At 49.3% G+C, this 67,781-nt stretch overlaps 5 protein-coding genes across 9 annotated transcripts in view; 3 read left to right on the top strand and 2 right to left on the bottom strand.

Annotated features, from left to right (window-relative positions):
* The window catches only part of ncbp3 (nuclear cap binding subunit 3), a 17,337-nt gene extending 4,627 nt beyond the window's left edge, over positions 1-12,710 (top strand). Inside the window, exons 3-13 of the mRNA XM_072374882.1 lie at positions 2,760-2,865; positions 2,946-3,071; positions 3,155-3,280; positions 3,358-3,479; positions 3,579-3,687; positions 4,486-4,585; positions 8,735-8,844; positions 8,921-9,221; positions 9,299-9,447; positions 11,565-11,747; positions 11,829-12,710. Coding sequence (XP_072230983.1) covers positions 2,760-2,865; positions 2,946-3,071; positions 3,155-3,280; positions 3,358-3,479; positions 3,579-3,687; positions 4,486-4,585; positions 8,735-8,844; positions 8,921-9,221; positions 9,299-9,447; positions 11,565-11,747; positions 11,829-12,145 — 1,749 coding nt within the window. The 3' untranslated portion in view covers positions 12,146-12,710. The remainder of the gene's footprint in view (positions 1-2,759; positions 2,866-2,945; positions 3,072-3,154; positions 3,281-3,357; positions 3,480-3,578; positions 3,688-4,485; positions 4,586-8,734; positions 8,845-8,920; positions 9,222-9,298; positions 9,448-11,564; positions 11,748-11,828) is intronic.
* Positions 12,711-20,076: 7,366 nt separating this feature from the next.
* Positions 20,077-37,082, top strand: pcf11 (PCF11 cleavage and polyadenylation factor subunit). The gene is made up of 17 exons (XM_072375732.1): positions 20,077-20,455; positions 22,730-22,855; positions 23,141-23,311; positions 24,958-25,161; positions 27,598-28,559; positions 29,503-29,677; positions 29,746-30,136; positions 30,214-30,345; positions 30,434-31,638; positions 31,726-31,792; positions 33,119-33,247; positions 33,321-33,444; positions 33,524-33,707; positions 35,804-35,959; positions 36,137-36,229; positions 36,310-36,345; positions 36,415-37,082. The coding sequence occupies exons 1-17, from the start codon at positions 20,213-20,215 to the stop codon at positions 36,634-36,636; spliced, it is 4,620 nt and encodes a 1,539-aa protein (XP_072231833.1). The 5' UTR covers positions 20,077-20,212; the 3' UTR covers positions 36,637-37,082.
* Positions 37,083-39,005: 1,923 nt separating this feature from the next.
* ccdc90b (coiled-coil domain containing 90B) lies at positions 39,006-45,608 on the bottom strand. Of its 2 annotated transcripts, XM_072375430.1 has the most exons (9): positions 45,454-45,608; positions 44,095-44,214; positions 43,258-43,361; positions 43,003-43,104; positions 41,407-41,448; positions 40,580-40,651; positions 40,355-40,408; positions 40,131-40,245; positions 39,006-40,023 (listed from the first exon to the last, which is right to left on the bottom strand). In XM_072375430.1, exons 1-9 carry the CDS (start codon positions 45,491-45,493, stop codon positions 39,968-39,970), a joined length of 705 nt encoding a protein of 234 aa, XP_072231531.1. In that variant the 5' UTR covers positions 45,494-45,608; the 3' UTR covers positions 39,006-39,967. The 2 variants fall into 2 exon arrangements, with proteins under 2 accessions (XP_072231531.1, XP_072231532.1); XM_072375431.1 differs by lacking the exon at positions 44,095-44,214.
* A 482-nt stretch (positions 45,609-46,090) lies between these two features.
* alg8 (ALG8 alpha-1,3-glucosyltransferase) lies at positions 46,091-58,161 on the top strand. 4 transcript variants are annotated; one of them, XM_072375133.1, is made up of 14 exons: positions 46,091-46,202; positions 47,530-47,608; positions 47,920-48,113; positions 48,938-49,047; positions 50,502-50,569; positions 51,753-51,876; positions 51,945-52,042; positions 52,112-52,232; positions 52,310-52,449; positions 54,631-54,770; positions 54,840-54,937; positions 55,023-55,095; positions 57,579-57,826; positions 57,919-58,159. In XM_072375133.1, exons 1-13 carry the CDS (start codon positions 46,117-46,119, stop codon positions 57,802-57,804), a joined length of 1,557 nt encoding a protein of 518 aa, XP_072231234.1. In that variant the 5' UTR covers positions 46,091-46,116; the 3' UTR covers positions 57,805-57,826; positions 57,919-58,159. The 4 variants fall into 4 exon arrangements, with proteins under 4 accessions (XP_072231234.1, XP_072231233.1, XP_072231235.1 ...); XM_072375132.1 differs by having other exon boundaries at positions 57,579-58,161; XM_072375134.1 differs by having other exon boundaries at positions 57,582-58,161.
* Positions 58,162-63,504: 5,343 nt separating this feature from the next.
* Positions 63,505-67,781, bottom strand: part of guca1d (guanylate cyclase activator 1d) — a 9,548-nt gene continuing 5,271 nt past the window's right edge. The window contains exons 2-4 of the mRNA XM_072374784.1: positions 67,264-67,413; positions 63,890-63,977; positions 63,505-63,782 (exon numbers count right to left, since the gene is read on the bottom strand). Of these exons, the coding sequence (XP_072230885.1) occupies positions 63,646-63,782; positions 63,890-63,977; positions 67,264-67,413 (375 nt within the window). The 3' untranslated portion in view covers positions 63,505-63,645. The remainder of the gene's footprint in view (positions 63,783-63,889; positions 63,978-67,263; positions 67,414-67,781) is intronic.

Here is a 67,781-nt window from a genome sequence, read left to right on the forward strand (position 1 = left end):
CTCTGAAAGGTGTTTAAAAGTGACTCTGAAAGGTGTTTAAAAGTGACTCTGAAAGGTGTTTAAAAGTGACCCTGAAAGGTGTTTAAAAGTGACTCTGAAAGGTGTTTAAAAGTGACTCTGAAAGGTGTTTAAAAGTGACCCTGAAAGGTGTTTAAAAGTGACTCTGAAAGGCGTTTAAAAGTGACTCTGAAAGGTGATTAAAAGTGACTCTGAAAGGCGTTTAAAAGTGACTCTGAAAGGCGTTTAAAAGTGACTCTGAAAGGCGTTTAAAAGTGACTCTGAAAGGCGTTTAAAAGTGACTCTGAAAGGTGTTTAAAAGTGACTCTGAAAGGCGTTTAAAAGTGACTCTGAAAGGTGTTTAAAAGTGACTGAAAGGTGTTTAAAAGGGACTCTGAAAGGTGTTAAAAAGTGACTCTGAAAGGTGATTAAAAGTGACTCTGAAAGGCGTTTAAAAGCGACTCTGAAAGGCGTTTAAAAGCGACTCTGAAAGGTGTTTAAAAGCGACTCTGAAAGGTGTTTAAAAGTGACTCTGAAAGGCGTTTAAAAGTGACTCTGAAAGGTGTTTAAAAGTGACTCTGAAAGGTGTTTAAGTGACTCTGAAAGGTTTAAAAGTGACTCTGAAAGGTGTTTAAAAGTGACTCTGAAAGGTGTTTAAAAGCGACTCTGAAAGGTGTTTAAAAGCGACTCTGAAAGGTGTTTAAAAGCGACTCTGAAAGGTGTTTAAAAGTGACTCTGAAAGGTGTTTAAAAGTGACCCTGAAAGGTGTTTAAAAGTGACTCTGAAAGGTGTTTAAAAGTGACTCTGAAAGGTGTTTAAAAGCGACTCTGAAAGGTGTTTAAAAGTGACCCTGAAAGGTGTTTAAAAGTGACCCTGAAAGGTGTTTAAAAGTGACTCTGAAAGGTGTTTAAAAGTGACTCTGAAAGGTGTTTAAAAGTGACCCTGAAAGGCGTTTAAAAGTGACCCTGAAAGGCGTTTAAAAGTGACCCTGAAAGGCGTTTAAAAGCGACTCTGAAAGGCGTTTAAAAGCGACCCTGAAAGGCGTTTAAAAGTGACTCTGAAAGGCGTTTAAAAGCGACTCTGAAAGGTGTTTAAAAGCGACTCTGAAAGGCGTTTAAAAGTGACCCTGAAAGGCGTTTAAAAGCGACTCTGAAAGGCGTTTAAAAGCGACCCTGAAAGGCGTTTAAAAGTGACTCTGAAAGGCGTTTAAAAGCGACTCTGAAAGGTGTTTAAAAGCGACTCTGAAAGGTGTTTAAAAGCGACTCTGAAAGGTGTTTAAAAGTGACTCTGAAAGGTGTTTAAAAGCGACTCTGAAAGGTGTTTAAAAGCGACTCTGAAAGGTGTTTAAAAGCGACTCTGAAAGGTGTTTAAAAGCGACTCTGAAAGGTGTTTAAAAGCGACTCTGAAAGGTGTTTAAAAGCGACTCTGAAAGGTGTTTAAAAGCGACTCTGAAAGGTGTTTAAAAGCGACTCTGAAAGGCGTTTAAAAGCGACCCTGAAAGGTGTTTAAAAGTGACTCTGAAAGGCGTTTAAAAGCGACTCTGAAAGGTGTTTAAAAGCGACCCTGAAAGGCGTTTAAAAGTGACCCTGAAAGGCGTTTAAAAGCGACTCTGAAAGGCGTTTAAAAGCGACCCTGAAAGGCGTTTAAAAGCGACTCTGAAAGGCGTTTAAAAGCGACTCTGAAAGGCGTTTAAAAGCGACTCTGAAAGGTGTTTAAAAGCGACTCTGAAAGGTGTTTAAAAGCGACTCTGAAAGGTGTTTAAAAGCGACTCTGAAAGGTGTTTAAAAGCGACTCTGAAAGGTGTTTAAAAGCGACTCTGAAAGGTGTTTAAAAGCGACCCTGAAAGGTGTTTAAAGGCGACCCTGAAAGGCGTTTAAAAGTGACTCTGAAAGGTGTTTAAAAGGGACTCTGAAAGGTGTTTAAAAGCGACTCTGAAAGGTGTTTAAAAGCGACCCTGAAAGGTGTTTAAAAGTGACTCTGAAAGGTGTTTAAAAGCGACTCTGAAAGGTGTTTAAAAGCGACCCTGAAAGGCGTTTAAAAGTGACCCTGAAAGGCGTTTAAAAGCGACTCTGAAAGGCGTTTAAAAGCGACCCTGAAAGGCGTTTAAAAGCGACTCTGAAAGGCGTTTAAAAGCGACTCTGAAAGGCGTTTAAAAGCGACTCTGAAAGGTGTTTAAAAGCGACTCTGAAAGGTGTTTAAAAGCGACTCTGAAAGGTGTTTAAAAGCGACTCTGAAAGGTGTTTAAAAGCGACTCTGAAAGGTGTTTAAAAGCGACCCTGAAAGGTGTTTAAAAGTGACTCTGAAAGGTGTTTAAAAGCGACTCTGAAAGGTGTTTAAAAGCGACCCTGAAAGGTGTTTAAAGGCGACCCTGAAAGGCGTTTAAAAGGAGGTTCTGACCGAATCCGACCCCTGAGGAAAATGAGATGAGTTAGCCTCTTATGTCCCGATAAAAAGGTTCGAAACTCCTGTCAAACTGAAGGAAAATGGAGTCTGTTCACTTTATTTATTTATTCAAATGTGAATCTGTTTATTGTCGTGTTTTTACCTTTTTTTTTAATTAATTTTAGTTTATTTTTTTAGCTTTTTTGGCTTTAATGGAGCTCTCTCTGTTCTCCTTTTTGTTTCCTGCCACGTCTACATAAATATTGAGTCCAGAATCTGTTTCTGACGTCCGGTAGAACGAAAACAAATCTATGTGAAGGTATCAGTGAAGGCTATCAGTGATCAGTGTGTGCACGTGTGTGTGCACGTGTGTTTACCAGGAGGCGATCGAGAGGAAAGAAAAGCGTGCGAGGCGGTTTCATTTCCAAGCGGAGGCGAGCGTGGGTCAGAGGAACGTCTTCCTGGATAAAGATGCCATGAAGAAAGGTTCGAGGCGCTTTGTTTTTACTGCTGTTTCCAACTGTCTGCTCGTGTTTGTTGAAGCCGTCTTCTTCTGTGGTGCTCAGCCATCCCCAACCTGCGCATGGAGGCGGTGCACGTGACCGGCGTGGACGACATGAGCACGCAGGACGTCTTCGGGTACTTTAAGGAGTATCCGCCGGCGCACATCGAGTGGATCGATGACATGTCCTGTGAGTGAAACACGTTTGATTAGACACCTTCAGGGTGAAGGTCCAGTGTCATCCAGAGCTTACACCAGCTGATCGTCTCCCAGGTAACGTGGTTTGGCTGGACGACGACACCTCCATCCGAGCTCTCATCAACGCCAGCCGGATGCCTGACCCGGAGGCCGTTACCACGGAGACGGAGACGAGCGACCAGCCGGGTGAGCAGAGCAAAGGTGAGTGTGTCCGAGAGAGACGCTTGCCGTGGAGCTCCGGAGCAGCGTGGGTAAACTCCTCCTTTAAAACGCCGCAGGTCATCAGGGTCAAGGCTCCGACAACGAGGAGGAGGAGGAGGGGGAGGTGGAGGAAGAGGAGGCAGCGAAGAAGAGCTGCGACGGAGAGAAAGAGCCGCAAGCGAAGGCCGAGGGCGGTCAGGTAGGGCAGCGTTCAACCTGGTGATACAGACTGATCGGGTTCATTGATCGGTGACTCATCTGTGTGTGTGTGTGTGTGTGTGTGCACGTGTGTGTGCAGGTGGACGACCTGTCAGGGGCAGAGAGAGAGTCTCTGCTGAGGAACGAGCTGCGACCCGCCATCAAACCCTTCAAAGGAAACAAGCTGTTCCTGCGCTTCGCCACTCAAGGTGACGCACACACTGTTACCGCTCTGTCTGTGGTCTCTATCTACGGTCTCTGTCTGCAGTCTCTGTCTACGGTCTCTGTCTGTGGTCTCTATCTACGGTCTCTGTCTGCAGTCTGTCTGCGGTCTCTGTCTGCCATCTGTCTACGGTCTCTGGTCTCTGTCTACGGTCTGTCTGCGGTCTCTGTCTGCAGTCTGTCTGCGGTCTCTGTCTGCCATCTGTCTACGGTCTCTGGTCTCTATCTACGGTCTCTGTCTGCGGTCTCTGTCTGCGGTCTCTGTCTGCCATCTGTCTACGGTCTCTGTCTGCAGTCTCTGTGTGCAGTCTGTCTGCGGTCTGTCTACGGTCTGTCTGCAGTCTCTGTCTACGGTCTCTGTCTGCAGTTTCTGTCTACGGTCTGTCTGTGGTCTCTGTCTACGGTCTGTCTGTGGTCTCTGTCTACGGTCTCTGTCTACGGTCTCTGTCTGCAGTCTCTGTCTACGGTTTGTCTGCGGTCTCTGTCTGCGGTCTCTGTCTACGGTCTGTCTGCGGTCTCTGTCTACGGTCTGTCTGCGGTCTCTGTCTACGGTCTCTGTCTGCAGTTTCTGTCTACGGTCTGTCTGTGGTCTCTGTCTACGGTCTCTATCTACGGTTTCTGTCTGCAGTCTCTGTCTGCGGTCTCTGGTTAAATGCTCAAAGCTCAGGAGAGAAGCTGCCGGGGACAAACAGTTGGTCTCTTTCTCAAAGACCAACATCAGCAGCAACAGGACCAAGAGCAGCTCAGATTGGTCCTCATGGTTTAATTCTTCTGCCCGTTTCCAGATGACAGGAAGGAGCTGGGCGCCGCTCGCCGCAGCAGATACTACATGAAGTACGGAAACCCAAACTATGGAGGCATGAAGGGGATCCTCAGCAACTCCTGGTGAGACTCAAACAAACATTCAGAATAACTCATGCAGTCATGATGGAAAAGAAAGTGCACCCTCCTTCAGATCTAAAGTTTTATGTATCAGAACAAAATAAAAACCACCTCAACAGGTAAAAACTCAATAAATCCAACCTCAGCACATGACATATTCCATTAGTCATTATTTAATGAAGAAAAACTGAGACCAAACACAGAATCAGACTGTGAAAAACTAAGTGAACTAAGTCTCTGTTTCCACAGTAAGTAGCAGCCAGGAGCTGCTGATCAATGCTCTGATTAACTGATCAATGCTCTGATTAACTGATCAATGCTCTGATTAACTGATCAATGCTCTGATTAACTGATCAATGCTCTGATTAACTGATCAATGCTCTGATTAACTGATCCTCAGTCAGTGTGAGCAGCTCTATAAAAGCAGAAGTTCTGTCAGTTTTCAGGTGTGTGTTAACATGATGCTGCTGGATTAGGGGTTCACTTAGTTTTACACTCACTGCTGCTGAAGCTGCTGGATCAGGGGTTCACTTAGTTTTACTCACTGCTGCTGAAGCTGCTGGATCAGGGGTTCACTTAGTTTTACACTCACTGCTGCTGAAGCTGCTGGGTCAGGGGTTCACTTACTTTCTCACTCACTGCTGCTGAAGCTGCTGGATCAGGGGTTCACTTAGTTTTACACTCACTGCTGTTGAAGCTGCTGCTGGATCAGGGGTTCACTTAGTTTTACTCACTGCTGCTGAAGCTGCTGGATCAGGGGTTCACTTAGTTTTACACTCACTGCTGCTGAAGCTGCTGGATCAGGGGTTCACTTAGTTTTACACTCACTGCTGCTGTCACCTTATCGTGGTGGGGTGCGTGCCCCAATGAGTCTGGGAGCTATGTTGCCCGGGGCTTCAAGCCCCTGGTAGGGTCACCCAAGGCAAACAGATCCTAGATGAGGGACCAGACAAAGAACAGCTCAAAAAGACTCTTTATGATGAACAAAAAATTTGGACCTCGTGATCCCCATATGGGACACCGGGGCCTCCCCCCGGAGCCAGGCCCGGCAGCGGGCGCCTGGTGGCCGGGCCTGTGCCATGACGTGGGTCCCCCTTCCGACGGGCTCACCACCCGTGGGAGGGGCCAAGGGAGTCGGGTGCTATGTGAGATGGGTAGCAGCCGAAGGCAGAGGCCTTGGCGGTCTGATCCTCGGCTACTGAAGCTAGCTCTTGGGACGTGGAATGTCACCTCTCTGTTGGGGAAGGAGCTGGTGCGCGAGGCTGAGTGGGTCCGGCTAGATATAGTCGGACTCACCTCGACGCACGGCTTGGGCTCTGGAAGCAGTCCTCTTGAGAGGGGTTGGACTCTCTTCCACTCTGGAGTTGCCCGTGGTGAGAGGCGCAGAGCAGGTGTGGGCATACTTATTGCCCCCCGGCTGTGTGCCAGTACATTGGGGTTTCCCCCAGTGAACGAGAGGGTAGCCTCCCTCCGCCTTCGGGTGGGGGGACGGGTCCTAACTGTTGTTTGTGCTTATGCGCCAAACAACAGTTCAGAGTACCCACCCTTTTTGGAGTCTCTGGGGGAGGCACTAGAGAATGCTCCTACCGGAGACTCCCTCGTTCTGCTGGGGGACTTCAGTGCTCACGTGGGCAATGACAGTGAGACCTGGAGGGGTGTGATTGGGAGGAACGGCCCCCCCGATCTGAATCAGAGTGGTGTTATGTTGTTGGACTTCTGTGCCAGTCATAGACTGTCCATAATGAACACCATGTTCAGGCATACGGGTGTCCATATGTGCACTTGGCACCAGGACACCCTTGGCCGCAGTTCGATGATCGACTTTGTGGTTGTATCATCGAACTTGCGGCCGTATGTCCTGGACACTCGGGTGAAGAGAGAGGCGGAGCTGTCAACTGATCACCACCTGGTGGTGAGTTGGCTCCGCTGGTGGGGGAGGATGCCGATCAGACCTGGCAGGCCCAAACGTATTGTGAGGGTCTGCTGGGAGCGTTTGTCAGAATCCCCCGTCAGAAGGAGCTTTAACTCCCACCTCCGGCAGAGCTTCAACCATATTTGAGGTGGGGGACATTGAATGGGCCATGTTCCGTGACTCCATTGCCGAGGCAGCTGATCGGAGTTGTGGCCGTAAGGTGGTCGGTGCCTGTCGTGGCGGCAACCCTCGAACCTGCTGGTGGACACCAGTGGTGAGGGAAGCCGTCAAGCTGAAGAAGGAGTCCTGTCGGGCCTTTTTGGCCAGTGGGACCCTGGAAGCAGCTGATAGGTACCGACAGGCCAGACGGGCCGCGGTTTTGGCGGTTGCTGAGGCAAAAACTCGGGCCTGGGAGGAGTTCGGTGAGACCATGGAGAACGATTTCCGGACGACCTCGAAGAGATTCTGGTCCACCCTCCGGCGTCTCAGGGGGGGGAAGTGGCTCACAGTCAACACTGTGTATGGTGGGGACGGGGCTTTGCTGACCTCAACTAGGGATGTTGTGAGTCGGTGGGGGGAATACTTCGAGGAACTCCTCAATCCTACCAACACATGCTCGGAAGAGGCAGAGTCGGAGAGCTCGAAGACGGGGCCTCCCATTTCTGGGGCTGAGGTTGCCGAGGTGGTCAAAAAGCTCCTCGGTGGCAAGGCCCCGGGGTGGATGAGGTCCGTCCTGAGTTTCTCAAGGCTCTGGATGTTGTAGGGCTGTCTTGACTGACACACCTCTGCAGCATCGCGTGGACATCGGGGACAGTGCCTCTGGACTGGCAGATTGGGGTGGTGGTCCCCCTCTTTAAAAAGGGGGACCAGAGGGTGTGTTCCAACTATAGGGGTATCACACTCCTCAGCCTCCCTGGTAAGGTCTATTCGGGGGTATTGGAGAGGAGGATCCGTCGGATAATCGAGCCTCGGATTCAGGAGGTGCAGTGTGGTTTTCGTCCTGGCCGTGGAACAGTGGACCAGCTCTATACCCTCGGCAGGATCCTGGAGGGTGGATGGGAGTTCGCCCAACCAGTCTACATGTGTTTTGTGGACTTGGAGAAAGCGTTCGACCGTGTCCCTCGTCGAGTCCTGTGGGGGGTGCTCCGGGAATATGGAGTGCCGGACCCCTTGATAGGGGCCGTTCGGTCTCTGTATAACCGGTGCCAGAGTTTGGTCCGCATTGCCGGAAGTAAGTCTGATACGTTTCCGGTGAGAGTTGGACTCCGTCAGGGCTGCCCTTTGTCACCGATTCTGTTCCTAACTTTTATGGACAGAATTTCTAGGCGGAGCCAGGGCATTGAGGGTGTCCGATTTGGCGACCTCAGAATCGGGTCTCTGCTTTTTGCGGATGATGTGGTTCTGTTAGGGTCGTCAGGCCGTGACCTTCAGCTCTCACTGGAGCAATTCGCAGCCGAGTGTGAAGCGGCTGGGATGAGAATCAGCGCCTCCAAAACCGAGACTATGGTTCTCAGCCGGAAAAGGGTGGAACGCTCTCTCCGGGTCGGGAATGAGATCCTTCCCCAAGTGGAGGAGTTCAAGTATCTCGGGGTCTTGTTCACAGTGAGGGACGAATGAAGCGTGAGATTGACGGCGGATCGGTGCAGCGTCTACAGTGTTGCGGGCTCTGCACCGACCCCTCGTTGTGAAGAGGGAGCTGAGCCAGAAGGTGAAGCTCTCTATTTACTGGTCAATCTACGTTCCCATCCTCACCGATGGTCCCGAGCTGTGGGTAGAGACCGAAAGAACGAGATCGCGAATACAAGCGGCCGAAATGGGTTTCCTCCGCAGGGTGTCTGGGCCTCCCTTAGAGATAGGGTGAGAAGCTCAGTCATCCGGGAGGGGCTCGGAGTAGAACCGCTGCTCCTCCGCATTGAGAGGAGTCAGATGAGGTGGCATCTGGTTAGGATGCCCCCTGGACGCCTCCCTGGGGAGGTGTTCTGGGCCCGTCCCACTGGGAGGAGACCCGGGGGAGACCCAGGACACTTTGGAGCGACCCCCGGATAAGCGGCAGATGATGGATGGATGGATGGTGCTGAAGCTGCTGGATCAGGGGTTCACTTAGTTTCACACTCACTGCTGCTGAAGCTGCTGCTGGATCAGGGGTTCACTTAGTTTTACTCACTGCTGCATAACCCTAATTGATAATCTGATAGGTTTCTCTGTGTTCGACCTTCATCTTCAGCTCTTTGTGTTTTCAGGAAGAGACGATATCACAACCGGCGCATCCAGAGAGACGTCATCAAGAGTAAGAAACCTCTGATTGGAGACAGCATGGGCCACACGCCGCCGTACACACACCGACACTCCGGTAAACACAGCGAGTCGCCGCTTCCTTTGTCTCGAAAGTGTCAGAAGTCACATGACCTCTGCTTCCTCTGCCCCAGCCGACCTGGTCAACCTGCCCGAGGAGCCCATCAAGGAGGAGGAGGAGGAGGAGGAGCAGGAGGAGGACGAGGACATGGACTCCGACGACAGGGTGGTGGAGTACAAGGATAAGGGCGGCAGCTCGCGCTCGCTGGGGGCGGGGCTTCGCAGCCGCGTGGAGCGCTCCCCGTCCCCGTGGTCGGAGTCGGACGAGATGGACTACGACCTGGAGCTGAAGATGATTTCCACGCCGTCGCCCAAGAAGAGCAAGAAGATGACGATGTACGCCGACGAGCTGGACACCCACCTGAAGAGCATCCGGTCAGCTGCCGCTCCATGTTGGCCGTTTTATCCGAACTGTGAGTTCTGTCTGAGCTCAAATGTTTCCTCTCCAACAGGAACCGGATCGGGTCGACCGGATCCCAGAGCCGAGCCAAGTCCTCGTCTCCCACCAAAGTGACAGATGTTCGGCAGCTGCTGGAGGAGAAGAGGCAGGGCCTCGCTCAGCCCAGGCAGGCGCCGCCTGTGGCCAGCAGCGGGAAGACAGGTGAGGGTTCGGTCCGGCTGTGGGTCCAGCTGTGGGTCCAGCTGTTGGTCCAGCTGTTGGGTCCGGCTGTTGGGTCCAGCTGTGGGTCCAGCTGTGGGTCCAGCTGTGGGTCCAGCTGTGGGTCCAGCTGTGGGTCCAGCTGTTGGGTCCAGCTGTTGGTCCAGCTGTTGGGTCCAGCTGTTGGTCCAGCTGTTGGGTCCGGCTGTTGGTCCAGCTGTGGGTCCAGCTGTTGGGTCCAGCTGTGGGTCCAGCTGTGGGTCCAGCTGTGGGTCCAGCTGTGGGTCCAGCTGTTGGGTCCAGCTGTTGGTCCAGCTGTTGGGTCCAGCTGTTGGTCCAGCTGTTGGGTCCGGCTGTTGGTCCAGCTGTGGGTCCAGCTGTTGGGTCCAGCTGTTGGGTCCAGCTGTGGGTCCAGCTGTTGGGTCCAGCTGTTGGTCCAGCTGTTGGGTCCAGCTGTTGGGTCCAGCTGTTGGTCCAGCTGTTGGGTCCAGCTGTTGGTCCAGCTGTTGGGTCCAGCTGTGGGTCCAGCTGTTGGGTCCAGCTGTTGGGTCCAGCTGTTGGGTCCAGCTGTTGGTCCGTTATTTGGGTCCGGCTGTTGGGTCCAGCTGTTGGGTCCAGCTGTGGGTCCGGCTGTTGGTCCGGCTGTTGGTCCGGCTGTTGGTCCGTTATTTGGGTCCAGCTGTTGGGTCCAGCTGTTGGTCCAGCTGTTGGGTCCAGCTGTGGGTCCAGCTGTTGGGTCCAGCTGTTGGTCCAGCTGTGGGTCCAGCTGTTGGTCCGTTATTTGGGTCCGGCTGTTGGGTCCAGCTGTTGGTCCAGCTGTTGGTCCAGCTGTGGGTCCGGCTGTTGGGTCCGGCTGTTGGGTCCAGCTGTGGGTCCGTTATTTGGGTCCGGCTGTTGGGTCCAGCTGTTGGGTCCAGCTGTGGGTCCGGCTGTTGGTCCGGCTGTTGGTCCGGCTGTTGGTCCGTTATTTGGGTCCAGCTGTTGGGTCCAGCTGTGGGTCCAGCTGTTGGTCCGTTATTTGGGTCCGGCTGTTGGGTCCAGCTGTTGGTCCAGCTGTGGGTCCAGCTGTTGGTCCGGCTGTTGGTCCAGCTGTGGGTCCAGCTGTTGGGTCCAGCTGTGGGTCCAGCTGTTGGGTCCAGCTGTTGGGTCCAGCTGTGGGTCCAGCTGTTGGGTCCAGCTGTTGGGTCCAGCTGTGGGTCCAGCTGTTGGGTCCAGCTGTGGGTCCAGCTGTTGGGTCCAGCTGTTGGGTCCAGCTGTTGGGTCCAGCTGTGGGTCCAGCTGTTGGGTCCAGCTGTTGGTCCAGCTGTGGGTCCAGCTGTGGGTCCAGCTGTGGGTCCAGCTGTTGGTCCGGCTGTTGGGTCCAGCTGTGGGTCCAGCTGTGGGTCCAGCTGTTGGGTCCAGCTGTTGGGTCCAGCTGTGGGTCCAGCTGTTGGGTCCAGCTGTTCGTCCAGCTGTTGGGTCCAGCTGTGGGTCCAGCTGTTGGTCCGGCTGTTGGTCCAGCTGTGGGTCCAGCTGTGGGTCCAGCTGTTGGGTCCGGCTGTTGGGTCCAGCTGTGGGTCCGGCTGTTGGGTCCAGCTGTTGGGTCCAGCTGTTCTTTCCAGCTGTTGGGTCCAGCTGTTGGGTCCAGCTGTTGGGTCCAGCTGTTGGGTCCAGCTGTCCGGCTGTTGGTCCAGCTGTCCAGCTGTTGGGTCCAGCTGTTGGTCCAGCTGTTGGGTCCGGCTGTTGGTCCAGCTGTTGGGTCCGGCTGTTGGTCCAGCTGTCCAGCTGTTGGGTCCAGCTGTGGGTCCAGCTGTTGGGTCCGGCTGTTGGTCCAGCTGTTGGGTCCGGCTGTTGGTCCAGCTGTTGGGTCCGGCTGTTGGTCCAGCTGTCCAGCTGTTGGGTCCAGCTGTGGGTCCAGCTGTTGGGTCCGGCTGTTGGTCCAGCTGTTGGGTCCGGCTGTTGGTCCAGCTGTTGGGTCCAGCTGTTGGGTCCAGCTGTTGGGTCCAGCTGTTCGGTCCAGCTGTTGGGTCCAGCTGTTGGGTCCGGCTGTTGGTCCGGCTGTTGGGTCCGGCTGTTGGGTCCAGCTGTCGGTCCAGCTGTCGGTTCTGATCCGTTTCCCCTGACTCTACCTCTGTTCACAGACGTGCGGCAGCGGCTCGGGAAGCGGCCGTACTCCCCGGACAGACGGCGGTCCCCCTCCCCGGTCTCCTCGCGAGACACGCCTCCATCCAGAGAGCCAATCAGGGACGTGCATCGCAGACTGGGCGTGGCCAGCCAGGACAGCCGGGGCCTGTACTCCAACTCATCCAAAGACAGAAAGACGAGTGCGGCTGAAACACCCTGAAGTCCTCTGCTGTTTACAGATGTTTCCCAGATGTTTACCAGATGTTTGTTCTTATCCGCAGGCGCCCTGTGGAGCAGACTCGGCTCCGGAGAGGACGAGGACGGCGGCGCCGGCCGTCGTGGGCGCACAGCGGGCGTCTTCTCCTCGTCTTCCTCATCAGGCGTGAAGGACAGCAGCAAGAGGGGGAAAGGTGACGGCGAGGAGGAGGAGGAGGGGGAGGGGGAAGAGGACGACTCCACGCTGCAGAAGGTGTGGGGCGCCATGATCAAACAGAAGCAGGAGCGTCTGACCCACAAGCTGAAGAAGAGCCGGCTGGACAACCTGCCGTCGCTGCAGATCGAGATCAGCCGCGACAGCAGCGACGACTCGGACGCCTGAAGGCGCCCGGAGGAGGAAGAGGAGGAAGAGGAGGAGAAGACCGTCAGATCTGCTGGAAACAGAGACTCTGAGCAGATCCGAGCCTCCGGTTTCCTTCCAGCGCAGTTTGGCTCAGATCCTTCAGAGAGCTCCGCCCACATCTGTGGTGTCTGTCAGCGTGATGCCGCAGAGCATCATGGGAAACGCTCGCCTCCTGCTGCTCTGCCTCATCACCTCCGTCACAGAGCAGAAACTGAACTTCTTCTGAGTTTAACACGATGAAAAAACTGTTTGTTCCAGTCGGGAGGCGCCGGGGGGGGGGGCACGCTTCCACTTCCTGTCAGGGTGCGCCCCGCGTGGCGAAGCCTTCAGCGTGGAGCTGGCGCCATGGCGTCCCTCTGAGGGCGACCGTCGGATGGAGCAGGCCCACAGACTTTTTAATCTCTTGGCTCCACAGCTGGCGTCAGACCGGGAATGAGACGATTATTAAACGTTTGGCTGATGTTTTATCTGCAGTTTGTTTTTTATGGGAGTTCCTGCGAAGTCTCTGAATTTCACTGAAAAACCTTGAATAAAAGATCCAAACCGTGATCTTATTTCTTCTTCTTTCATCTTCAGCTCCACACATGTTGGGACTGAAAACTTCTTGTTTCTGTGTTCAGACGCTTTTATGGAAGTGCAGAAAGATAAAGAGCAGAGATACAGGGGGGGGGGGGGTTTAGTCCATATTCAACACAAATCAGACTTTGCTTTTCATCATTGATTCAGTTGAATATTTTACATCATTAAACATGAAAATGGGCTGAAAAGGTAAAGTTCAGCATTTCGTGGCACCACCTTTTTGCAGTATTTGTGTTGAACACATTCAGCAGATCGTTGCAGCCTTTATGTCTGTTGATGACGTGTCTGAAAGTTTGCAACCCGTAACTCGGTTCTTTCGTGTTCTGCCTGACCTCAGTCTGACCCGTCTGACCTCAGTCTGACCTCAGTTTGACCTCAGTTTGACTTGTCTGACCTCAGTCTGACCCCGTTTGACCTCAGTCTGACGATATTAAATCATGAAGCAGCGTGAAGACGCTCCGTAACCATCTGTCAAACTGCTACTACGGTCAGTCAGAACTAGGGATTATCTATCCCTTCTGTCCTGGGAATGCTTCGGGTTCCCCTAGGAGTAGCTGTAGAGTGTTGCAGTAGGGGGGGGGTGATGTGACGATATTAAATCATGAAGCAGCGTGAAGACGCTCCGTAACGATCTGTCAAACTGCAGATCGTGGGATCGTCTCGGGCACAGTCTATAAACTGCAGTTCTATGCTAACGCACCAGACGTATTACATCATCAACCTGACCGACCAATCACAGCGAACTACGGGCAGTGACGCGCTTTCTTACCCGCCTCCTTGTTTGTGTGTAGCTGCATGGAGAGCCGTGGCTGAAAGCCAAACGGAGGAGATGGTGCTAAAAATATCCACCTCCATTATATGGAATTGGTTTGGATTTTCTGCAACTGATCAGGTGCAAACAAATGTAATTTGCAAAGTTTGCACAGAAACGGTTCACATGTCGGGTGGCAACAGGACGAACCTGTTCAATCACTTGAAGAGGAAGCATCCAAACAGTATGCTGAGAGCCAAACAGCGAGGGGCCCGGCGGCACCGCAGGGGAGGCAGCAGCTAGCATAAGCAGCAGCTAGCATAAGCAGCAGCTAGCGTAAGCAGCAGCTAGCGTAAGCAGCGGCTAGCGTAAGCAGCGGCTAGCGTAAGCAGCAGCTAGCATAAGCAGCGGCTAGCGTAAGCAGCAGCTAGCATAAGCAGCAGCTAGCTAAGACCAAAACAGACAACATTAACACAGGTATTTGACAAAGGCACTCTTATGACAAGTCAAGCAGGCGATGGAAAGAGGTAACAGAAGCAGTTACCTTTTATCTTTCAATAGATGGTACCAGAACGGTAGAAAAGGTTCGAACGTCTGCTTCCAGTAGTTGAGCCGCGGTACGAGCTGCCCAGCTGAAAATACTTCTGCAACTCTGTCTGTTTTTCATTTTTAATTTAAGATTGTGATAAAATCGAAATCGTGATTTTATTTTTTAAAAATCGTGATATGATATTTTTGCCATATCGCACCCCCCCTTGTCTGACCTCAGCCTGACCTCAGCCTGACAGACAGTCCGTGGTGTGGACATGATGTCGGTTTACTCCCACATATCCCCCTGAAATCATTAATCATGATTTGAAAACCTAGCTGAACTGATTAATCAGTGATTGAAACTACAGCCGTACACACATGAAACCACTAAAAAATAAAATGCGTATAGGAGTGAAAACCCTGTCCGGCTGCTTCTGGTCATTATTGATGGGGAAAGTTCTCCTACGGCCCATTTCTGAGGTGGCAACCGACCTCTGAACTCCAAAAGACTGCTGCCAGTGGTGGAAGGACAGCGTAGTCTCAACTGAACATGTCCCCTCATCTTCTGCACACACTCATCACATCTGGAACAACAGCCCACACCGACATGCTGATGGGTTTTCTCCTTCTCTGCTTCCTCGGGATCTTCCTCGGGATGTTCCTTGGGAGGTTCCTCGGGATGTTCTTGGGGATGTTCCTCGGGAGGTTCCTTGGGATGTTCCTTGGGATGTTCCTCGGGATGTTCCTCGGGATGTTCCTTGGGATGTTCCTTGGGATGTTCCTCGGGATGTTCTTCGGGATGTTCCTCGGGATGTTCCTCGGGAGGTTCCTCAGGATGTCTTCAGACTTCACTGGTTCCCCAAAACAAAACCTGCTGTTCAATGTTTCCTATTTTAAACGCAGGGCTGATGTTTCCGTCCAATAAGCTCCAGTTCCATGGATCCCATTATTCTTCAGAATGTGACGTACCTTGGCCTTTGAGTTCAGCTCGAATGGTTTTGGATGGTTTCCTCTGCTCTTCTTCTACCATCTGCACCACCCTTCTGATCAGCCTGGGGTTGCATGTCCTCCTGCATACACATCCTGGGAGGTTGCATAGTTGTGGCAGGACACATTATAGCTGTGTATTAGCCGGCCTAATGGGAGAATGTACAGATTGAACAGTAGGGGTCCCAGGATTGACCCCTGGGGAACCCCACAGGTCATAGCTATTTGGTCTGAGACACAGTTACCAACAAAATACTTCCTGTCCTCGAGATAGGACTTGAATCAGTTTAAATCAGAGATTCCCACCCAGTCTTCTAACCTCTGGAATAAGATGGTCAGCTGGGTCAGAAGCAGCATTCAGGTCCAGCAGAACTAAGACTGAGACTTTGCCTGCATCTGTGTTCAGGCGGATATCGTTTGTCACCTTGATCAGAGCCGTCTCAGTGCTGTGGGGGGGTCTGAAGACTGATTGGAAAGTATCAGAACCATTGTTAGACAGGAGAAAGCCAGTAAACTGTTGGTATACAACTTTTTCTAGGACTTTGCCTAAGAACGGCAGGTTTGTTATGGGCCGGTAGCTGTTCTGTGGCATCAAGGCTGCTCTCCTTTAGAGGCTTAATGACAGCAGTTTTTAAGGCCTTTGGAAAAGCTCCAGTCTGGAGTGAGATGTTAACTGGAGTTATGGCAACAAACTGCTCAGCACAGACTTCAGAAATCTAGTGAGAAACTCATGAAGGCAGCATGTCGATGACCTCAGACTGCAGATGATCTCTTCCACTGTTTGTCAGGACAGGTGTGAGATGTCTCAGCTCAGGTGTCCAACTGGCTGCAGAGTAGTTGTTTCTGTGGAAATTATTGCATTTTTAATGCCTTGAACTTTGTCATTAAAGAATATTTCAAACTCATTACACTTAGCTGTAGAAATTAGTTCTAAATGCAGTGAAACTGGAGGGTTTGTTAATTGGTTTACTGCAGCAAACACGAGAGTTTTACTGCAGTTTTTGATGATTTTAGAAAAATAACCTTTTTCTAAGCAAAGTCTGGCTGAAAACACATGACCGACTCTTCTTTCCTACACGGCACCTTTTGCCTACTTTTAACCTCTAACCCTGACAGGAGCAATGAGGTCCAAAGCATTTAAGAGACTTGATGTGTCAGAGTTCAACAGATCATCATCATTAGAACATGAGGTGTTCTCACAGCTCATCATTTCCATAAACTGAGTCCCTGTTCTGTGATTAAAGAGTCTGAACAGCTGCAGACCCAGCAGCTGGTTTGGGTGTAAACAGGTCAAAGAAAACACAAAAATGGTCAGATAAAGCAACATCGACGACCTACAGTCTGTGAAATGAGCTCATCCAGAGTGTATCCTCTGCTGTGGGGGGGGCTCAGTCACATGCTGAGTTAGACCAAACATTTGAAGGACGGCGGTGAGTTCTTCAGCTCGCTTATCTTGGGCTTCATCCATGTGCACGTTCCAGTCCTCTGTTACGACTAAACAGTCCAAAGCAGTGCAAACGGGTCAAAGTAATTCAGTAAAATCTTCTATGAAACAGTTCTGTGGTGGTTTGTAAAGAAGGGAAGATTGTTTTATCTGCATTTTGAATGGCACATGCTTAAATGATGAAATGATGAGATGTGGGGGGGCATATTGTCCCTGAACATGGCACAAACACCCCTCTGGTTTTCTCCTGTTTCAGACTCAATCAGGACAGCATCCGCTGTGTTTTTATCGAGTCATGCCTCAGTTAAAAACTTCAAATCAAGATTGTGAGAGGAGATAAAACTATGAATCAAGAATGATTTGTTACTTAAAGATCTGAGATTAGCTACAGTTGAACTGGATAAGATTTCTGTGATTGGACAGTCTGTCTGTTCCTCTCTTCACTCCATCCCTGGACCTCTGGTTGAGGCGGGGTTTAGTGTCTTAGACATCATTGATGCTGTTGGAAATAACAGCCGTGGGCCCAGCTGGGGCGGGGGGCTCTGGTCTGAGGAGGGAGAGGGGCTCGATGCTTCTTTGAGGATAGGATTCTTGATCTTGCCATGTTTGGCGTGAGAGGAACCATTTTAATCCCTGATTTCACCAAACTTTCAAGGTGATCCGGAAGTTTTTTATTTATCCTTTTTATTTATCAGGTAAAAGTCCTGTTGAGATCGAGATCTCACTTTCAGGGACTACCTGGCCAAGAAGGCAGGGTGACGGTGGAGAAGAGACGACCCTCTGAAGGGTGTAGATGCAGCAGGTGGGTCCCAGGCCTGTGGTGAAGGTGAAGGAGGAGCTGCTGAATCCTGTGTTGGATGCTGGAGGAGCTGCTGTGGCTGAATCCTTTGCTGGGTCCTTGGGTGGTTTGGCAGGAGCTCTTCTCTCTCGGCAGCAGCAAAGGACCCGGTCCTATTCTGATGCCTCAGAGCGTGGAGGAGATTATCTGTCAGTCGTCTCTCTCCACCTCTGTTCAGGTTTGGGCCTTTTCCTTTAAACAGATCATCTCTTTGCCAGAAAAGATTAAAGTTCTCTATGAAACTCAGTCTTCGAACAGCCATGTGTTGAACTGAAGCAGGCGGCTGAATTAGTTTGTCCTCCTGTCGATGTTTGAGGTCCACTAATCAACGTTGGTATCTCCACTTTATCAAGACTCTCAAATAGTTTCTCAAAGTCTTCATTTAAGATTTCGGACTGATTCTCTCAGATGTCCACTGCACAATCAGCTGTTTCACCCCTCTGTGTTCTGCCAGTAGCTCAGGAGGCTCTTGGACAGCTGCATCTAACTGCTCTGTTTATGCTAATATGAGATATGACTCCGTCTCCAAGCACAAGAGTATCTTTGGCCTTGACACCCGGCCCAGTTTTTTTGTGCCGGGGGAAAAAAGCTTGTCTTGATGCTGAGCTGCTCTGCCACAGAAATAAAAAGTCAAATTAAAAGCAAGTCATGTGTATAACTTCTGGTTAGATTATGTTCAGGGGAAGATCAGTCTGCAGGAGGTGGATGGAGACACTGAGTTACATCTGCTGGAGATAGTTTTTTAGGCCTGACACTTCTTCTTTTGTCCTCCACTTGTCCAGTTTCCTCAAATGTTTTAAGGACACACTGCACACCATGCTGAGATATGCCAAGTTTTCAGCTAATAGCTCTTTGGGAATCACCTTGTTGCTGCAGAAATCCTATTTTCTGTCTGTCAAACTGTGTTTTCTTTGCTGTTTTTCATAGATGCAGCTAAAGAAATGGGAACAAATGATGTGTCTTTGTGACAGGCTGCTGGTAACAAAGAGCCTAAAGATCCAGTTTAAAATGGCTTCTTTGCTAAGTTGTCTGTTCTGTGTCGACACAACACTGGTTCATCCCTTGAGTTAGGAGCCTTTTTCCTGCCTGAATGGGTCAAAGGTCAGAGTTAAGTGGCTGAACAAAGAAAAAACACATTCCTCTGAAAATGCTCAGGAACAAGGACTGAAGATGAGGGGAAAAGCAGAAAATGTCCAAAGAAACACTGTGAAAGAGCTTCAGAAAGCTGCAGAACTGCTGATCAGGACACTTTAAAGGTTTCAGAAAGCTGCAGAACTGTTGATCAGGACACTTTAAAGGTTTCAGAAAGCTGCAGAACTGTTGATCAGGACACTTTAAAGGTTACAGAAAGCTGCAGAACTGTTGATCAGGACACTTTAAAGGTTTCAGAAAGCTGCAGAACTGTTGATCAGGACACTTTAAAGGTTTCAGAAAGCTGCAGAACTGTTGATCAGGACACTTTAAAGGTTTCAGAAAGCTGCAGAACTGTTGATCAGGACACTTTAAAGGTTTCAGAAAGCAGCAGAACTGTTGATCAGGACACTTTAAAGGTTTCAGAAAGCTGCAGAACTATTGATCAGGACACTTTAAAGGTTTCAGAAAGCTGCAGAACTATTGATCAGGACACTTTAAAGGTTACAGAAAGCTGCAGAACTGTTGATCAGGACACTTTAAAGGTTTCAGAAAGCTGCAGAACTATTGATCAGGACACTTTAAAGGTTTAAAGCTGCAGAACTATTGATCAGGACACTTTAAAGGTTTCAGAAAGCTGCAGAACTATTGATCAGGACACTTTAAAGGTTACAGAAAGCTGCAGAACTATTGATCAGGACACTTTAAAGGTCACAGAAAGCTGCAGAACTGTTGATCAGGACACTTTAAAGGTTTCAGAAAGCTGCAGAACTGTTGATCAGGACACTTTAAAGGTTTCAGAAAGCTGCAGAACTGTTGATCAGGACACTTTAAAGGTTTCAGAAAGCTGCAGAACTGTTGATCAGGACACTTTAAAGGTTTCAGAAAGCTGCAGAACTGTTGATCAGGACACTTTAAAGGTTTCAGAAAGCTGCAGAACTGTTGATCAGGACACTTTAAAGGTTTCAGAAAGCTGCAGAACTATTGATCAGGACACTTTAAAGGTTTCAGAAAGCTGCAGAACTGTTGATCAGGACACTTTAAAGGTTTCAGGGAGCTGCAGAACTATTGATCAGGACACTTTAAAGGTTTCAGAAAGCTGCAGAACTGTTGATCAGGACACTTTAAAGGTTTCAGGAAGCTGCAGAACTATTGATCAGGACACTTTAAAGGTTTCAGAAAGCTGCAGAACTGTTGATCAGGACACTTTAAAGGTTTCAGGAAGCTCTGGCTGCTTGTAAGGGAACATGAGGGCTGGATCAACAGTTCGGAGTAGGACTGTTAACCTCAAACATCATGTGTTCACGTTTCCTTCTTTTATTATATATTGTATTTCCTATCATTAATTAGGAATATTGGTTTCATCAGTCAGACTGAATTGCTGTTGTTGATATTCAATTTACGTGAAATTGAAAGCGTTAAAACGTTTGGAGTGGGGCGCCACGCGTTGGCCTCATGTTATTGTGTTGGGTAATCATTTTAAGTCTACCGTTTGTTATGTAATCATAAATTCATACTGCTTCACTGTGATTGGCTCTTTTGTGTGACTGTTATTCTTTCAGCCAATGACACTTGAGAACCGAAGAACAACAAGCCAATGGCACTGACCTGACGTCACGGACTATATATTCCATTCCGCGCAGCGTTTCCGCCCTCTAGTTACAAGCGCCATTTTCTTGTCGTCGAAAACGGTCAGAAAACGGCGACGGACCGCGGCTGAAATAACCGACGAACCCGGTGTTTTTTGTGTGTGAGTGAGGGCAGAACTCTTAGCTACATGAGTTCATGGACTGCCTGCTGATCAGAGGTTATGGTATCGATCAGGCTTGTGTAGGTTCGGTCGGGTCGCTCAGCTCAAAGATGGACGACAGCGCGGCGAGGGAAGACGCCTGCAGAGAGTACCAGTCCTCCCTGGAAGACCTGACGTTCAACAGCAAGCCGCACATCAACATGCTCACCATCCTGGCCGAGGAAAACCTCCAGTTCGCCAAGGATATCGTCGCAATTATTGAAGCACAAATAAGCAAGGTTTTTATGAATATAGAATACTTTATTTTCCAGTTGCCATATTTGGATGTATGTATTAGCTGCGGGCTAAACATGGCGCCTAGCGTTGTATGTCAGCTAAATACGTGACATGTCGTTGTTCTTCGGTTAGCGACGTTCTCCAGAGGCTCTGCTTTCCTACAGCTACTTTTTATGTGTATGAAAGTCGTTTATACTTAAATATATTTAACTTACTTCACACCAGGACAGTTTGTCTCAACAGAAAGTCGTGGAAACTTCAGCTTGATGTGGTCTGGGTTCAACAGAAGTCGCTCAGACTGTTTTTCACCCGTTAAAAGGCTTCATGTTGGGCAGTAACCATCCAAATCTGGCATTCTGCTCGGAGGGGGCGAAAGGATCCCATTTATTCAGCTTTTAAAGTGAAAACTGTCTTTTTTTTGCTTAAAAAAACAACAGTTTTAATTTGGTTGGTTCAGTAAAGGAACCGGAAGAGGCCGAAAACGTCTTCTCAGACAGAAATAATAACCAGAAATGTACAGAAAGTTGTTAGAAAGTCTCGGGCTGATCGAACACTTCCTGAACTCAGAAGTTAAATGTTCAGCTCTGGAGGCAGGGAGCTGTTGGTGGTTCCTTCTGATCCGGTTAATTTATCTGTTGGAAAACAACCAGATCCCCCCCGGAAACGCAAAGCGGCGAGCTCAGAGGTCAGAGGTCAGCCGTAAAGTCTCCTGAGGAACATGAAGGTGATGTCAGCTGGATGGTTTTATCCTTCGTTTCAGAGTTGTTTGTGAGAGACGGACCGGTTTCAGCTGGGTTTCTGCTTTATTATGAACCGTGAGCTCAAAGAGGCTCAAACAGAGGCTCTGAGGAGCTGGAACAACACAGGGAAGAGCTGCTAAAGCTGCGAGCTGATCCAATGTGACCGGCTGATGGGTTCACAGTTCAGTGGGAGTTAAAGTCGGAGCGTTTTCCACATGAATCGGGTCGGTTTGAACGGGATCCGGCTCATTTCAGACAGAGTTGTGCTATTTAACTGGGAGCTGGTCATAGTTCCGTGTAGTTTGACTGTAGAACGTGTTCAGAAGAAGTTACAGGCCTGATCTCACATGGCGCCCGCGCTGCCGTGGCCCCGGTGGCCTCACAGCTCACCTTAGAGTGGCGTTCCACGCTGCCGTGGACCCGGTGGCCTCACAGCTCACCTTAAAGTGGCGTTCTGTGGCCCCGGTGGCCTCACAGCTCACCTTAAAGTGGCGTTCTGTGGCCCCGGTGGCCTCACAGCTCACCTTAAAGTGGCGTTCCACGCTGCCGTGGCCCCGGTGGCCTCACAGGTCACCTTAAAGTGGCGTTCCTTACTTTTGGTGGTGACCTCGGAGGTAAAGCTCGGGCTGAGGTCACCAGTTGTTGGCGCATCGCAGGAAGTGGCGAAGCAGGAAGTGGCGAAGCTCGCTCCTCTGAAGCGATGTGAAAACATTGAGGAGCCGCAGAATGGCAGCTCGGGCCCCGGTGGGCCCCGGTGTCTGAACCCGGTTCGGTTCTGCTTCCTCGCGCCCTCTGATTGAGACCAGACCACATCAACGTCTGAACGGTTCTGCTCTGTTGTCCATAAACTCTGTTGGAGGCAGGGGCCGGGCCCCGCCGGAGGCCCCTGTGGGGGGGCCAAAGCCAGCTTTGGCCACATGACGCCTGGGCGCAGCCCTGCATGAAATTCTCTGGTGAACCTTGATTTTCCTGGAATGTGACTGACTGGTGAACATGTTATAATAAAAAATGTGAAATGTGCTTTTTGTCATTTTTTATTTCCCAGTGTAATTTCTTGGTATGCTTCACATCCACTGACACGTGGAGTCTGACTCCCGCCGCACTGCTCACTTACTGCAGAGCTCCTGGGTCAAATCATTTGTCCTCCTCACTAACGGGTGCACCAGGTTTTTATTTTTGACATTTAAAGGGAAGAAAAAGCTCTGAAAGGGTCAAACTGAGGGAATAAAGCTCCCTGCGCGGAGCCCAGCCGTCACCTGGGTAACGTACAAAGAGGGGTGAAAGGAAGCCCCTCTTTGGAGGTAAAGCGCTCCGGAGGACTGGATCTTTTTGGACTTTTTTCCTGTTTGGGGGAGCGATGGATCCACGCTGGCAGGGACCGGCCCGGCCCAAGCTGTTCTGGCCCAAATGGACTCTTGTTTTTCAGACTTTTGCAGCTAACCTCTCCACCAGCGGCTGTTACAGTTGTGATTTGTTCTGAAATGTTGCTTTAACCCCTGTTGTTTTCTAAACTTGTTGAGTTCTCTATTGCTCCAGGCCCCATCCGCCGAGAAGCTTCCAGTTTTGTACTTAGTGGATTCCATAGTGAAGAATGTTGGAGGAGAGTACCTTGCAGTGTTTGCTAAAAACCTAATCACTTCATTTATATGTGTCTTTGAAAAGGTACAGTTCTCTTTGCTGCCGTTTAGCATAGAAACAAATTAAGCACTAATGTTAGCAGCACCTCACTGCCCTCCTGTTTGTTGTAGCTTGCTTTCCTTGATAGTCTCCTGCACTCTGCTCCTGTACTTTGAGCTTTACTGTTAATAAAACTGGGCCGGAGGGTTACTGTAATGCTTTTGGGGGGGGCTGGTAAAGCTAAAATGTTGTCAGAGCTAACGGGTGCAGCTGCTGTGATGTGCTGTGATGTGTTGAAGCCATGGACCAAGTCCTGTCCTCTGTTTGTAGGTGGATGAAAACACCAGAAAGAGTCTGTTCAAGCTGCGCTCCACCTGGGACGAAGTGTTCCCTCTGAAGAAGCTGTACGCGCTGGACGTCCGGGTCAACTCTGTGGACCCGGCGTGGCCCATCAAGTCGCATCACGCCAGCATTCACGTCAACCCCAGGTTTTTAAAGCAGGTGTGTATGAGCCGCAGATTCAGCTCACTTCACTTTTAGGGTGGAAGCTAACCGTGTTCAGCCTGTTTGTAAAGGCTGAGCGGAAAGTTCGGCAGAAGTTCTCCAGAACCGCAGCGCAGCGCTCATTTTGCTTCACAAAACTCTGAAGATCGTTTCCAAAGAGTCAAAATCAGGCTGCATCGAACACTTATTCTGAGAATCATGTACTCCATCAAGTAATCTGTTACAATAAAAACTATTTTCAGAGAAAAATTCATATGAAGAACTAACTTTTAGTCACAATCGGAGCAAAAAACATCTCCAAACATCCTGATGCTGATAACAGGACTACAGAACAGCAGCTGTTAGCTTCCCAGCTAACATCCAGCTGTGCTAACATCTGTTAGCTTCTCTCCTCCTGTCTCTATTTCCATAAACTGTGTTTTAATGCAGCTGAAATCCTAAAAAGCCTCTTATTTCCTGTTTTATTGTCTGTTATCAGACAAACAGAGACTCAGAATAACAGCAGTTAACAGCTTAACCAGCAGCTGATGCTACAGATTCAACAGGTCTGATAAAATGAGCTGTTTTTACTCTGGTTGGACTTTGATGGGACTCAGAATATTAGCTCACATTAACAGGCTGAAGCTGCTCAGATGGACACATTAAGGACAACATGATGGTTTCAACAGAAATTAGCCTCAATCAGTCCAACACCATAAACACAAGTTGCTTTTTTTTTATTAAAGAATTGTTTCTACTGCCCAGAACAGGATTCTTTGCACTCTGGGTCTGAGCTACAGTTTGACTAAATTTTTTACTGAATTATTTAATCTTTAGACTTCATGTCAGACATTTCCTTCAGCTGTTTGCTGTGGGGTGACATGAGGGAACTGAAAGGGTTGAATCGGCAGATTTCCCATCACATCTGAGGGTTTAGGTCCTTTGTGTTCTGGGCTGTCGAACCCTAACCCTGGGTTAGCTGCAGATGGCTAACCCTGACCCTGGGTTAGCTGCAGATGGCTAACCCTGACCCTGTCTGAGCTGCAGATGGCTAACCCTAACCCTGTGTGAGCTGCAGATGGCTAACCCTAACCCTGGGTTAGCTGCAGATGGCTAACCCTGACCCTGTCTGAGCTGCAGATGGCTAACCCTAACCCTGGGTTAGCTGCAGATGGCTAACCCTGACCCTGTCTGAGCTGCAGATGGCTAACCCTAACCCTGGGTTAGCTGCAGATGGCTAACCCTAACCCTGGGTTAGCTGCAGATGGCTAACCCTAACCCTGGGTTAGCTGCAGATGGCTAACCCTAACCCTGGGTTAGCTGCAGATGGCTAACCCTAACCCTGGGTTAGCTGCAGATGGCTAACCCTAACCCTGTCTGAGCTGCAGATGGCTAACCCTAACCCTGTCTGAGCTGCAGATGGCTAACCCTAACCCTGGGTTAGCTGCAGATGGCTAACCCTGGGTTAGCTGCAGATGGCTAACCCTAACCCTGGGTTAGCTGCAGATGGCTAACCCTGGGTTAGCTGCAGATGGCTAACCCTGTCTGAGCTACAGTTTACGGCTCTGTGAGGAACCTCAGGGCCTCAACAGTGAACTTTCCACTCATCACAAATGTTTGTTCAGTCTGAGCACCACTAAAACTTCTCTTCCTCCCTCATTCAGTCTGAGGAGGCGTCCTCTCCACAGCCGGCGCCCGCCCAGCCTCCCCCGGCAGCGCCGGCCCCCCCGCCGGCGCCCGCCATCAGCCAGTCCAGCGTGACCCAGGAGCAGCTGATTCGGCAGCAGCTGCTGGCCAAACAGAAGCAGCTTCTGGAACTGCAGCAGAAGAAGATCGAGCTGGAGCTGGAGCAGACCAAAGCACAGCTGGTAGGGCTCACCAGAACCGGGCCTGGGTTCAGAACCGGATATGCTTCTTAATTGTGTGTGTAACTAGCCACTTGTTGCTCTCATCAGCCAATCAGATAGAGATCTCACTGCGCCGCCTTCCTGAGCAAGTAGAAAAGCTCTGAGTGTTAAAACCAGGCTGAACACGGATCTGAGGATCCGAGGCGAAAGTTTGACGGGATGGGAGCAAACAGAACTGGATTAGGTGCGAACAGAACTGGATTAGGTGGGTACAGAACTGGATTAGGTGGGTACAGAACTGGATTAGGTGCGTACAGAACTGGATTAGGTGCGTACAGAACTGGATTAGGTGCGAACAGAACTGGATTAGGTGCGTACAGAACTGGATTAGGTGCGTACAGAACTGGATTAGGTGCGTACAGAACTGGATTAGGTGCGAACAGAACTGGATTAGGTGCGTACAGAACTGGATTAGGTGCGAACAGAACTGGATTAGGTGCGAACAGAACTGGATTAGGTGCGTACAGAACTGGATTAGGTGCGTACAGAACTGGATTAGGTGCGTACAGAACTGGATTAGGTGCGTACAGAACTGGATTAGGTGCGTACAGAACTGGATTAGGTGCGTACAGAACTGGATTAGGTGCGTACAGAACTGGATTAGGTGCGTACAGAACTGGATTAGGTGCGTACAGAATTGGATTAGGTGGGTACAGAACTGGGTCAGGTGCGTACAGAACTGGATTAGGTGCGTACAGAACTGGATTAGGTGCGTACAGAACTGGATTAGGTGCGCACAGAACTGGATTAGGTGCGCACAGAACTGGATTAGGTGCGTACAGAACTGGATTAGGTGCGAACAGAACTGGATTAGGTGCGAACAGAACTGGATTAGGTGCGTACAGAACTGGGTCAGGTGCGTACAGAACTGGATTAGGTGCGAACAGAACTGGGTCAGGTGCGAACAGAACTGGATTAGGTGCGTACAGAACTGGATTAGGTGCGTACAGAACTGGATTAGGTGCGTACAGAACTGGATTAGGTGCGTACAGAACTGGATTAGGTGCGTACAGAACTGGATTAGGTGCGTACAGAACTGGATTAGGTGCGTACAGAACTGGATTAGGTGCGTACAGAACTGGATTAGGTGCGTACAGAACTGGATTAGGTGCGTACAGAACTGGATTAGGTGCGTACAGAACTGGATTAGGTGCGAACAGAACTGGATTAGGTGCGAACAGAACTGGATTAGGTGCGTACAGAACTGGGTCAGGTGCGTACAGAACTGGATTAGGTGCGTACAGAACTGGGTCAGCTGCGTACAGAACTGGATTAGGTGCGAACAGAACTGGGTCAGGTGCGAACAGAACTGGATTAGGTGCGTACAGAACTGGATTAGGTGCGTACAGAACTGGATTAGGTGCGTACAGAACTGGATTAGGTGCGTACAGAATTGGATTAGGTGGGTACAGAACTGGATTAGGTGCGTACAGAACTGGGTCAGGTGCGTACAGAACTGGATTAGGTGCGTACAGAACTGGATTAGGTGCGTACAGAACTGGATTAGGTGCGTACAGAACTGGATTAGGTGCGTACAGAACTGGATTAGGTGCGTACAGAACTGGATTAGGTGCGTACAGAACTGGATTAGGTGGGAACAGAACTGGATTAGGTGGGAACAGAACTGGATTAGGTGCGTACAGAACTGGATTAGGTGCGTACAGAACTGGATTAGGTGCGTACAGAACTGGGTCAGGTGCGTACAGAACTGGATTAGGTGCGAACAGAACTGGGTCAGGTGCGAACAGAACTGGATTAGGTGCGTACAGAACTGGATTAGGTGCGTACAGAACTGGATTAGGTGCGTACAGAACTGGATTAGGTGCGTACAGAACTGGATTAGGTGCGTACAGAACTGGATTAGGTGCGAACAGAACTGGATTAGGTGCGAACAGAACTGGATTAGGTGCGAACAGAACTGGATTAGGTGCGAACAGAACTGGATTAGGTGCGAACAGAACTGGATTAGGTGCGAACAGAACTGGATTAGGTGCGAACAGAACTGGATTAGGTGCGAACAGAACTGGATTAGGTGCGAACAGAACTGGATTAGGTGCGAACAGAACTGGATTAGGTGCGAACAGAGCTGGATTAGGTGCGAACAGAGCTGGATTAGGTGCGAACAGAGCTGGATTAGGTGCGTACAGAACTGGATTAGGTGGGAATAGAACTGGATTAGGTGCGAACAGAACGTCTTTATGTTGGCTCAGATGAACTTTTTCTAGGCACAAGAATATTTTCTGTGAACGATGTAACTGATGTTCTCCCAGAAAACACCCGTCTGCGGTCAGAACGCCGCAGTCCGGTCGGTCCAACAGAAGCCTTTAAACGTGTGAAATGTTCTGAAGCTTTAAACGGGTCACAGCTGAAAACTGAGCGTCTGTCTTGTGTTTTCAGGCTGGTGGGTTTGTGCTGCCGACCACCACGGCCGCCCCCACGACTCCAAGCACCGCTTCAAAGCCCGTCAGTCAGACCGCTCCTGTGGTCCGGCCCTGGATCCCCCCCCAGCCTCAGGCCGACCCCAAGCCGTCCACCAGAGACCCCCGTCTGAACCGTGGCGGCCCCCCGGCCGCAGCCCAGCCCAGGGATCAGCCAGCTGCGAGGAAAGAGACCCCCAACACAGCCGGAGGCCCCGCCCTCACGCCTGAGAAGAGACCGATGGAGAAATTCATCCGGCCCGACAGAACCAGAACCGCCAGGAAAGACTTGTCAGACGAGAAGTCCAAGTCCAAGTCTCCGTCTCCGATGGCCAAAAGTGCCCCGAGTAAAAGCAAGCAGGCGGAGGCCGAGACTCCCAAAGCCTTGGATGGCGTGAAGAAGGACCCCCGGCTGAGGAAGCGGCCGCAGGACAGACCGCCCGAGGCTTCCGCCAACGAGCAGAAGGAGAAGAAGAGATGCAGCGACAAGAAGGAGCGGGAGGCGGAGCCACTGAGGTCCAACAAGAAGCTGCTGAACGGGTCGGTGGCCAAACACGACCGCGACGACATCGGCAGCAAGCCTGACTTCAAGACAGGAGGCAACGCCCGAACGCACGCCAGGAAACGCTCGCGGTCCCGCTCACGCTCCCCCGCCGCCTCCCCCAAGAGGAAGGACAGACGGTCGCCCAAGAGCCAAGCACGAAGCTCCCTGTCCCCGTCACCGTCCCACAAACCCGGGAAACCCCAGAGAGTCCACGGAGGCAAGCCGGGCCGAGACGACCGGCTCGCACCAAAGAAGAACCAATCAGAGAGCAGGAGGCCCAAGAGGCCGGCGGAGGACCGGCACTCACCCACTCACCCACGCAGCCATGATGGAGGCGGCGGCAAGGAGGCGAAGGAGGCTCCTCACCGGTGGAGGAGCGGCTGGGAGGAGAACAAACAGTGAGTGGGCGGGTCGGCGAGGAAAGAACCTGAAAGTTTAACAGATGATCCAATCAGAAGGTTCTGTTCACTGCTGGTTACCAGCAGAGGCTCAGCAAGCTGCTGTTTACTGTCAGTTAACCGGTCCAGTTAAACGGTCCATTTTTGGTCCAGTTAACCGGTCATTATCGGTCCAGTTAACCGGTCGGTTAACAGTCTAGTTAACCGGTCATTTTCGGTCCAGTTAACAGGTCGGTTAATGGTCTAGTTAACCGGTCATTTTCGGTCCAGTTAACAGGTCGGTTAATGGTCTAGTTAACAGGTCAGGTAACAGTCCAGTTAACCAGTCATTTTCGGTCCAGTTAACAGGTCGGTTAATGGTCTAGTTAACCGGTCAGTTAACCGGTCAGTTAACCGGTCATTTTCGGTCTAGTTAACAGATCGGTTAACAGTCTAGTTAACAGGTCGGTTAACAGTCTAGTTAACCAGTAATTTTCGGTCCAGTTAACCGGTCGGTTGATGGTCTAGTTAATGGTCCAGTTAACCGGTCAGTTAACAGTCTAGTTATCAGGTCGGTTAACAGTCCAGTTAACCGGTCAGTTAACAGTCTAGTTATCAGGTCGGTTAACAGTCCAGTTAACCGGTCAGTTAACAGTCTAGTTAACCGGTCGGTTAACAGTTTAGTTAACCGGTCGGTTAACAGTCCTACTTGTTTATTAGTTTGCTCCTGAAATCTAACCAGGTTTATAAAACCTGCAGATTAAAAATGATCAGAGATAAAAGGAACCTGAGTGTGACCCAAAGTTAATTTACCTGTAGTGACATCACCGATGACATCACTGTCTGGTGTCTTGGATTCGACTTTTTTCTTTGATGTTTTGTGGGACTTTGAGCCTGTTTTATGCAGTGAGGTTAAAGGTTAAAGGGTTTCAGGCCTGATGGATGCTTTTCTGCGTGTGTTCAGCCTGAAGCTGCCGGAGGACTCGCACATGAAGTCCGGACCTCAGAGACACAAACCCTACGGTACCCCGACCCGTCCCGGGACCCCTCGGACCCCGAAGCATCGCATCAGCGTGGACGCCAACCTGCAGATCCCCGAGGCCCTCAACTCCGCCTCCAAGAAGGACCTCCTCAGGAGGGTGCGTTCACGCTCTGTTTCACTCTCAGACGGCGTTTTTCTTCCTCTAACCTCCGTGTTTCTCTGCAGGCCAGCAAGCGTCTGGAGAGCGGCGAGATTTCCCAGGAGGACTTCCTGAACATGGCCCACCAGATCAAACACTTCTTCCAGTATCAGGAGGAGAAGCAGCAGCGCTCTGAGAGCTGGGACGCTGCCGCCGACTTCCCCATGAAGAAGCAGCTGCTGCTGGGCACGCCCCCGGCGGCTCAGCCCCGCCCCCACGACGGCATGGACGCCGCTGAGCTGTCGTACTACGAGCACAAGTCCAAACTGAGGAAGACGCAGGTCAACCACCGGGTCACCGGGGAGGAGTGGGAGGGGGAGGAGCCTTCGGAGGACGGCGTGAAGGTGGGCCCGGGCGAAAAGACGGGTGGGCCCACCCCGCCACATAAGTACGGCCGGGCGCCGCGGGACAGGCAAGGTGAGCTGAGGTTGTGTCGCTGTGCGTTTGTGTGTGCGTGTGGCGCTCTGACTTCATGATGTCATGATGACTCACAGGTGAGAGGCGGAGCAACGAGCGTGAAGAGGCGCCGCCCGCCCCCATGATCGAGGAGTACAACCACGGCAAAGAGTTCCCCGCCTTTAAGTTCCTGCCAGGCCTCCACTTCCGGAAGAAAGCCGGGAAGTCCAGTAAGTGTCCGTCGCACGGCATTGTGGGAGCTGTAGTCCGGCGCCGGGGGCTGTGCTGTGACGCTTTTGTCTCCTCTGCTGTTCCCAGGTGAGCGCGAGAGGACGTCGCCGCTGACGGAGCGCCAGCAGCACGACGACCGCGAGGAGCAGAGGAGCAGCTACGACACGCCACGGCGGTACGGCCTGCCTGGCGACCCCCGCCGGCAGGAGGGGCCCCCACCGCCGGGCCCCGTGGCGCTCAGGAACTGTCCGAGCCCAGCCGGTCTGGACGCCCCCCGGTTCGAGCGCGAGCGGCTGTCTCCTCTGCATCAGAAGGATGCGGCGGACGCCAGCCCCGTCCCTCGCTTCGAGAGTCCAAACAGCGAGCACTCGGACGACGGGCCCCTGAACCTGGACCTGCCCCACCCGCATCCCCCCTCAAAACCCGTCCTGAAGGGGCCGCCCCGCGGGGGCCCGCTGGCTGCGGTCCGACAGCACGGCGATTCCCCGGGACACACGCCGCCTCATGACGGGGGCCACCCCCAGTCCCGGTACAACAACCTGGGCCCCTCCAGGCCACACCCCCCGGGCTGGTACGAAGGCGGCCCCGGCCGCTTCGACGAGCCGCACCTCTCGGGCCCCGGCAGGTTCGACGGCGGGGGCCCGTCTCATCACAGCGGCCCCGAGAGGATCGAGGGCCCCGGGCAGTGCGACCCCTCCCTCATGACTCACGGGCCCATGAGAGGAGACGGAATGGGCCGGTTCGACGGGCCCCAGGGGCCAGGCAGGTTTGGTGGCCCCATTGGCCAGCAGGCCCCTGTGAGGTATGAGGGCCAGGCGGGGGGGCCAGCTCACTTTGAGGCCCCCGGGCGCTTCAGCAGCATGGCCCCGGGTCCGATGGGCTTCCAGCAGCAGCGGCCCCTGCGCTTCGATGGCCCCGTCAGGTTTGACGGTCCGGGGCGCTTCGAGGGGCCCCCGAGGTACGACATGCCCAATGTGCCGCACCAGGGCGGGCCCCCGCGCTTCGACTGCGCACCCGGTCAGCAGGGGCCCCCCCGGTTCGCCCCCCAACACAACCTGCAGCCCCCCATGAGACCCATGGCCCCGCCTGTCTACGACAGCCCCGTGGCCCCCCAGCAGAGTTTTGGCATGGCCCCCCAGCGTTTTCCGGAGCCCGTGAACCCTCAGTTCCCGGGAGGGTCGATGGTGTTCCCGGCACAGCCGGCCGGGGGCTTCAGCATGCAGCCGGTGGCGTTCAGCCAGACGGGGCCCTTCTACAGCCCCACGGCCCCCGCCGTGGGCCTGCAGCAGCCGGTGAGCTACATGCACGCACACGTGCACAGACACGTGCACACGCACATCTGTTGCTGTTAAACTGAAGGAAATGTTTGAACGTTTCAGGTCAACATGATGGGAAACATGAACCAGCCCTTCCTGGCCCAGAACCCAGTGCCTTTCGGACCGCAGAGTAAGAACCGTTTAATCACTCATTCAAAGATGCAGATACAGATAGTTACTGTATTGATCCCAGAGGGAAACAGGTTAGCAGTTAGCTGTTAGCTAGCAGCTAGCTGTAAGTTAGCAGTTAGCTGTAAGTTAGCAGCTAGCTGTAAGTTAGCAGCAGATGCTAGCAAACAATGCTTTCTTGTCAACAGTAATGGACCAAGCCGGGGATTTGGGCTGCAGGTTGTTTGAGTTGCAGAACAGAACCGTTAAACTAGAAAGCTTCAGCTAACAAAGTAATGTTCATCTTTCAGAAAGGAGCAGCAGTAACTCCTTAGAAGTTGGTGTACGTCATCTTCATTAGCTAAGCTGTTAGCGTTAGCTGCTGCTAAAGGAAAAAATGCAGGTGCATCATGGGAGCTCCCCCAGCAGGCTGGGCCTATAGCAGCAGAACTATGGGATGTTTCAGGCTCACCTGAGCCATCCCTAACTATAAGCTTTATCAGAAAGGAAAGTTTCAGCCTGATCTTAAAGGTAGAGAGGGTGTCTGCTTCCTGAAGCCAAACTGGCAGCTGGTTCCACAGAGAGGGGCCTGATAACTGAAGGCTCTGCCTCCCATTCTGCTTTTAGGGGCCTGATAACTGAAGGCTCTGCCTCCCATTCTGCTTTTAGGGGCCTGATAACTGAAGGCTCTGCCTCCCATTCTGCTTTTAGGGGCCTGATAACTGAAGGCTCTGCCTCCCGTTCTGCTTTTAGGGGCCTGATAACTGAAGGCTCTGCCTCCCATTCTGCTTTTAGGGGCCTGATAACTGAAGGCTCTGCCTCCCATTCTGCTTTTAGGGGCCTGATAACTGAAGGCTCTGCCTCCCATTCTGCTTTTAGGGGCCTGATAACTGAAGGCTCTGCCTCCCATTCTGCTTTTAGGGGCCTGATAACTGAAGGCTCTGCCTCCCGTTCTGCTTTTAGGGTCCTGATAACTGAAGGCTCTGCCTCCCGTTCTGCTTTTAGGGGCCTGATAACTGAAGGCTCTGCCTCCCATTCTGCTTTTAGGGGCCTGATAACTGAAGGCTCTGCCTCCCATTCTGCTTTTAGGGGCCTGATAACTGAAGGCTCTGCCTCCCATTCTGCTTTTAGGGGCCTGATAACTGAAGGCTCTGCCTCCCATTCTGCTTTTAGGGGCCTGATAACTGAAGGCTCTGCCTCCCATTCTGCTTTTAGAAACTCTGGGAACCACCAGGAAACCTGCAGCCTGAGAGCAAAGTGCTCTGTTGGGGAAATATCCAACTGTGAGATCTTTAAGATGTGATGGAGCTCAGTTTAACACGTTTAACCATCGGCTGTTTGTCTGCAGCTCCTCAGGTCGCCCCCCAGGAGAACCACTTCGGTCAGGTTGATGTCAACGACCTGCTGTCCAAGCTCATCTCCAACGGCATCATCAAGCCCTCGCAGCCCGACGCCGCCGCGCAGGCCTCCGCCACCGGTGAGTCCAGCTCCTCCCGACAGTGTGTCGGTGACTTCTTCACCTGCTGAATTAACCGAGCGTTTTCCTCCAGAACCGTCCTCGGCGCCGGCGCCTGCAGCTCCACCCGTGGAGGAGGAGGAAGAGGAGGAGCAGGAGGCGGAGGAGGAGGACGACATCCCCGACCTCACCAGCTTCAGCATCGAGCACATGAAACAGTGAGTAGCGGCGAGCCGGTGATGTGGGCGCTTTCCTCCCCCGGGGCTCTGACTCCTTCTGCTCTCCTGTCACTTTCAGGCGCTACGAGAGCGTTCTGACCAAGCTGTACTCAGGGAACCAGTGCTGCCTGTGCAGCATGCGCTTCACCACCGCTCAGACGGACATGTACGCCGACCACCTGGACTGGCACTTCAGGCAGAACCACGCTGGCAAGGTGGCGAGCAAGAAGGTCACACACCGCCGCTGGTACTACACTCTAACGGTGAGAACTCACACAGGTGCTGAACTATTGAAGGTGACATCTTCCTGTATAACAATCTGAGGCCTCATTGAGATGTAAGAGACAGACTTTACTTTCACAGCAGCTCGCTGTGTGTTTACCTGCGTTACCTCATGAACACCTGGACAGCTGCTGGTGATTTAATGCAGAAACACAGACAGAATGAAGCTGTTCCTCCAGTCAGCAACACTCCAGCTCTATAGATACAGATAGTTACTGTATTTATCCCAGAGGGAAACAGGTTAGCAGTTAGCTGTGAGTTAGCAGTTAGCTGTGAGTTAGCAGTTAGCAGTTAGTTAGCAGTTAGCTGTAAGTTAGCAGGTAGCTGTGAGTTAGCAGGTAGCTGTGAGTTAGCAATTAGCTGTGAGTTAGCAGTTAGCTGTGAGTTAGCAGTTAGCTGTGAGTTAACAGTTAGCAGTTAGCTGTAAGTTAGCAGGTAGCTGTGAGTTAGCAGGTAGCTGTTAGTTAGCAGTTAGCTGTAAGTTAGCAGGTAGCTGTGAGTTAGCAGGTAGCTGTGAGTTAGCAGTTAGCTGTGAGTTAACAGTTAGCTGTGAGTTAACAGTTAGCTGTGAGTTAACAGTTAGCAGTTAGCTGTAAGTTAGCAGTTAGCTGTGAGTTAACAGTTAGCTGTAAGTTAGCAGTTAGTTGTAAGTTAGCAGGTAGCTGTAAGTTAGCAGTTAGTTGTAAGTTAGCAGTTAGCAGTAAGTTAGCTGTGAGTTAACAGTTAGCTGTGAGTTAACAGTTAGCTGTAAGTTAGCAGTTAGTTGTAAGTTAGCAGTTAGCTGTGAGTTAACAGTTAGCTGTAAGTTAGCAGGTAGCTGTAAGTTAGCAGTTAGCAGTAAGTTAGCAGTTAGCTGTGAGTTAGCAGTTAGCTGTAAGTTAGCAGCAGATGCTAGCAAACAATGCTTTCTCATCAACAGTGATGGACCAAGCCGGAGATGTGCACAGCGTAACTCGTAGTAATGCATGTGTTCCGTTAATTACTGCGTTTAAACATTTTGGATATATTAACCTCATTAAACAGTTGTACCTGGAGACCTCCATCTTTATCAGAAACATGCCGATAATGTAACGTTAGCACACCGAGAGTGAGGAGAGGACCGGTGCTGTGTTGGAAACACACCTTAAACACAGCTGCAGGTTGTCTGAGTTACAGAACAGAACCGTTCAGCTAGAAAGCTTCAGCTAACAAAGTAATGTGGGAACAATAATGTTCATCTTTCAGAAAGGAACAGCAGGAACTCCTTAGAAGTTGCTGTACGTCATCTTCATTAGCTAAGCTGTTAGCGTTAGCTGCTGCTAAAGGAAGAAATAAATCAGTAAATAAACCATGAGGAGTTATTTCATTAGCTAAGCTGTTAGCGTTAGCTGCTGCTAGAGGAAGAAATAAATCAGTAAATAAACCATGAGGAGTTATTTCATTAGCTAAGCTGTTAGCGTTAGCTGCTGCTAGAGGAAGAAATAAATCAGTAAATAAACCATGAGGAGTTATTTCATTAGCTAAGCTGTTAGCGTTAGCTGCTGCTAAAGGAAGAAATAAATCAGTAAATAAACCACGAGGAGTTATTTCTCAGATGCTTCCATTTCCCTGCTCTGAAGTTCAGGCTCTGAAAGCTGGAACTGATCCTCTTTGTGGCTCAGTTCCTTCAGTCCAGCGTTGAACTGGACCAAGTTGTTAAAACAGTGGGATGAAAAGTGTCTGCTGCACATTCAGTCTTTAGCTAACTCTGCTGGAACATTAGCCTCAGATATAGTTTATCCACTGGGCTCTTATATCCTCTGAGGCTGCTGCTGGATGGAAGATGCATGCTCCTCAGTGCAGCTGACAGCAGAACATTTCCACCAGAAGCTGGCTTCATCCGTCCAGCAGGGCGGGTGTGAGGGGGCGGGGCTTAGCGGAGGAGGCGGAGCCAACTAAGGAGTGACGTACCATAGAAATGAAAATTAGGCGGTGATGTTTCCATCCATGTTCTGGACGCTGTTTAATTTAATTTCCTCGCTAGTTTACTGGAACATTTTCAGTGTTTTATTCGGTGAACGCAGCAGGTGGTAAAACCGAACGCTTCTCTGTTGCTCAGGACTGGATCGAGTTTGAGGAGATCGCCGACCTGGAGGAGCGAGCCAAGAGTCAGTTCTTTGAGAAGGAGAACGAGGAGGAGGTGCAGAAGAGCCAGGCGGCCGCCAAGGAGAAGGAGTTCCAGAGCGTCCGAGCCACCAAGGACCAAGTGGGAGAGGTGGGTCCGCTGACCAATCACAGCACAGATGCATATTCCTGCTGTTCGGTACCATTTCAGTCTACTGTAGCTCTGATGTGCGTCGGGTTAAAGGAGGCGTGCAGCGGCGTGCTGTTTAAAGGCGTCGCCATGGGAACACGTTGAGCTCCGGTCACGTGTGAACTTGTTGTTTTGCAGCTGTGTGAAATCTGCCAGGAGCCGTTCGAGACTTACTGGGTGGAGGAGGAGGAGGACTGGTTCCTGAAGAACGCCATCAGGGTCGACGACAAGGTCAGAGGCTCCGCCCCTCGCCCGCAGTTCACCGCCTCGGTGAAGGATTAACGAAGTAAACGTGTGTTTTCTCTCCACAGAACTTCCACCCGTCCTGCTTTGAAGATTATAAAAACGTGAGTAAAGGAAGTTTTCCGTTTGTTTTTCCGTCCTTCATCCCGCTGACGCCGCCTCTTCTTCCTCAGACTTCCTCATATCTCGATGTCACGCCGTCGCCCAGCAAGCTGCTGACGGACCACCCGCTGGGCGCCTTCGTGAAGACAGAAGAAGAGGAGGGGGGCTCTGCCTGTGCGCTCGCCTCGGTGAAACAGGAAGTGGAGAGCGAGCCGAGCGAGCTTCCCCGGGTGAAGCAGGAGGCGGAGCAGGAGGTTTTAACGGACCCGGCGCCGCCGGAGGAAACGGCGTGACGCGCCGCTGCTGCTCCTCTTCGTCCCGCTGGGGCTGAGAAGTTTTTATGACTTGAATACATTTTTGTATTTGGATTGTGCGCAGCCATTTCAGGGCTGCTGCTTCTGTGAAGATCTGTTCCGTTTGCTCAAAGCTGTAAATGATTTAATTTATAAATTAAAGTATTTTTTGTAACTCTGGTCTAACGGTGATTGAGTGGCACGGCTGCTGTGATTGGTTGGTTTATTGGCGAGCAGTCTCAGGTGTTGAAGGTAAGCATCATCTGATTGGCCGATGGAAGACGGACGGAACGGTCTCTGCCCAGGATCCGGTCGCCTTTCTTTCTTTCTTTAATCTTTAATAAACGAGTCTGAAACGTGTTTTGTGTGAACGTTGATTGAGCCGACGCCTCAGTTTTATTGTCATTTAGGTTCAAGATGAAAAATAAAGTTTCAGTGAATTCAAACTTCCGCCTCCCCTGTTTTTATTCACCTTTAAAACCTTCCGTCTGTTTTCTGCTGATCTGAGGCCGGGTCAGAACCAACTGACTGTTTCCCTCCACCGCTCCTGATTCAACTCATCAGGAGCCATTAATCTGTGGTGGAGGAGGGAAACATGCAGGGCGGTGGGTCATGAGGACCAGAACTTCAACAAATAAACTCAGATATTATTCTCCGGCTCCTCCTGGGGGATCCCGAGGCGTTCCTAGGCCAGATGGGATGAGTCCTGGGTCTGCCCCGGGCCTCCTCCCAGGAGGATGTGCCCAGAAAACCTCCAGAGGGAGGCGACCAGGAGGCATCGTAACGCTCCAACCAGCCATCCAGACATGCTTAAACTCCTCCGACTGAGGCAAGGACTCAGCCCCGACCCGGAGGGAACCATCTTCTCCTCCTCAAGGTCACGCTGTCATTGCCAGAATGGGCATTAAAGCCTGCAGAAGAACAGTGGAAGAAGGCCAGTTAATCGAAACACACACAACAGTTGGAACCTTCCCGCCTACGACCTGCAGCCGTAGTGAGGCGACCATCTTACTCCCCATGGAGGCCTTCAGCCAGGGGCTTGAGTATCTCCACACCCCCCCAACACAACCCCAGAGTATGAGAGAGTCCAGCCCTCCTGCAGGAGTTTGGGTCCAGAGGCAGCACTGTGTGGAGGTGAGCCCAACCGACGGAGCGCAGTTCGCTCACACTCAGCTTGTGTTTGAATTGTCAGCCATTTTGTTGTCCTGCTCAAACACTCCGCTGAAAGTCTTCATTCTCTGCATACTTCACGACAAACTTGTGTTGTCGTACACCAAAATTAGTTTATAGATGTATGCTGCAGCTGTGCATTGGAGCTGACAGATCAAGCTATTGCTAGTTAGCGGCAGCTAGTGCTAGAGTTAGCAGTTAGCGGCAGCTCGTGCTACAGTTAGCAGTTAGCGGCAGCCCGTGCTACAGTTAGCAGTTAGCGGCAGCTCGTGCTACAGTTAGCAGTTAGCGGCAGCTAGTGCTACAGTTAGCAGTTAGGGGCAGCCCGTGCTACAGTTAGCTGTTAGCGGCGGCTAGTGCTACAGTTAGCTGTTAGCGGCGGCTAGTGCTACAGTTAGCAGTTAGCGGCAGCTAGTGCTACAGTTAGCTGTTAGCGGCAGCAAGTGCAACAGTTAGCAGTTAGCGGCAGCCCGTGCTATAGTTAGCAGTTAGCGGCAGCTCGTGCTACAGTTAGCAGTTAGCGGCAGCTAGTGCTACAGTTAGCAGGGTGTTATTGAATCTTGCAGAAAGTGCAGCTCACTTTTGAAATGTTTGTGAGGCCACTGTAGCTCTAAAATTAGTTTATTGTTCAGCTATTTAAATGCTTTTTTATACAATATTAATTCCTAATTATTGTACTGAGGACTAAGCTGCAGTTTCTGTAGGTGGTTTCAAATAATTAAAGATTACAGGTGCAAATAGATTTATATCATAATATTTATGCCATTGCTGTGTAGAGAGATGTTCATTACAAGATATTATCAACCAAAACCAGGTTATTTTGTACTTTTCTTCCAAATAGGTACAAATTCTGCCAGTAACACGCAAGCAACTACGGTGAACATCTGTGGGACATAATTATGAAGCACAAAATGCCTTGAAGTCGTGTCTGAAATGCTTTCACAGTGTGAGTAAGTGAACAATCCTAAACCAGACAGAAGTTCTCAGTAACAACAAAAGCTCGAGTAAGGAACACCTGTAAGAAGCTCACTCTGCTCCAATTCGCCAGATTAGGCTCCGCCCACAAACTCTTGAAAATGAATGAAAATAGACTGACTATAAATATATTTTTTCCAACATCAAATGTGATTTAATTCTGACTAAAAACTCGCCGTCAGCTGGTTTTCACCTTCAGGTTCACTCATAAAACAGAAATTGAAGCATTTTGAATAGAACTTTATTAAAAACTTTCACAAACAAGTTACAAAATAAAATCAAATATAAAGTGTTTTATCCTAAAATGTCAGGTTATGAATCCAAAGCTTCAGCTGTCCTCAGACAAAGTTTTAAAACAGACTTCAGAGAAAGTATGCTGAAGTCCTGCTGAAGGAACGTCAGTTAAACAGGGAAAAGTACTTTATTATCAAAAAATACTGGTTTAAAATTCTGTAAACTATTATCAGCTGACACTTTAAACTGGACCCTGGTCTAATCTGGATTCTAGTCTGATGTGGATCCTGGTCTGAAGTGGATTCTGGTCTGAAGCGGATCCTGGTTTGATCTGGATTCTGGTCTGATGTGGATCCTGGTCTGGTCTGGACCCTGGTCTGAAGTGGATCCTGGTTTGAAGCGGATCCTGGTTTGATCTGGATTCTGGTCTGAAGTGGATCCTGGTCTAATCTGGACTCTGGTCTGAAGTGGATCCTGGTCTGAAGTGGATCCTTGTTTGATCTGGACTCTGGTCTGAAGTGGATCCTGGTCTAATCTGGACTCTGGTCTGAAGTGGATCCTGGTTTGAAGTGGATCCTGGTTTGAAGTGGATCCTGGTTTGATCTGGATTCTGGTCTGAAGTGGATCCTGGTCTGAAGTGGATCCTTGTTTGATCTGGACTCTGGTCTGAAGTGAATCCTGGTCTGAAGTGGATCCTTGTTTGATCTGGATTCTGGTCTGAAGTGGATCCTGGTCTAATCTGGACTCTGGTCTGAAGTGGATTCTGGTTTGAAGCGGATCCTGGTCTGGTCTGGATCCTGGTCTGAAGTGGATCCTTGTTTGATCTGGATTCTGGTCTGAAGTGGATCCTGGTCTAATCTGGACTCTGGTCTGAAGTGGATTCTGGTTTGAAGCGGATCCTGGTCTGGTCTGGATCCTGGTCTGAAGTGGATCCTGGTCTGGTCTGGACTCCTCACCTCCACAGCCGATAGACTCCCAGAGCGATGGCCAGGCAAGAGAACACCGTGGCTGGGAAAGAACACACACCGTAAAGTAATGTAGGTCATTTGAAGGACATAAACTTCTCAGGAACCGGTCCGGACCGGTGCCTCGGGGTCCCGCCCCGCCTCGGTTACCTGCCAGGTATCGGACCGTCTCCAGTTTCAGGGACTCCAGCACGGTTTTGAGTGACGCCACCTGGAGGTCGATCTTCTTGTTGATCTCCATGTTGTCGTTCTCCAGGTCCGCTTTCTGGGCACAGGAGACACAAACGATGATGTCATCATCCAACACAACCAATCACAGCGGAGAGCAGGCGTGTCACAGTCTGGTATCTCCTGCAGGACCACAGCCGTGTTACCTTGTGATGGAACTCTGAGGTCGCCTGCATCAGCTTCGTCTCCTGTTCAGTAAACTGACAGAAAAACACTTCATGAGCTCCAGGAACCATCATCATTTCATTGAAAAGTGACATCACAGATGATGTCACGCTCAGAGAGAGGAAGTGAGCTCAGGTGTGACTGAGTTACGACTCTGAGGACCACGACGGTAACTGTGATGGCTTTAATCTGTTCAAACCACTCACCATGTCGGAGATCCTGCTTCTTTCCAGGTTGATGTCCAGTTTGGTTTCTGCTCTGACTTTCTGACTCTCCTCCTGAACAGAAACACACCGGGTCAAGATTCTGCATGTTTTTTATTTACAGTCCTGTTGATCCAGCCCTCACTTTCATATCATTTTACTGACTTTGGATTTACATTTATATTAAGTTGGAGAAGCAGAGGAGTGAAAATAATATGCCACAGGACCTGAGAGATGCATCTGGACCTTCAGCTGATCCATCTACTGTTGGCCCAAGCCTCATCAGAAATGGTCTCCATGGAAGGGTGGCTGTCAAGAAGCCGTTCTTAAGGAAGGGAAACAGGGAGAAAAGGCTGAGCTGTGCCAAATGACACAAGAAGTGGACTGAAAATCAGTGGCAGCAGGTCTTATGGAGGGATGAATCCTCCCCAGAGCCCGGACCTCAACATTATTGAAGCAGTGTGGGATCATCTGACAGAGAACGGAACAAAAGGCAGCCCACATCCAAAGAAGAGCTTTGGGATGTCCTTCAAGAAGCCTGGAGAACTATTCCTGAAGACTCCTCAAATAAATGACAGAAAGCTTGTCTCAGAGGGTTCAGGCTGTGTTGGAGAATAAAGGAGCTCAGACCAGATATTCACTTTAAAGCTGCTGAGAACTGAGAAAAACTCTGTTTCTGCCTCAGATTCTGGGTTCATGTTCAGGTTTGAACATGTTTCAGTGAATCTCTGCCTTCCTAAGCTGAGGGCTGGATCAAGTATTTATGGCAGCTCTGCATGTTCCATCAGGACTCATCAGGTGTGGAGCAGATAAACTGAGTAGCTCCTCACCTTCAGTGTGTTCTGGAGCTGCTCCAGCTGTCGTTTCATCTTCTGCAGGGACAAAAAAAACAGTTAATGTCCAGAGCAGCAAGGAGCAGCAGGTGTCATTCAGTCCCATCTGGTTCTACACCTACGGTTCTACACCTGTGGTTCTACACCTGTGGTTCTACACCTACGGTTCTACACCTGTGGTACTACACCTGTGGTTCTACACCTACGGTTCTACACCTACGGTTCTACACCTGTGGTTCTACACCTACGGTTCTACACCTACGGTTCTACACCTACGGTTCTACACCTGTGGTACTACACCTGTGGTTCTACACCTACGGCTCTACACCTACGGTTCTACTACACCTGTGGTTCTACACCTACGGCTCTACACCTACGGTTCTACACCTGTGATACTACACCTGTGGTTCTACACCTACGGTTCTACACCTACGGTTCTACATCTGTGGTACTACACCTGTGGTTCTACACCTACGGCTCTACACCTACGGTTCTACTACACCTGTGGTTCTACACCTACGGCTCTACACCTACGGTTCTACACCTGTGATACTACACCTGTGGTTCTACACCTGTGGTTCTACACCTGTGGTTCTACACCTGTGGTTCTACACCTACGGTTCTACATCTACGGTTCTACTACACCTACGGTTCTACACCTACGGTTCTACACCTGTGGTACTACACCTGTGGTTCTACACCTGTGGTTCTACACCTGTGGTTCTACACCTACGGCTCTACACCTGCGGTTCTACACCTACGGCTCTACACCTGCGGTTCTACACCTACAGTTCTACTACACCTGTTGTTCTACACCTGTGGTTCTACACCTTTGGTTCTACACCTGTGGTTCTACACCTACGGCTCTACACCTGCGGTTCTACACCTACAGTTCTACTACACCTGTTGTTCTACACCTGTGGTACTACACCTGTGGTTCTACACCTGTGGTTCTACACCTACGGTTCTACATCTACGGTTCTACACCTGTGGTTCTACACCTACGGTTCTACACCTACGGCTCTACACCTACGATTCTACACCTACGGCTCTACACCCATGGTTCTACACCTACGGTTCTACACCTGTGGTACTATACCTACGGTTCTACATCTACGGTTCTACTATACCTGTGGTACTACACCTACGGTTCTACATCTACAGTTCTACTACACCTTTGGTTCTACACCTATGGTTCTACACCTACGGCTCTACACCTGCGGTTCTACACCTGTGGTTCTACACCTACGGCTCTACACCTACGGTTCTACACCTTTGGTTCTACACCTGTGGTTCTACACCTGCGGTTCTACACCTACAGCTCTACTACACCTTTGGTTCTACACCTGTGGTTCTACACCTACGGCTCTACACCTGTGGTACTACACCTACGGTTCTACATCTACAGTTCTACACCTGTGGTACTACACCTACGGTTCTACATCTACAGTTCTACTACACCCGTGGTTCTACACCCGTGGTTCTACACCTGTGATACTACACCTACGGTTCTACTACACCTGTGGTTCTATGATCGGCCCGGTCACGGATCATCATGTTAAAAGTGTTAAAAGAATAAATTCTCGCTGTTACCGTGTTCTCAGACCGCAGGTTGGCGAACTCGCTCTTCTCCAGGATCACCATGTCCTTCCTGACAGAGTCCAGATGAGCCATGATCTGCTGCAAGGCGATCTCCTGCAGGGCAAAAAACATTTGGTGCCCATAAAAACAGTTTGTCCTGCAGATAACAAAGTGAGGAAATGTCGACCATCAGCAGTCTCACAGAAGATTAATGAGACAAAGCGACCCCCTCTCTGAGGGACGCTGAGGTGTACCTGGTGGTCCTACCTGGTGGGATTTGGTCACCATGTCTTTATAGACGATGTCCATGTTGGCTGTCGTCAGGGTGACCAGCGCTGAAACGATCAGCTCCGCCTGCCGCTTCTCAAAACCTGAAAAATAACGAGAAGCTTTAAAGAAACCGCTGCGAACAGTTAAAGTGGAACCCAACGTGCCCCCAGGATCTTTCTTCGTGCTCCGAAGTTATATTTGTTTTAAAAAACACAGGATGTCTGACCTGATGACATCATCACGACATGTTTTTCTGCCCTCAGAGCAGCTAAAGGAGCAACAAACATGCACCTGAAGTAAAGTTTTGATGGAATCCAGTAAAATATGGTTTATAAAGAACAAGGAAAGAGGTGAAAAACAAAATGTGGCTAGTTCATGCTAGCTAATTCAGACAATTCTCCTGTTTCATTAAATAAGAATAATCTATTTTAAATGACAAATACCAACTGAATTTACTCCATAGAAAAATAATAAAATGGCTAAATCTTGATTCACGAGAAAAATATAAAGTACTCCTGCTAAAAGCTAACTAGCTTAGCCTGGCAGCTAACAAGAGCTAAATTTATTCACACTATTTTTGGTGGTTAAATGACTTTATATTATGTGTCTAAATATTAACTTATTTGTTTAAATTGGCAAAAAGCTAAAGATGAATTGGAAACGCATTTAGTTTAGTCGATTTATTGCTCCCTTTAGCTTAAGGTCCCCATGAGATCCAATTCAATGGTTTATTAACTGGAATATATCACATGTATACATCAGTGCTGGAAAGAATAAGTCATTTTGTCGTTATAATGCCTTATTATGCCTCTTCCCCATGTGACCTTCACTCACCACTGCTCTCCAGCTCCGTCACCATGGCGTGGGAATCGAAGGTGAGTTTTCGCTGCTCCAGAGGCATCAGTTCAACTTTCCTCAGGTCGAAGGTCGCCAGTGGCGCCTTGGTGTGGAAACCTGGAAACGGACAACAAACTTAACTGGCTTCAGAGGTCTGATCCAAGACAAAGTCTGAAATGTCCAGAATCTGTTGGATAGTTCAGGTTGAGCCCCACTAAACCTCATTAAAGAGCCCTCATGTCACCTTTTATTCCACTAAAAACTAAAAGTGTAAAACAAAACATGTCAATCTTTTAGTTACAGCCTGTTACAGATCATCTAACTGCACCAGTGTCCCAGTATACAGCCACAGAATCCAGTTACTGAAGTCTGTCTGAGGCCGTGAACTGTGAGAGAAAACCCTCAAGACCTTCTGCTGCCTCTGGCTTCCTCTGTGGGAGATGCTGGTAAGGTATCCATGTAAGTACAGCTGAATTCACAGACTGTGTGTCGACTGAAGACTGATCTGAACCAGCACAGGTGAAAAACAATGACATCAGCTGCCCTGAACAACCTTTATTATTCAACACTCCAGCACAAAGCAGGTCTTTGTGCACTTTGACCTCTGTCTATTCCACAGGAGAGCAAAGCTAAAGGACCAACAACAGCAGCAACACAACCAAGAGCAGCCCACAGCACCGGGTCTGCGCCCAAGTAGCATCAAAACATGTGTTTGGGGGGCATCTTTGAGTTATTTCAAAGGGGATTTTTGTCAGACTGTGGTTATAAAATCAGGATTTTGTTAGAGCAGAGCGACAGTCTGGAAAATGCTTTAATGGGCTGATTTTCAGTCTGACAAAACAAACAGAAAAACGTGAATGAGAGCAGCTTTATTGGGAATTCAGCTGGATTAATAAACACTTTACTGTTTTTACTAAAAGATGCAGAAAGGTGGAGGTTTGGAGCCTGAACAGAGCAGCTGGGACCATCTGAGTGTTTCCATGCAGGAGGGATCCAAACCCAGCTGTGGTTTTTGAGCAGTTTCAGTCAGACTAACATGTTTGGATACGTTTTAAAAGTCTGCTTTAGGTCGGACCGAGGCAATATTTTAGTTTTCCAGTGTCGTGTAAACGTGTTTATTATGTGGGAAAGTTAGATAAAGAGCCAAAATATCTGCAGGACACACCGCAGGGAGACAAAAATGATTTTAAAAAAAGATGAAATGACCAGAAACACACAACAAACCGACACTGAGGTCCAAAAACCATTAAAACGAAACCAAAGATGACCAGAAGACACCCACAGAGCCACGCGCGCACTTCACTTGCAGAAATGTAATGTAAATGTTGACAGTTTGCCCTCGCGTGCGTTGCTCACCTCTCCACGTCCCGACCCGCCGCAGCCACAGCGCGTTCATCCCGGAAGTGTGTTTGAGTCTCAGCTGAGTTCGGTTTGACACTAAAACCTGTGAAACACGCACAGACGGGCCGCTGACCCGCTCAGATCACACACGAACACACGCACAGCTGGCTGACCGGAAACAAGGGTCAGGACGTCGTGGTGCTGCGTTCAAGGACTGTCAGTTTTCTTAGTGTGATCAGTGCAAATTGCCCCAGAAAAGGAAATACAGCGCTTTCAAATGGAGCAAAATACACACCTATGAGAATTACTCAAATGTAAATTCTAAATGTTCCTACATTGAAGCATACAGTTTGTTAGCATCACACAGCAGTTTGATACAGTTTCAGCTGCAGTAACAACGTAACGATTATTCATGTTTACAGTGAACTTCAGAATTCCCGACTTTGTAAGGTGACATTTAATGCACCTGATTGCGTCATTAACCTCTCGTCCTGATTAGTTTATTTTTATTCTCCGTAAATGTTAACGAAGTAATCACAGAGTAGATTGTATCTTTGCTCGAAAATAAAATACATAAATAAACAAAGAAACAAAGAAACAAAGAAAAGCTCAGTGATGAATTGTCCTGCACCGCACTATCAATAAAGTTTTGAAGACAAAGTCAACAAGCTGGCTGTCATGGCGGCGCCTGCGGGCACCGGGAGCTGGTTTCCAGCCTTAGCTGCGGGAGTTTCTCTGCTGAAGTGTCTGTTCATCAACGCCTAGTGAGTGCAAAATGTTTCCCGTGAGTTGGTTTCACTCAGCAGGGAAGGTTTAGGTCGATGGTTTGATTTGTTCGACGAGTTTCGAAGCAGGAGCGGCTCCTGTTAGCATCCAGCTAACGCACAGAGCGGCGAACGTTTTCAGAAAGCCTCTAAATGTTGTTCAAATGTAATGTTGACAGTGAGAAGGGTAGTTTGGAGGGAAACATTTAAGTGGTGGAGCACATAGTTTTATCTGAGTTTATTTAAGGAGGGAAAAGCTCGTTCTGGGTTTAACTTGACGTGTTATTAACAGACAGCGCGTGCTACCAAACCGCCTCAAGATGGCGCCGTTTTCACCTCAGATGACTTCCTGCTTCATCACTTTTGACCGTTTATCTTTTAAGTGTCCTGTTAAACACAGCAGCAAGTACGGTTCGTGTTTATCTGACGTTAATTTGGCGCTTCCCATCATGCAGCGCGGCAGAACCGGCGGCCCCATAGTTCTGCTCAGGAAGGGTTCAAAGTCAGGACGAGGTGCCTTAACACCCGACCCGATGTTTGGAACTTGACTGTTTGACCCACAGAGTTAAAACGGAGCTTTATTTTTGAGCCTGAACAGATAATATCACCGTGTGCTGTACAGCAGAAGCAATGAGTGAAAAACTTTCAAACAAAAGCCAGAAACCAGTCAGACAGGAAGCAGACAGAAGAAGGAATTCACCTCAGTGTTCAGTCCGAGGCTGCGGGGACCTTTACCTGGACGTTTACCTGGAAACAAACCCTGATCTGCTGCGTCTGCAGCAGCGTTTAGCTCCGGCCTTCTTCTCTTTGACCTCCTGAAACAGCTCAAGGTTAAGGTCAGGTGGAGGAAAGCTGCTGCAGGATTCAAACAGATGCTGTGGTCTGAAACTCCAGATGTTGAATTAAACTTCTCCAGAAACAGCTGCAGAGGCTTCATCTGATCTGTTGTTACAGGAAGGTTCTGTCAGATATCAGACAAAGTGTAGAACATTACTTTATTACCAGAGAATAACGATAAAAAGGTAAAAATAGTTCAGTCACAGTCCAATCCGAAGGTTGGACTGGGCCCTGAAGGTTCTGAACACGCTGTCGGACCGGGCCCGAAGCTTCCTGAGGAGAACAGTTAATTGGACCGAACCCTTTGTTCCTCCGGTTCTGTGACATGCTGCAGATGGTACCTGGGATGTTCTGATCAGGTTTAGGAACCCTGATCACCTCTCTGATCCTGAGTGTGCTTCAGAACCTCCGGGGAGGTTCTTTGGGCCGAGAATAAGCAGCACAGAGTTCTGGTTCTGGTCCTCAGTGGTTCTCTGCTCTCTGTCTTCAGTCACTCCACAGACTTCGAGGTCCACAGGAACTGGTTGGCCGTCACCCACAGCCTGCCGGTGTCCAGGTGGTACCACGAGGTCAGTAGCACCGACGTTCTGTGCACTAAAACTGGGTTTTAACGGGTTTCTCCTCCTGTGCAGCTTCCGGAGCCGTTTCAGCTCGGTTCTGATTGTTGTCTCAGTTCCAGCTGCAGGGCTTTATTGGAATTTAGATTCTGTCTTTAAGCACCTGGTTCTGTTTCCTCTTGAAAGGAACCAGAACAAAGCTTTAACTCCCAGTTAAATACTTTATTTGAGCTTTAATAAAACCCAGAACCAGGAGCTGGAAACAGAATATTTGACGCTGCTGTTTAAAGCCTGGTTCTGACCCGCCTCTTCCCTTCCTGCAGAACACGTCCGAGTGGACTCTGGACTACCCGCCACTCTTCGCCTGGTTCGAGTTCGGACTGTCGCAGGTCGGCCGGCACTTTGACAGCAACATGCTGCAGGTGCAGAACCTGAACTACGCCAGCCGGGCCACGGTCCTCTTCCAGAGGCTGTCGGTGATTCTGACCGACGTGGTTTTCATCTACGCCGTCAGAGAGTGAGTTAGCTGCCTCCTGATTGGTCCACACGCTATCTCACTGCTAACTGCTAACTTACAGCTAACTGCTATCTCACTGCTAACTGCTAACTCACAGCTACATGCTAACTCACAGCTACATGCTAACTCACAGCTACATGCTAACTCACAGCTAACTGCTATCTCACTGCTAACTGCTAACTCACAGCTAACTGCTATCTCACTGCTAACTGCTAACTCACAGCTAACTGCTATCTCACTGCTAACTGCTAACTCACAGCTAACTGCTATCTCACTGCTAACTGCTAACTCACAGCTAACTGCTATCTCACTGCTAACTGCTAACTTACAGCTAACTGCTATCTCACTGCTAACTGCTAACTTACAGCTAACTGCTATCTCACTGCTAACTGCTAACTTACAGCTAACTGCTAACTCACAGCTTTGTCCAATCGAACCAAAATCAGCCCTTTGGACCAGAACCGGGTGCTGAATTAACAGCTGAAGGAACGCGTTTTCTGTCTGAAAACATTTGTGTGAATGTGACAGTGGTGTGGATACGATGTAGATTTACTCCCACACCTGTGAAATAACCTGTTGACCCACCAAAGAATCTGCAGTAAAACATGGAGGCGTTCTTTATGTTTTTATATCTGGTTCTGATTGGCCAACCCATGGCCGGCTGCCGTGCTGTTTAAATGCCAGGTGGTGTTTCAGATGGTGAATTTTGACCTCTTTATCTCTCCATACTGATGTCACTGCACATAAACAGGTGGAATTCAGTTGAGGCTCCGCCCACTGCACCTGTTTCCTGGCTCTCCGTCCTGATTGGCTCTGTTCCCCAGGTGCTGCAGGTGTGTTCAGGAGCAGAAGGGCTCCCGGGATGTTTTGAGCCGGCCGTCCTTTGTCCTCGCTGTGCTGCTGCTGTGGAACTTCGGCCTCCTCATCGTCGACCGTATCCTTCGGCTGTGGCGCTGGCTTTTATTTCACAGCACAAACCAGGCTGATTCAGCTCAGCTCTCTGAAGATTCAGTCCAACTCTAGATGATTACAATCCAGTTCATTGTAATACAATCTAATCCAATTCATTAAATTCCAAGTCAGCCAAATTCATTTAGAGCCAAGAAAGAAAAAAAAAAGTATCTAAACTTTTCTTTGATTCAATGGAGCGTTAGAAGCAGAAAGTTCTGAGTCATCCAGGTCTTTATGTCTTTAAGACAGGCTTTTATTCTGACCAACCTGTTGGTTTCATCTGGTTTCATAGATAAGTACAGCTGAGTATCATCAGCATAACAATGGATATTTATGCCATGCTGTTTGATAATCTTACCTAATGGAAGCATGTATAAAGTAAAAAGAATCGGTCCAAGCACAGAACCCTGAGGAACTCCATGACTTACTCTGGTGTGGGAGGAAGATTCTTCATTTACAAGAACAAACTGGAATCTATCAGATAAATATGACTTAAACCAGCCTAATGCAGTTCCTTTAATCCCAAAAACATGTTCAAGTCTCTGACAGAAGCCTTGATGACGCTGGCTTTTATTTCACAAACCAGACACTCCATTTCCTCCATTTTGTTCCTGCTCTGCATCTTTCCATCTCCTCTTCAACTCCTCTTGATTTGGTGTCCTACTCCAGGCATTACTTGAGCTTTGGAAAGCTCAGTTAGCACCCCAGCAGGTGAACAACTTTCCTGTTGCCATGGTTACGCATGGTTCCCAGCAGAAGTCCTTCCAGCATCCAAACCAGCTCAGAAACGTGTTTAAAAGAGTCTGTTTTCACAGAAAAAAGCTCAAGAAGATGCACAGAAAGCCGCAGTTTGTCCCCAGCTGCTGCAGCAGGCTGCTGCCACCAGGGCGGCGCCATTCTGGGAGGATTTATTCGGACGTACCAGCTCAGTCCGACATAGTCGGCTTCACGTTAGCACCAGGAATTCTGACCCTTTTGCAACCGAATGACCACTGAGGTTTTCACCAATCTGGCCTAAACTTATTGGCGAGGCAGCCATTATTAATAAAATATATTATTAAGCGCATTATTAAATAAAAGAGAAAGCACCGGGTCCATCACAGGATTATGGCTGCTGGTGCCACTGATTTTAAGGCAGGAAGTGGTTAAAGTAGCAGAAAACATGTCATTTACAATGAATCAGGGTCAGTTTTTAGGGTTTCGATGACATCTGTTCCCACAGTCAGAAAACACTGTTGGTTCTCCTGTTAAACCTGTCCTGTTTAATGGCCAGCAGGGCGCGACACCTGAGGTTGGAAAGGCGTCTTCAGATTATTACCACCTGACCTGTGACCTCGTTAAACAGTTCCTGATGAGTCTTAAAACTGCAGCTAACTGTCTCCTGATGAGTTCACGGTCTTAAAAGCTGCTGTGATTCTTCCTTGATGCGTTTCTCAGACGTTCACTTCCAGTATAACGGCTTCCTGTTTGGTTTCCTGCTGCTTTCAGTGGCCAAACACCTGCAGGTACGGCGCCCCGGAGTCCTGCTCCTGTAACTCTGAGGTTTATCTGAACCTCCTTCACTCTGAGGTTTATCTGAACCTCCTTCACTCTCTGAGGTTTATCTGAACCTCCTTCACTCTCTGAGGTTTATCTGAACCTCCTTCACCCTCTGAGGTTTATCTGAACCTCCTTCACTCTCTGAGGTTTATCTGAACCTCCTTCACTCTCTGAGGTTTATCTGAACCTCCTTCACTCTCTGAGGTTTATCTGAACCTCCTTCACTCTCTGAGGTTTATCTGAACCTCCTTCACTCTCTGAGGTTTATCTGAACCTCCTTCACTCTCTGAGGTTTATCTGAACCTCCTTCACTCTCTGAGGTTTATCTGAACCTCCTTCACTCTCTGAGGTTTATCTGAACCTCCTTCACTCTCTGAGGTTTATCTGAACCTCCTTCACCCTCTGAGGTTTATCTGAACCTCCTTCACCCTCTGAGGTTTATCTGAACCTCCTTCACTCTCTGAGGTTTATCTGAACCTCCTTCACTCTCTGAGGTTTATCTGAACAGCCTCCTTCACTCTCTGAGGTTTATCTGAACCTCCTTCACTCTCTGAGGTTTATCTGAACCTCCTTCACTCTCTGAGGTTTATCTGAACCTCCTTCACCCTCTGAGGTTTATCTGAACCTCCTTCACCCTCTGAGGTTTATCTGAACCTCCTTCACCCCCTGAGGTTTATCTGAACCTCCTTCACCCTCTGAGGTTTATCTGAACCTCCTTCACCCTCTGAGGTTTATCTGAACCTCCTTCACTCTGAGGTTTATCTGAACCTCCTTCACTCTCTGAGGTTTATCTGAACAGCCTCCTTCACTCTCTGAGGTTTATCTGAACCTCCTTCACTCTCTGAGGTTTATCTGAACCTCCTTCACTCTCTGAGGTTTATCTGAACCTCCTTCACTCTCTGAGGTTTATCTGAACCTCCTTCACCCTCTAAGGTTTATCTGAACCTCCTTCACCCTCTGAGGTTTATCTGAACCTCCTTCACCCTCTGAGGTTTATCTGAACCTCCTTCACCCTCTGAGGTTTATCTGAACCTCCTTCACTCTGAGGTTTATCTGAACCTCCTTCACTCTGAGGTTTATCTGAACCTCCTTCACCCTCTGAGGTTTATCTGAACCTCCTTCACCCTGGTTCTGTTTTGTGTGCTGCAGTCTCGGCACCTGCAGGGGGCGCTGCTGTTCTCCGTCCTGCTCAACCTGAAGCACATCTACCTTTACGTGGCCCCGGCGTACGGCGTCTACCTGCTGAGGAGTTACTGCTTCACGGACAGCAGAGGTGCAGTTTGGCTCTGAATCTTATTTAGAGGTGTGAGCTCAGCGGTGATACTCTGTGTTTCTGAGCAGCCGTCAGGTGGAGCAGCTTCAGCCTGCGACGCCTGCTGGCTCTGGGCAGCATCGTGACGGCGGTCTGCGCTCTGTCCTTCGGTCCGTTCATCGTCATGGTGAGTCTGGAGTTTGCTCGCCGTCGCTCGGCGGCTCGCCGACACTGATGGGGACGTGTTGTGTTTTAGGGGCAGCTCCCGCAGGTGTTGTCCCGCCTCTTCCCCTTCAAACGGGGGCTCTGCCACGCCTACTGGGCACCCAACATCTGGGCCCTCTACAACGTGCTGGACAAGGTCCTGGGAGTCCTAGGTGAGGCGGATCATTTGTCATGAGCGGCGTCAGTTAGAACCAGAAGAAGAAAATGTGAGTTTCCGTTTGTTTTTCAGGGGTTCGCCTCAGGCTGCTGGAGGAGGCGGAGCTTCCTCGAGCCTCCATGACGGGCGGGTTGGTCCAGGAGTTCCAGCACTCAGTCCTGCCCTCCATCTCTCCCTCCATCACACTCATCTGTACCCTGCTCTCCATCCTGGTGAGTCGCCCCCTCCCTGCCTGCCGCCATGTTGCATCATGAGGTCAAACGCTGGCGCTGCCAGGCGGTTTTTACACCTTTCTGTGTCAGAAACATGAGTTTAAGAGCTGAAAGTGAAGGACAGAACCAGGGCTGGGTGATAAAACCACCTCAAAGTTCACAGGCGACGGCCTGAAATCCGTCAGCTAAACATGAGCTTCCTGCTGCATTCGTGAACGTCTGTGAAGTAATGTTCCAGAAACTGAGCCACAAAGCGGGATCGGTTCTGTTCTGTAACTCAGACAACCTGCAGCTGTGTGGATAAGGTTCCAACACAGCACCGGTCCTCTCCTCACTCTCGGTTAATAAATCCAAAAGGTTTAAACGCAGTAATTAACGGTTCACATGCATTACTACGAGTTACGCTGTGCACATCTCCGGCTTGGTCCATTACTGTTGATGAGAAAGCATTGTTTGTTAGCATCTGCTGCTAACTTCCAGCTAACTGCTAACTTACAGCTTACTGCTAACTTACAGCTTACTGCTAACTTACAGCTTACTGCTAACTTACAGCTAATTAAAAGCTAACTGCTAACTTACAGCTTACTGCTAACTTACAGCTAACTAACAGCTAACTCCTAACTTACAGCTAACTAACTCCTAACTTACAGCTAACTAACTCCTAACTTACAGCTAACTAACTCCTAACTTACAGCTAACTAACAGCTAACTGCTAACTTAAAGATAACTGCTAACTTACAGCTAACTAACTGCTAACTGCTAACTAACAGCTGACTAACAGCTAACTGCTAACTTAAAGCTAACTGCTAACTTACAACTAACTAACTCCTAACTTACAGCTAACTAACTGCTAACTAACTGCTAACTTAAAGATAACTGCTAACTTACAGCTAACTAACTCCTAACTAACAGCTAACTAACAGCTAACTGCTAACTAACAGCTAACTGCTAACTTAAAGCTAACTGCTAACTTAAAGCTAACTGCTAACTAACAGCTAACTGCTAACTTAAAGCTAACTGCTAACTTAAAGCTAACTGCTAACTTACAACTAACTAACTCCTAACTTACAGCTAACTAACTGCTAACTAACAGCTAACTGCTAACTAACAGCTAACTGCTAACTAACAGCTAACTGCTAACTAACAGCTAACTGCTAACTAACAGCTAACTAACTCCTAACTTACAGCTAACTAACTGCTAACTAACAGCTAACTGCTAACTAACAGCTAACTGCTAACTTAAAGCTAACTGCTAACTAACAGCTAACTAACTCCTAACTTACAGCTAACTAACTGCTAACTAACAGCTAACTGCTAACTAACAGCTAACTGCTAACTTAAAGCTAACTGCTAACTAACAGCTAACTGCTAACTAACAGCTAACTAACTCCTAACTTACAGCTAACTAACTGCTAACTAACAGCTAACTGCTAACTAACAGCTAACTGCTAACTAACAGCTAACTGCTAACTTAAAGCTAACTGCTAACTAACAGCTAACTAACTCCTAACTTACAGCTAACTAACTGCTAACTAACAGCTAAATGCTAACTAACAGCTAACTGCTAACTAACAGCTAACTAACTCCTAACTTACAGCTAACTAACTGCTAACTAACAGCTAACTGCTAACTAACAGCTAACTGCTAACTAACAGCTAACTGCTAACTTAAAGCTAACTGCTAACTAACAGCTAACTAACTCCTAACTTACAGCTAACTAACTGCTAACTAACAGCTAAATGCTAACTTACAGCTAGCTGCTAACCCGTTTCCCTCTGGGATCAGTAACTATCTGTATCTATAGAGCTGGAGTGTTGCTGATAGCTGCTGACCTCACTAAAGGTGGAGTCGAGCTCCACCCTGAAAACAGGCTGTTAACAGAGAAAAAAAACCTTTGAAGTGGACGTCGTTCTCAGACGTTACGTGAAGTTATTTTTAACGCGTTAACTCGACAGCACTGAACGAAGCCTTTCTGTGATGCAACCGCTGCGCGTCGGTCGGGTTCAGGATGCCGCCTCCGTCTCGTGTCCCATAACGTGGCGTCAGCTGGCGTTGGGATGTGGAACGACACGAGGTGCTGAACTCTGCGTCTGATTGGTTCCTCTCTGCTGGGAGACGCAGGCATCATGTGACGGTCAAACTGCGGTTTCGCTAACGCATCTGTTGGCTCCCTCTCTGCAGCCGGCCGTGGCGTCCATCTGGTGGCGTCCTCGCGGCGCTCGAGGCTTCCTGCGCTGCCTGCTGCTCTGCGCCCTGGGCTCCTTCATGTTCGGCTGGCACGTCCACGAGAAGGCCGTCCTCCTCGCCATCCTGCCTCTCAGGTCAGCCGAGCGTCCGGCGTCTTCGGTTGACCGCTGTGGATGATGTTAAACATGCGTTTGTTCCTGCAGCATCCTGGCGGTGGAGAACAGAGAGGATGCTGGGATCTTCCTGCTCCTGAGCACCACGGGACATTACTCCCTGTTCCCGCTGCTCTTCACCGCCGCAGGTAAACGGGATCCCAGTTAAAGCTGAACGAGTTGAGCACTTAACGCTGCTCCTGGATGTCGTGACGTGTTCATCGTGTGTTTCAGACCTGCCCATCAAAGTGTGTCTGATGCTGATGTTCACCGTCTTCTCCTTCACTGCTCTCAGGAAGCTGCACAGGTGACCTTTAACCTCCGGCCATCAGGGACACTTTTCACACATTTACTTTCTGTTTTCTGTTTTTAAAACATCTATGAGTTAATGTAGATGCTACCTGCATGTTTTACTTCATGTCCACAAGTTGAGCCGCATGATTCAGAGCCTCTGCTGAGCGCCGCGCTGAGGTTCAGACCGAACGCCGGGGGAGGAGTCAGAGGCGTGATTGACAGCTGAGGTTCAGTCTGAACACAGGGGGAGGAGTCAGAGGTGTGATTGACAGCTGAGGTTCAGTCTGAACACAGGGGGAGGAGCCAGAGGCGTGATTGACAGCTGATGTTCAGTCTGAACACAGGGGGAGGAGTCAGAGGTGTGATTGACAGCTGAGGTTCAGTCTGAACACAGGGGGAGGAGTCAGAGGCGTGATTGACAGCTGAGGATGGGTCTGAACACGGGGGGAGGAGTCAGAGGCGTGATTGACAGCTGAGGTTCAGTCTGAACACAGGGGGAGGAGTCAGAGGCGTGATTGACAGCTGAAGATCGGTCTGAACACAGGGGGAGGAGTCAGAGGCGTGATTGACAGCTGAAGATCGGTCTGAACACAGGGGGAGGAGTCAGAGGCGTGATTGACAGCTGAGGATGGGTCTGAACACGGGGGGAGGAGTCAGGCGTGATTGACAGCTGAGGTTCAGTCTGAACACGGGGGGAGGAGTCAGAGGTGTGATTGACAGCTGAGGTTCAGTCTGAACACAGGGGGAGGAGTCAGAGGTGTGATTGACAGCTGAGGTTCAGTCTGAACACAGGGGGAGGAGTCAGAGGTGTGATTGCCAGCTGAGGTTCAGTCTGAACACAGGGGGAGGAGTCAGAGGTGTGATTGACAGCTGAGGTTCAGTCTGAACACAGGGGGAGGAGTCAGAGGTGTGATTGCCAGCTGAGGTTCAGTCTGAACACAGGGGGAGGAGTCAGAGGTGTGATTGACAGCTGAGGTTCAGTCTGAACACGGGGGGAGGAGTCAGAGGTGATTGACAGCTGAGGTTCAGTCTGAACACAGGGGGAGGAGTCAGAGGTGTGATTGACAGCTGAGGTTCAGTCTGAACACAGGGGGAGGAGTCAGAGGTGTGATTGACAGCTGAGGTTCAGTCTGAACACAGGGGGAGGAGTCAGAGGTGTGATTGACAGCTGAGGTTCAGTCTGAACACAGGGGGAGGAGTCAGAGGCGTGATTGACAGCTGAGGTTCAGTCTGAACACAGGGGGAGGAGTCAGAGGTGTGATTGACAGCTGAGGTTCAGTCTGAACACGGGGGGAGGAGTCAGAGGTGTGATTGACAGCTGAGGTTCGGTCTGAACACAGGGGGAGGAGTCAGAGGCGTGATTGACAGCTGAGGGTTGGTCTGAACACGGGGGGAGGAGTCAGAGGCGTGATTGACAGCTGAGGTTCAGTCTGAACACGGGGGGAGGAGTCAGAGGCGTGATTGACAGCTGAGGGTTGGTCTGAACACGGGGGGAGGAGTCAGAGGCGTGATTGACAGCTGAGGGTTGGTCTGAACACGGGGGGAGGAGTCAGAGGCGTGATTGACAGCTGAGGGTTGGTCTGAACACAGGGGGAGGAGTCAGAGGCGTGATTGACAGCTGAGGTTCAGTCTGAACACAGGGGGATGAGTCAGAGGTGTGATTGACAGCTGAGGTTCGGTCTGAACACAGGGGGAGGAGTCAGAGGCGTGACTGACAGCTGAGGTTCGGTCTGAACACAGGGGGAGGAGTCAGAGGCGTGATTGACAGCTGAGGTTCAGTCTGAACACAGGGGGAGGAGTCAGAGGTGTGATTGACAGCTGAGGTTCAGTCTGAACACAGGGGGAGGAGTCAGAGGCGTGATTGACAGCTGAGGTTCAGTCTGAACACAGGGGGAGGAGTCAGAGGCGTGATTGACAGCTGAAGATCGGTCTGAACACAGGGGGAGGAGTCAGAGGCGTGATTGACAGCTGAGGTTCAGTCTGAACACAGGGGGAGGAGTCAGAGGCGTGATTGACAGCTGAAGATCAGTCTGAACACAGGGGGAGGAGTCAGGCGTGATTGACAGGTCAGGATGGGTTCATGAACAGAAAGAATCATTAGTTTGAGCCTCAGATGCTTTTCTTGCTCTCTGTGCAGCTGCGCTGAAACCTTTCAGGTGATTAAACTAATTAGTCGTGTTTCCCGTGTTTTGGCGTTCTCACGTTTCTCAGCTGATAGGTCGTATTATTTTTTCCTTCGTAGTTTTAATAAAAAAGACCCGAAGAACCAGTTTGGTTTCTTCTTCTGGTTTTTCTTTAAAACTATCTGCACGCCGCTTGGGTCACATGATAGCAGTTCTGCCAAATAAACCGTCTCCATGGAAACGGCATATTTTTATCACTATCAAACCCCAAATGTCAGGTAGGATCTGATTTTTGTTTCCAAACTGACCTTTGACCTTTTGGAGGAGGATCTGAGCTTCACGTTCAGAAGTAATCGGATTACTCTCCCCTCAGTAGTCGGGGGTCTCTGCTCCGTCAGGTGGAGGTCATCTACCTGCTGGGATTGGTCGTTGTGGCCGTCGCCTGCGAGGTCATCTTCCCTCTGTCACCATGGCGACAGAGACTGCCCTTCCTCCCGCTGCTGGCGACCTCGGTTTACTGCTCGGTGGGCGTCAGCTACTCCTTCCTGCGTCTGTACATCACTCTGCTGCGGCCCGACGACAAACCCAAACAGCCGTGAGACGACGTCTGAGAGCTCGCAGGTTAGATCCGCCGCACGCCACATCGGAGGAGTCACCTGAGCTCACCTGAGCTCCTCAGCAGCAGGTCATCGATCCTTTCCTCTTTCTCAAAGCCTCAGAATCCGAGATGCCAACCGACCTGCCCGGGTGCCCGCCTCCTTCTAACTGATGCATGCTGGGAAAGGTTCTGAACGTTTACTCTGAAGAATCATGGGAACCGCACAGTAAAAACTGCGGACAAAAAACGGGTTGTTATGAACGCCACGTGGACCAAAACACTGAAACATGTTCATGGTGTGTCTTACTCTGTTTAAATAAAGCAATAAACAAAGTTTCTGTGTTACGAAGTGAAGCCGAAACGTTCTGAGGAGGTACTGGAAGGACGGAGTAAAACCGCTGCTTTGTGTCGGCGCCGAACCTTTGTTTACCCAGAATGCTTTTGTTTTTCAGTGAAGCAAACGCAATATTCTTTACTGACAGGTTAGGGCACGCATCAGGGCAACTGAAGCTACCGCCAACGGTCTTTAGATCCTCCGGTCTTTAGATCCTCCGGTCTTTAGATCCTCCGGTCCAGAACATCGGACTGGACCGGAGGCGCTGCTCAGTAAGATAAGATAAGATAAGAAGATATCCAGATCGGGGTTTTTATTAGTTATTAATGCTTCATTACAGCGATGCTGGCCATTAGTTCCCTGGAAAAACAGCCAAAAAAAGTCAAAGCAAATGTAGTGGAGTTTATTCAGGAAAAAGGAACTTTTGATTCCCTTCTGGAGAAAGACCGATTTTATTCTCTTAATCCCTGGTTAAGCCCCGCCTTTTTTCTTTAAAAAAAAAACCTCTCTTCTTCCCGGCAACACGATACTGCTCCCTGATTGGTTTGGCTGTCAGCCAGCATCTCAGAGTCTTGCACCTGCAGCTCTTGTAGTGACCCCACTTGACCTTATCTGGGAAATTCCCACTGAACGAAACTGGCTGAAAATCCCAGCAGATCAGCAGTTTCTGCCCGTCTGGCGCCAACAGCCACGTTCAGTCACTTATAATCTTTATAATCATGGTTTTACTCGAGTATTCTATTGATCATTCATCAATTACTCAAGTAGTCAGATATGTTCTTTAGTCCATTTGAACGAACAAGCCACTGATTTAGTGACATTAAAATGCTTTTCAGCGACTGCTTTAAGAGCTTTTATTTTGAAAATGTCCAAACATTTCAGAGAGGTGATTAATCCATGAGTTAAATAATGGTTTGCTGCTGCCTTTCTGAACAAAGAGTGGATTCATGTTTCTTATATTTCTGTAACTTTATAAACAACTTTTAGGTTCAGTTTAGGCTTTTTCCTTTTTTGCATTTGGTCGTTGTTTTCCTGGAGATTTTCTAACTTATTGTGACAGCTGAGAGAAAAACAGGATTATCTGGTTAAGTCAGTACTGATAAGAGTCTGCTGGGACCATGAATCTGTTTCAGCTGCACAGAAAACGACATTCAGCTTCATTCGTTTAGGAAAAAAACAGATGTCCTAAATCAGAGCCTTGGGGAACGCCTCCATATCGTTTCAAGATTAAATGAAAGACAGTCAGATATGTTCTTTAGTCCATTTGAACGAACAAGCTACTGATTTAGTGACATTAAAATGCTTTTCAGCGACTGCTTTAAGAGCTTTTATTTTGAAAATGTCCAAACATTTCAGAGAGGTGATTAATCCATGAGTTAAATAATGGTTTGCTGCTGCCTTTCTGAACAAAGAGTGGATTCATGTTTCTTATATTTCTGTAACTTTATAAACAACTTTTAGGTTCAGTTTAGGCTTTTTCCTTTTTTGGATTTGGTCGTTGTTTTCCTGGAGATTTTCTAATTTATTGTGACAGCTGAGAGAAAAACAGGATTATCTGGTTAAGTCAGTACTGATAAGAGTCTGCTGAGACCATGAATCTGTTTCAGCTGCACAGAAAACGACATTCAGCTTCATTCGTTTAGGAAAAAAACAGATGTCCTAAATCAGAGCCTTGGGGAACGCCTCCATATCGTTTCAAGATTAAATGAAAGACACAAAGTTTGTTTAAAAACTTTATTAATAAGGCAACACCAAACACGATTGGTTGAAATGAAAAAACAAGTTTTAATTTCTCCTGGACAACCAGAGCAGTTTGCATTGATGCTAAGCTGCAGATCAGATCTGATCAGGTTGTGTCTTTCAGGACAAAGTGGCTTCATATCCTCAACTCTGACCTCTGAGGCTGATGCTTAAGATCATTAAGCACCGTTTGTTCTCCTCCGTCTGGACCTAAAGTCACTGATTAAAAAGCTTTGAAACACTCAAAGATGCCAGAGAAAACAGAAGAAAATCCTCATGTTTCAGACCAGATGACAGCTGGCTGGAAGGTTTCGGACATTCGAGTTAATTTTCTCACATTGTTAGCTGATCCAGCATAAAAACGAGTTCCTTAGTGGCTCAGCAGGACTTTGTTGGCTCTCTGCAGCTCAGACCTCTTTAAACAACTTTAAACCACTGGAAATACCGAGGTCTGAAGCATCTTTAAGGTGCAGCTCCACAGACGGCCACTAGAGGCTAAAGCATGACCTGAAAATGAGACCCGTCTGATGTCAGGCCTGTGATGACTGAGCTGTTGTTGCATCTTTAGATCGAATGTTAAGCTGTGACTAAAGCTTTCAAAGCTTCTGTAAAGTGAGCAGCCTGTCCTGACACAGCCCGGTCAAGCCCGGTTTAGCCTGAATGTGTCCTTGGACCGGCCTGATTCCAGTTAGCCGAGGATTCTTTGTTCTTTGAACATCTCTGAGCTGCTGCTGAACCATCGACAGCTTTAACGAGATTAGCATAAACTCCCAGCATGCACTGCTCACAGTCCAACTTCAGCAGGTAAAATTCTATAAATACACGAGCCGTGTCAGCTCATTTCTGCAAGAGAGCCGTGTTAAAACCGGCTTTCATGCTGAAATTATTCCATTTATCTGATCATTTTGGAGAAAATTTCATGCAGAAAATGAGGATTTCCAGCTTTTTTTTCTGTAGCATCACAACAACACGACATATCGAGTCATTATCTACGGAACAAAAACTAAAACAGAAGCAGTGTGTGAAACTAAGTGAACCCCTGATCCAGCAGCTTCAGCAGCAGTGAGTGTAAAACTAAGTGAACCCCTGATCCAGCAGCCTGTAGCAGTGAGTGAGAAACTAAGTGAACCCCTGATCCAGCAGCTTCAACAGCAGCAGTGAGTGTGAAACTAAGTGAACCCCTGATCCAGCAGCTTCAGCAGCAGTGAGTAAAACTAAGTGAACCCCTGATCCAGCAGCTTCAGCAGCAGTGAGTGTAAAACTAAGTGAACCCCTGATCCAGCAGCTTCAGCAACAGCTTCAGCAGCAGTGAGTGTAAAACTAAGTGAACCCCTGATCCAGCAGCTTCAGCAGCAGCAGTGAGTGTAAAACTAAGTGAACCCCTGATCCAGCAGCTTCAGCAGCAGTGAGTGTAAAACTAAGTGAACCCCTGATCCAGCAGCTTCAGCAGCAGTGAGTGTAAAACTAAGTGAACCCCTGATCCAGCAGCTTCAGCAGCAGTGAGCTGCAGTGATGGTTTCCTGTGGGACGTTATCAGTCTCTCTCATGGTTCTGGAGGAATCTCGGCCCTCTTCTCTCCAGCGTTGCTTCAGCTCATTGAGGTTTGCAGCTTTGGTTTCTGCACAGCTCTCTTAAGGTCCCACCACAGCATTTCAGTCAGGCTGAGGTGCTGTCATGACCTTTAACCTTTAACATGCTAACTGAGGCCTGGAGAGTCTGAGATGTAGCTCTGGGCTTTTTCACCTTGGGGTGACCTTTAACCTTTAGCATGCTAACTGAGGCCTGTAGAGTCTGAGATGTAGCTCTGGGCTTTTTCACCTTGGGGTGACCTTTAACCTTTAACATGCTAACTGAGGCCTGTAGAGTCTGAGATGTAGCTCTGGGCTTTTCCACCTTGGGGTGACCTTTAACCTTTAACATGCTAACTGAGGCCTGGAGAGTCTCAGATGTAGCTCTGGGCTTCTTCACCTTGGGGTGACCTTTAACCTTTAACATGCTAACTGAGGCCTGTAGAGTCTGAGATGTAGCTCTGGGCTTTTTCACCTTGGGGTGACCTTTAACCTTTAGCATGCTAACTGAGGCCTGTAGAGTCTGAGATGTAGCTCTGGGCTTTTTCACCTTGGGGTGACCTTTAACCTTTAACATGCTAACTGAGGCCTGTAGAGTCTGAGATGTAGCTCTGGGCTTTTTCACCTTGGGGTGACCTTTAACCTTTAACATGCTAACTGAGGCCTGTAGAGTCTGAGATGTAGCTCTGGGCTTCTTCACCTTGGGGTGACCTTTAACCTTTAACATGCTAACTGAGGCCTGTAGAGTCTGAGATGTAGCTCTGGGCTTCTTCACCTTGGGGTGACCTTTAACCTTTAACATGCTAACTGAGGCCTGTAGAGTCTGAGATGTAGCTCTGGGCTTTTTCACCTTGGGGTGACCTTTAACCTTTAGCATGCTAACTGAGGCCTGTAGAGTCTGAGATGTAGCTCTGGGCTTTTTCACCTTGGGGTGACCTTTAACCTTTAGCATGCTAACTGAGGCCTGGAGAGTCTGAGATGTAGCTCTGGGCTTTTTCACCTTGGGGTGACCTTTAACCTTTAACATGCTAACTGAGGCCTGTAGAGTCTGAGATGTAGCTCTGGGCTTCTTCACCTTGGGGTGACCTTTAACCTTTAACATGCTAACTGAGGCCTGTAGAGTCTGAGATGTAGCTCTGGGCTTTTTCACCTTGGGGTGACCTTTAACCTTTAGCATGCTAACTGAGGCCTGTAGAGTCTGAGATGTAGCTCTGGGCTTCTTCACCTTGGGGTGACCTTTAACCTTTAACATGCTAACTGAGGCCTGTAGAGTCTGAGATGTAGCTCTGGGCTTCTTCACCTTGGGGTGAACTTGCTGGGACGTCCACTCCTGGGAAGATTGACAGCTGTCCTGAATGTTTTCCACTTGTGAATAATCTTTCTCTCTGTAGAATGATGGACTCCAGATAGTCTGGAAATGGCCTTAGTGAGCAGTGCTCCTGGCTGGAGGCAGTGAGGGTTCACTTAGTTTTTCCACACACTTTTGTCTCAGTTTTTCCTCCATAAATAATAACACAGTGTGTTGTTCTGTCTCGATAATTCTCATCCTGGTTAAAGTTCTTTTATCTCTGATTCTGCTGCTCTCTCAGAGAACATTTCCTGCCAGTTTGTCGCTGCTTTGCAGCTGAATTTCAGGTTTGAACTATTTGAAACTTAAAGTGTTCGACTATGAACAAATGTTTCCTTTAAGCTTAAAGGATTCTCTCCTCTAAATAAAAAAAAGTTTAAAGTGCAGTCAAATTCCATCAAATCCTAGAAAAGATAGAAAAGAATCTGAGTTCAAACTTGAGTTTTGTGCTTGTGAACTTTGACCCTAAATTTAACATTTAAGCTAACTTAAGAATATCAGAATTACCCAAAAACTTTGACGTGACCTTCAGACACCGAACCTCAGGGATATCAACATGTTTTTTGAATGAAGTCAGGAACTAACTGATGAAAGTAAAAACTTTAGATTGGACATAAAATATTAGAAATCCAGTTGGAAGATATTTGGTCCTCAATGAAATCATGAGAAACTATTTCTGGGCAGAAATCCCTGGAGGGAAGTTTTCCAGGTTTGAACCAGATTGTGGCGAAGGTCGATGATCTGTCTTCGGTTAAATCCACTCCCAGGCTGGGCAGCCAATCACAGTCCACGAAAAGAGCGCCGTTCGATTTGTCGCTTCGCGTAAACAAAGCAGAGGTCTGGTGGATCCGGTCAGTCTTTCACTGCAGTCTGTCGTCCCGCCACGATGATCTCCAGCACCGGCGTCAGGTCCATCAGGTTCTTCAGCATGTCCATGATGTCCGGGTGCTCTTTGGCTCCATCGATGAACTCCTCCAGCGTCATCTCACCTGAGAGGTCAGAGGTCAAAAGATGCGATTAGTTGTTTCAGTTGGGTCCAGAATGAACACCTGGACCCGTCCAAAGGCTGACGATGATGGCGTGGATCTAATTTTACCTTCGCCCTTCACATCGATCTTCTCAAAAATGAGCGCCACGATCTGGTCGGGTTCTTTGCTCCTGTTTCGTGTGATGTCCTGGATGGCCTGCAGGGGGAGACAGAAGCAACCATGCAGCGAAAACAAGGAAAACTCAGTCAAAGGAAACTAAATCCATCAAAAACACACAAACTCACAGACATTTTTAACCTGCCAAAGAAAATATGCCGCCACATGGAGGAAGAAGAAAAAAGAGCTCAACATGGACGATGGGGAGCTTAATCTAACCTCCCAGACTGATTTCTACAGATGTTTACAGCTGAGACTTTTTAATGAGGCACAGAGGATCCCTTTCAAATGGAGCTCCAAGATCGAGCTCCAATGCAGTCATAATACTGATTTACTTCGTTTAAAGGGGACTTTCTGGGGAAACTTGGCTCATGAGCTGCTTTAGGGTTCCTTCCCATGATCCAGCCGGCTCACAGTATCTTTCCATGTTTTTATGGGAACAAGCCTCTGGCTTCACAGCCTTATAAATCTGCAGGTAAAAGTGTTTTTTTGGACGTTTCTGCCTGAAACAACGTTTTATGTCTCCAGAACCACGGCAGTTTATATTTTCTGATTCAGGTCTGATGAGCTCAGACAGTTTTAGTTTCCGGGCTCAGCTCAGAACAAGCAGCTTAACTGTTGGCAAAGGCATTCCCCCCCCCCCCCCCCCCCCCCCTGCAGAGCGACATCGTGTTTCAGGAGGCGACTCAGAGCGAATCAGGAACCAGAGAGTCAGTTTCCAGATGGGTTCACACGTTTGGGAAATTTAAACTGAGCCAATCCGACCAATCAGAACTCAGGTAACTGAGCTGTGGCCAATGAGGAGGCAGCTATCACTCTACATCAGAAGCATTTATCAGATAAATACTTTGATTGTTAGTTTGTGGTTCACCAGAAACTACAGACTGTAAAGCAGCTGCTGGAGGGTTTTGGACACATCAGGCACACTTTAAACTCAGATCATACGTTACAGACTTCATCAGTTTAACAGACGATGTCATCAAGAGTTTCACGGACAAAGATGTGAAAGGATGAAGCCAAGTTATCTGGATCACCTGTGGCGGTTGGTTGCAGGTCAGGCCATAAGCCCCGCCCCTTCTTCTTGGTTTTTTTTGTGCCAGATTTGGTTTCTGTTGTAGTTCTTCAACTAAAGTTTGTTTCTGATCAGCTTCTCTTCATTGGCTCCCTGTTAAATTCAGAATAGAATCTAAGATTCTTCTCCTCACATATAAAGCTCTTAATGACCGAGCTCCATCACATCTTAAAGATCTCACAGTTGGATATTTCCCCAACAGAGCACTTTGCTCTCAGGCTGCAGGTTTCCTTGTGGTTCCCAGAGTTTCTAAAAGCAGAATGGGAGGCAGAGCCTTCAGTTATCAGGCCCCTAAAAGCAGAATGGGAGGCAGAGCCTTCAGTTATCAGGCCCCTAAAAGCAGAATGGGAGGCAGAGCCTTCAGTTATCAGGCCCCTAAAAGCAGAATGGGAGGCAGAGCCTTCAGTTATCAGGCCCCTAAAAGCAGAATGGGAGGCAGAGCCTTCAGTTATCAGGCCCCTAAAAGCAGAATGGGAGGCAGAGCCTTCAGTTATCAGGCCCCTAAAAGCAGAATGGGAGGCAGAGCCTTCAGTTATCAGGCCCCTGAAAGCAGAATGGGAGGCAGAGCCTTCAGTTATCAGGCCCCTAAAAGCAGACTGGGAGGCAGAGCCTTCAGTTATCAGGCCCCTAAAAGCAGAATGGGAGGCAGAGCCTTCAGTTATCAGGCCCCTAAAAGCAGAATGGGAGGCAGAGCCTTCAGTTATCAGGCCCCTAAAAGCAGAATGGGAGGCAGAGCCTTCAGTTATCAGGCCCCTAAAAGCAGAACGGGAGGCAGAGCCTTCAGTTATCAGGCCCCTAAAAGCAGAATGGGAGGCAGAGCCTTCAGTTATCAGGCCCCTAAAAGCAGAATGGGAGGCAGAGCCTTCAGTTATCAGGCCCCTAAAAGCAGAATGGGAGGCAGAGCCTTCAGTTATCAGGCCCCTAAAAGCAGAATGGGAGGCAGAGCCTTCAGTTATCAGGCCCCTAAAAGCAGAATGGGAGGCAGAGCCTTCAGTTATCAGGCCCCTAAAAGCAGAATGGGAGGCAGAGCCTTCAGTTATCAGGCCCCTAAAAGCAGAATGGGAGGCAGAGCCTTCAGTTATCAGGCCCCTAAAAGCAGAATGGGAGGCAGAGCCTTCAGTTATCAGGCCCCTGAAAGCAGAATGGGAGGCAGAGCCTTCAGTTATCAGGCCCCTAAAAGCAGAATGGGAGGCAGAGCCTTCAGTTATCAGGCCCCTAAAAGCAGAATGGGAGGCAGAGCCTTCAGTTATCAGGCCCCTAAAAGCAGAATGGGAGGCAGAGCCTTCAGTTATCAGGCCCCTGAAAGCAGAATGGGAGGCAGAGCCTTCAGTTATCAGGCCCCTAAAAGCAGAATGGGAGGCAGAGCCTTCAGTTATCAGGCCCCTAAAAGCAGAATGGGAGGCAGAGCCTTCAGTTATCAGGCCCCTAAAAGCAGAATGGGAGGCAGAGCCTTCAGTTATCAGGCCCCTAAAAGCAGAATGGGAGGCAGAGACTTCAGTTATCAGGCCCCTAAAAGCAGAATGGGAGGCAGAGCCTTCAGTTATCAGGCCCCTAAAAGCAGAATGGGAGGCAGAGCCTTCAGTTATCAGGCCCCTAAAAGCAGAATGGGAGGCAGAGCCTTCAGTTATCAGGCCCCTAAAAGCAGAATGGGAGGCAGAGCCTTCAGTTATCAGGCCCCTAAAAGCAGAATGGGAGGCAGAGCCTTCAGTTATCAGGCCCCTAAAAGCAGAATGGGAGGCAGAGCCTTCAGTTATCAGGCCCCTCTCTGTGGAACCAGCTGCCAGTTTGGCTTCAGGAAGCAGACACCCTCTCTACCTTTAAGATCAGGCTGAAACTTTCCTTTCTGATAAAGCTTATAGTTAGGGATGGCTCAGGTGGGCCTGAAACATCCCATAGTTCTGCTGCTACAGGCCCAGCCTGCTGGGGGAGCTCCCATGATGCACCTCTCCTCCCTCCTCCCATCCCATAGTTCTGCTGCTGTGGGCAGATGGAGATTTCTTCCTGTTTTTTTCTCCCCACAGTCACCTCGTGCAGCTCAGGATGGGGATTGTATCAGAGAGAAGCTTCAGTTAATCTGCTGGTTTCCTTAGCTGTGAAACTGATTTTATTGGTTCTTTATGAATAAAACTGACCTAAATCAGTTATTGATCAGCTGTTTATTCTACAGAAGGCTGTGATCGATCGTGTTGGTGCTTTTATCGGTTTGAATCATGGACAAATGTTCTTCCCACTGCTTATGTGTGAGTTATTTACTGTGAAGATGGTCTCCAGCTCGTCCTTGTCGATCTTTCCGTTGCCGTCCTGGTCGAACAGTTTGAAGTACCACTTCAGCTTCTGGTTGATCTCTCCCTTCAGCAGCAGGCTGACGGCAGCGATGTACTCCACGAAGTCGATGTAACCGTCCTGCTGACAGAGGCACGGCGTTAAAACACCTCAACGCCAAGTTCACCTACTTCTGTGTCAAAGTTACAGAGAGCTCCATGTTAAAGATAATGTGTACGTTAGCCAAAAGCTAATGTGACAGATTAGATACATTCACTGAAAACCAATCTCACTCATTAAAGCTTTAATGAGTTCATCAGTGTGTTAAAGTGCCAGCATTCGTGCTGCTGAAGGTCAAAGAGCGGAATAAGACCAGGAATATGTTGGTTTTTAGTCACACTTTGATGTGAACAACTTGCTCCATCATGGGCGTAGCTGTTCACATACTTTCTGTTTACCACACCTGTAGAAACAGGACGTAGTTTGTCTTCTGTAGCCTAAAATAACAG

Source organism: Leuresthes tenuis, unplaced genomic scaffold (assembly GCF_036924035.1).
Source record: "Leuresthes tenuis unplaced genomic scaffold, fLeuTen1.0.hap1 SCAF_21, whole genome shotgun sequence".
NCBI classification, from domain to species: domain Eukaryota; kingdom Metazoa; phylum Chordata; class Actinopteri; order Atheriniformes; family Atherinopsidae; genus Leuresthes; species Leuresthes tenuis.

Excerpts from the sequence above, each read along its gene's own strand:
- pcf11 (XM_072375732.1), top strand. The coding sequence starts at position 20,213 with ATGGACTGCCTGCTGATCAGAGGTTATGGTATCGATCAGGCTTGTGTA. Across the intron at positions 25,162-27,597 it reads AGCAGACCAAAGCACAGCTG|GCTGGTGGGTTTGTGCTGCC; the intron begins GTAGGGCTCACC and ends TTGTGTTTTCAG. Across the intron at positions 33,708-35,803 it reads GCTGGTACTACACTCTAACG|GACTGGATCGAGTTTGAGGA; the intron begins GTGAGAACTCAC and ends TCTGTTGCTCAG.
- ccdc90b (XM_072375430.1), bottom strand. The coding sequence starts at position 45,493 with ATGAACGCGCTGTGGCTGCGGCGGGTCGGGACGTGGAGAG. Across the intron at positions 43,105-43,257 it reads TGGTGACCAAATCCCACCAG|GAGATCGCCTTGCAGCAGAT; the intron begins GTAGGACCACCA and ends TTTGCCCTGCAG. Across the intron at positions 40,409-40,579 it reads GAAGCAGGATCTCCGACATG|TTTACTGAACAGGAGACGAA; the intron begins GTGAGTGGTTTG and ends TTTTTCTGTCAG.
- alg8 (XM_072375132.1), top strand. The coding sequence starts at position 46,117 with ATGGCGGCGCCTGCGGGCACCGGGAGCTGGTTTCCAGCCTTAGCTGCG. Across the intron at positions 49,048-50,501 it reads CGGCCTCCTCATCGTCGACC|ACGTTCACTTCCAGTATAAC; the intron begins GTATCCTTCGGC and ends TGCGTTTCTCAG. Across the intron at positions 52,450-54,630 it reads GTACCCTGCTCTCCATCCTG|CCGGCCGTGGCGTCCATCTG; the intron begins GTGAGTCGCCCC and ends CCCTCTCTGCAG.